We start from the raw sequence: 72,089 nt of genomic DNA, 5'->3' as shown, positions 1-72,089 counted from the left end.
GACCCATGATAAATTAATTTTGTACTGAGAGCAGTGTGTTCTTTGGCAGTTTCTCCACTGATGTCATTTGGTTGGATGAATAAAACAAAATTCTTAGATATTTTGTTCTTATGATTCTAAACATCTGTATATTTGGAAAGTATAGCTGACTAAATTGTTTAGTTTCTTAGTATTCCATGGGCGCATTTGCCCAACTGCCCAATCTCTGTTCTCACATGTGGGCAGTGATCAATAATTTCCCTACTTTTGACATAAAATGCACTGACTTCTCTAGATAATTTGTGGTATAGATGCAAATAAAATTGATTCCAACACAAATTTAAGCTACCACAACCAAATTAGCTGCCCAAAATGTGCTATTATAAACAGGAACACCAATGAAATGCATTTTTATCTCTGTTTTCTTCTAAGGGAAAAGCAAAGAAAGGTGAACATATTATAGATTGACACCATAAAAATAATTTCTTCTCCTTGGTTTTCCCTTTGGACTTTATTTAGTATGTCGTGAGACATAGAAGAACTACCGTGTTCTTTTGTCTGACAGTAAAAGGCCTCTGTGATTTGACTCCAAATCTGAGCTGTCTTTTCAATTATTGCTGTTACTTTTATATTGCTTCCAAAGCACATATAACCCATGTTTTTCAGCTTCTATTTATTTGTTTATGCTATTACTTTTGCTTGGAATGTTTCTCCTCACTGTCCTCTCCTTGGCTTCTTACTGTTTTGCTATCTGGCCAATTCCTATCCACACTTCAGGGCTCAGCCTAAATGCCAAATTGTCCATGAAACTTTCCCTGGCTCCACCTTTTTCTCCTTTTCACCTCATTTGTTCAGAATATATTTATCCCTCAACTCTTGAAAACGTAGTAAAAAACAAAAACAAAGAAACAAGTATCTGGAAGTAGGGAGAAAGAGTCTTTCAATAGCCAAATCTCATTAAATCTATCCACAAAAGGTTACCTTATTTATAGAAATGACTCCAAGGACACTTTTATTCTTCTTTCAGACACATTCTAATCAGCTAATATCCAACTGATATTAGACTGGAAAAATTAAAGGAGTAAGGAGTAGAAAAATGGTTCTTCTAGAAGTACACATACCTGACTGCAGCAAAGAAGTACAATTGTTAACCTGATAGTCAAGGAAACAAACAAACAAAAACTATTAAAAGTGAACTGAATGACTTCTAGGTCATGTGGCCAACAAGATGAAAGAACAGACATTTACATAATCTAATCCTCATGACCTCTCAGACTTCTCCCAAATAACAGTTATTGATGAGAGACAAAGTAATATCCTCTATCTTCATGATTTAGGACAAACTGAACCCTAATGAGGCAAAAACAAACTAACAACAGAAAAGGTCTATCCCTAACCTGGAACTCTAACTCAGCATGCCCTCTCTCATTGCCTACCATATTTTGCCAGGGCTGCCAAAATTGACTCATGGGATTTTAACAACTTAACCTTTCTCTTTCCTCCTTGCACAATGGAAAGCCAAAAGCCCAAAGCTTGCTCTGTCTGGGACTGCAGTATAGTAGTACTCTGTAGCCACAGCTCTTAGCCAGAGATCTAAAGAACAATGGGTTATGATGTCAGCATGTGTGTCCACTAGGCCTGATAAGATGATGGACTTACATCTAGCTCTGGTCAGTTCTGTACTCCAAGAAATCACTTGGGTAGATACTGGTGATAATTGAATTCAGGATAAGAATTGAGAATCAGAATTTATGTTCTGTACAACAGAAATAAATGGCCAAATAGAGCAATGTGAATCCACAGTGGTGAATCTCACCAAAGAAACCAAAAAAACCATAACTGATTGGAAATGAAAATACATGGAAGTTAAGGACAACCTGGAAGAAGAAAAGCAAAACAACAATAATGTTAAAAGAGAAAATAATTTTATATCAGAGGATATATAGAGACAACTTAAAGATTAAAGGTCTCCCAGAACATGTAATGTCAAAACAATTCAAACACAGTAATTAAAGAAGTAATATAACAAAACTATCCACAATTTCTCAACACAGAAAAAAAAAGTGTCAATTGAAAGACTTCAAAGATTGCTTGCATAAACAAACACTATGTTGCAAATTCCAAGACAAAAGTGGTTAAATGGAAGAATTCCAATGGAAAGAAAAATCTGCAAGTGGAAGACCTTCCAATAAAAGGAAAGGAAATGCAAATGACACAACTCTTCTAAGCCCATCAAAAACCACAGAAAGAAATGGGATAATGTGTTTTAAAGAACAAAATTCAAGATGGAACCCAAGATGACACATCTTGGAAACTGGAGCTTAATCATGAATGAAAAAAAAATGGATGTTCAGTTAAAAAAAAAGCATTTGAATCATTCCCAGAATGAAAACTAGTTCTGAAAAGCATTTGCTTTTTATATATCCCGCACAACAGAAATACAGGAAAGGAAAATAAAACAGCAACCAAAGACAATGAAATGAAAAAAGAGAGATTGTTTAGAGATTCTTTATAAAAAAAGGGATAAAGGGAAATAGTGAAAGCAAAATTCAAAAGAAACAGATCTAAAACATCGCAGACTAAACTTCGTAACGCTTCACCTTTGGATGAATCTGTAATATTTGGAACTAAATTATAGAAGAGGAGGAAGCACAAAAAGTGAAAAGTGATGAAGAAGATAGAGTGGAATATGCAGTATACACAAATCAAGGTAAAGGATAACAATGAAGAAAAATAACACTTCCAGCCTCTCAGGAAGAAGATAACCTCTCTGAGGAGGAAGATGGACAATGAGGAAAAGGGAGAGATTGAAATGGGGGGAGGGCAAGGGAAAATCTTATTTCAGTGGTGGACAGGGACATCACCGATGAATTGTCCCACAGGGGAAGAGAGGTACTCCATAAAGGAAAAGAGGGACTTACAATGACTATATTGACTGAAAGAGAAAGGAAATCAGAGCCACTGTGAGCAACCCAGAAGAGTGAGAGGGAATGGACCCAGAAAGGACATTTCATGGAAAATGGGGGGAAGTGATTATGGGAAGAGCAAAGATTAATAATGAACCACACAGGAAGAAATAAAGTAAAATTGCTGCCATGGAGCAAAATGCTCTTATTTGCAGGAAATGGTATTTCTAAGAGTGAGGCATGACAGACATAAGTGGCAGGAAATCTCAATGTCTCGCTCTCAGTTTTGGAAAAGTCTAACAGAAAGATAAACAAAAGGGAAAAGATAAAATTAAAGAAGATTTTGGAGAAACTCAGGCTAAGAGACTTATGGTGTCTATTTCTCGATATGAAATGGAAATTTACAAAAACAATTGACCATATATCAGGACAAACAAATGTAAAAAGATAGAAATAGTAAAACCATTCTTTACAGACCATAATGCAATAATCATAAGTTCAGGGAGCACAAACGAAAGACAGAAATCCAAATGGAGAATTCATGAAATACTAGAATGAGTGAAATCAAAGAATAAATCATACGAGTAGCTAATAATGATATGATAAAAATAATAATGATGAAGCAACACACTAGAGTGTCTGAGATGGGAGCTACAGCAGTGTTCAGGAGGGAAAATGTATCCCTACAACATACATTTACAAAATAGAAAAAGATTGGATTAATGAACCTAACATTCATTTAAAACAATTAGAAAGTGAACAGATGTACAAAGCTAAATAAGTACAGAAGAGACATTAAAAATTAGAGGAGAAATAGATAAACTGGACCTCCACCTCTGAAAAATACACCATGGAAAAATACAAGTAAATCTGGTCCTTTGAGAAAACTAATAAAATTGCCAAACCTTTAGCCAATCTGATTAAAAAGATGAGGGCAGAAAATCAAATCAATAAACTAGTAAACAAGCAAGGTGAATTACTGTAAAACCAGAAAAAAAAAACAAAGAATTTTGAGAACCTATTAACAACGTTTTATTCAAACAAACCTGAGAACACACACACACACACACACACACACACACACACACACAGAATATCTTCCAAAATGTAAAAAATAATAATAAACAAACTTACTGAAGATCAGATATAGACCTTGAATAACACAATCTCAGAAAAATAGAACTAGCTGTAAAGGAACAATGAAAGGAAAAAAATAATCTTGGTTGTAGATTCATAGGAGAAGTCTATCAAAATTCTAATAAAGAATCACCCATACTACACAAACTATCTCAAAAACTGAGAAAGAAAGTACCTTAAAAGATTTATTTTATGAGATGTAATCCTAAACCTAAAACAGGGAAGGAAAAGAAGCTCACAAGGAGAATTATAGACAAATATCATTAATGATTACTGATTCAAAAATTTTAAGTGAAATCCTGTCACAAAGATTAGTGATTCATCCAAGACATCATTCATCATGACCAAGTTGGATTTATATCAGGTATTCAAGGATGGTTCAACATTAGGAAAATAATTGATGTAATTAATCATATTAAAACCAAAAACATCACACATCTTATGATTATCTCAATAGATCCAGAAAAATAGCTGTGTCAAAGTACAACACTCACTTTTGCTTTTTCTAAAAAATCTCTAGACCCTATAGGCATAGATAGATCTTTTTTTAATATCATAAATAGTTGTCTATCAAACCAAATTAAGCATCGTATACAATGTGGGTACACTAGCAGCTTTTGTAGTAAATACAGGAGTAGAACAAAAATGTCCGCTCTCCTCACTATGGTTTGATATAGTTCTGGAAATTCTTGCAACAGCAAAAGATGAGAAAGAGAGTAAAGGCACAATTACATTTAAAGAGAAGAAAAAACAATCACCATTTGATGATGATAGTTTACTTAGAAAGTTCTAGAGAATCAACAAATCTACTAACTGTGTCAGTTAATAGCTTTCACAAATTTTCAGGCTACAAAATAAAGCCTCAAAAATCAACAGCGTTTCTATCTACTAGTAAAAAAAATCCATGAGACATAATAGAAAGGCCAATCCTAATATAATTAGCTAAAAAGTGCAAAATATATCGGGATCATTCTACCAAAGCACATAAAAGACTTGTAGATCCACCAAAGTGCACTTTAAAGAAATAAGGAACAACTCAAATAGCTGGGGAAATATTCAGTACTCATGGCTGGTTCATATAAATATAATAAAATGACAATGCTACTAAAGTATTTTATACTTTTAAAGCTATAGGAATCAAATGATCACTTTACAAAATTCAGTCAAATAATAACAAAATCCACTTGGAATGATAAAAAATTTAGAATATTGAGGAAAATAATGAAAACAGACAAAGATGAGGGAGGAATAGCACTTGAAGATCTCAGACTTTAATATGAATCCAATCATCAAACTCCTATCAACTGGTTAAAAAATATTGAGGTTGATCCATGGAACAGACTAGACCAGGAAGAATCAGAAACAATGGAATACAATAGCAGTGTTCAAGAAACTGGAAAACATAAATTGCATAGGGAAAGAACTCCCTAATTGGTGTAAAGTGTTGAGTAAACTGAAAAGCCATTTGGTAGAAATTAGGCTTAGACTTTACACCGTATCCCAGAATACATTCTAAAAGGACAAATGGCCTTAATTAAAGATTATGTTATAAAAACAAATTAGAAGAGAAGCAGACCACATACTTTCCACAGCTATGCATAGATGTATTCCTAATCAAACAAAGGATGGAAGCAGTTATAGAGGATAAAAATAAATAATTTTGATTACACGAAACTGAAAAGCTTCACTGAAAAGGTGCAAACAAAATCAGTGTACTCAGGATAATAATAGTATTCAAATGGGAAAAAAATTGTAGCAAATTTCTCTGAGAGCTTGGTATATAAGATATATGAATAATGAACATATATACAACCAAAATCCATATCCTAATAGAGAAGTAGTGTAAGGATGTGAACAAACAGTTCTTAAAGGAATTGTAAACCATTAACAAGCATATGAAAGGATGTTCCCCATTACTTACGCTAAAAGAAATACAACCCTGAAGTTTTACCGCACAACTTGCAAAACGACAAATATAACCAAGGATAGAATATCCCCAGTGCTGGAAGGGTTGTTGGAAGATAAACATACTAGTTCCTTGTGTGTGAAGCTGTGTATCAGTACAACTATTTTGGAAATAATTTGGAATCATGCAAATAAAGTGACTAAAATATCCACACCCTTTGACTCAGAGATTCCATTAATAGGTTTATATCCCTGCCATATAGGGAAGACAGTCCCTACATACACAAAAATATGTATAGCAGAACTTTCTGTGGTAGCAAAGCATTAGAAACAAAGATAACCATTGATTGGGGAAATGTCTAAGCAAATTGTGGTACAAAATTGTAACAGAATATTAATAGGCTGTAAGAAATGACAAATATGATTTTCTGATGATTTGATGATTTTTAAATAATTTCTTGACCTATTTTCTAGACTTGTTGTGTCTTTTACACTTTATATCTTCTATTGTTGCTTATTTTTTTAAAAAAAAGTTTTAATTTTAAAATTTAATTTTCTTTTAATTTTCTCATAGGGTTATTTTCTTTTTGGTCCATTCTAATTTTAGGGTCTCCTTAAGATCTCGACATGTATCTATTGGCACATCATCCTTGACCTGCTGATTTCTTTAATGCTAGGAGCTAATCTATATTGTGGAAGTAATTTCCTCAGATGGCATTTCCTATACAAATGAAATTCTAGGTCCTGTCCTCCTCCTTCTCTCTCTCCTTCATTATTAATAATAAATAAAGAAGTAGCATAGTATAACGGATAGGGAACTAACCTTGGAGTTAGGAAGACATGGGTTGTTTCAACAATCTGGCTAGCAGCTGCTGTGGGGGTGTAAAAACAACAACAACCAGCTCACAGAATGCTGCAAGCCCAAGTTCTTTTGATCTGCTTTACTAAAGAAAGCAACGTTAAGAGGTTAACAATCTTACTTTAATCCAGCATACAAATATCATTCACTTAGTTCAGGGGAAAAAGCCAGCACCCTGAACTTCAGAGCAAATACAAATTACAAACATCAACAGATAGACCTTGTCTGATTCAAATCTCAATTTGTATTTACCAGAGTTTAACCAAGTCTGAACATGTGGCAAGCTGGAGGGCTCTTAACTACAGCTGCCCAGAGTGTCCACCAAGAGTGAGAGCCCTAAGCAAACAGCTCTGTTTTCCCTTTTTATGCACTCTTTAGCCGTCATCGTCATCTGAGCGACCAGAACTTAAGCTCTTACTATTGGCTCTGGAGTTAGCACCTCCCCCTAGGACCTTGAGGGCTTCATGCCCACAATGACTTAGCACCTAATAGATAGAGGTTCGGGCCTGGGCCTTAGCACCTAGTAAGACTCAATCAAAGACAATTAATCATTTTAGAACAATAAGAAAGTCCCAACTTAATTGATATTACATGGGTTCAGGTATTACCTCTGTGTGAACATGGTCAAGTCACTTCTTACCACCTCTAGCAACTCTAAGACTGAAAGTTATAAACAAGCTGCTGACCTGCATTAGCTGAAAGAATTTTCATACTGAGAGTTCCTTACACTAATGAACTTAGCAGTCTAGGCCATAAACAAAAGAAGTACCTTGTGTTATATAGAGCTTTAGAGGGCTTTTTTGTCCAAAATGCCGTTGAAACAAGCAAATGCACATCACTTTTGATCTTCATACATAGTATGTGACATGGACAGGGGAGATCTTATCTCAGTGCTAAAAAGTGGTAGAAATAGGGTTAAAAACTATGGCTTTTGATTCCTAGTCCAATCCTTTCATTAGACCATACTTGACATATCACACTATCATATTTAACTGGAGATTCAAAACTAGTTCTGTGCTTTCAGCTTTCATATTTGCTAATTACCATAATCCAAATACCAATGAGTTGTTCATGGAAGAGTTCCAGTTCCTAATCTAGTATTTGGAGGAAGGCATTTTCATGTTAAATGTCATGTGGTACAAATGGCTAGAGAAGACACCATATGAATTCAAATTTGTGCAGTACGTCTTAGTTGTGATTTGAAGCTAGGCCGAACTCAAACCAGATGGTGCCTTTGTCTACATGAGTGTGTAGCATCATCTTTGAAGGATGTGAACGGCAGTCCCCAACTTATTTTAATAAAAACAAATTAGGAGATCATCTTATTCTAAGCGTACTTGAAATAAATGGAAGGCAAGACTGGGGTGGAGAGATTAATAGCCTGTGACTTTTGCAATAACCCATTATATAGTAGTAAGTTAAGAAGGAGACAGTGGCTGATGAAATTGGGGAGGGAGGAAATGGAGAGAACAAAGACTATAAAAGAGAAAATTTTGAAATAGCTTAAAGTAGGATAAATTGTTATTGGGTAATTAGGCCGAGGAAAGGAAATAACACAGAGGGGGAAAGGACAGAAGCCTGGGTGATTCTAGGACAAGGTGCTTAAGATTAGTCATTAGTTCTTAGATATCTAGGGCAATTAATTTTGTTCTTGCTATTCATTCTTTAAAATATTCATTGAATGCTAAGCACAAAGTATATGGCACAAGTAGGTGACAGAGTAGTAAGAATGATAGGCCTGAAGTTTGGAAGACCTGAGTTCAAATTGGGCCTCAGAGACTTGTTAACTGAGTGACTCTGTGTAAGGCACCTAAAGTTTTCTGCCTCAGTTTCCTCAACTCTAAAATGATGTAAAATTGTCATAACATCACGTACTTCATAGGGTTATCGTAGGGATAAAGTGGGACAATATCTGTAAAGCATTTAGCATAGTTCCTGGAACATAGTAGGTACTTAAATTAAGTATTTATTTCCTCCCTCTTTCTCTCCCTCCCTTCCTTCTATCCTTCCATTCATTTTTCCACCTATCCAATGAATGAATGAATGAAGATATTGTACTAAGTATTATAGGGGATATAATGATATTTAATCCATAGTGCCTGCCTTCTATAAGCTTCAAATCTAGTGGAGGTGGAGAATAAATGATGTATATAAATAACAAAATTTTAATTATATAATATGATACAATAGGCTATTTAATATAATAAATAATATTATGACTTCAGAGGAGAAAGATATCACTTTCTTTTATTAAGGAGTGAGGTGATTAGGGAAAATATAATGAAGGAAGTGGTTTTGAACTGGTCTGCGAAGAACAGATAGGATTTCAATAGACATAGAAACAAGAACATTTCAGGTAAAGGAAACAGCCTTAGCAAAAACATGGAAATAAGAAGGCACAAAGTACATCCTGGGAACAGTAAAGAGGCTCTATTGTATACTACTATATTTCAATGGAAGCTCCATGTGGGAAGATAGTAGTAGGATTCTGGATCTAAAGCTGGAAGGTATCTCAGAAGAGAAAATTAATACTCAGGGTCACTACAGTGAGGTTGGGGATGTTGTCAAAAATGTTGAGTGTCAGGCCAAAGAGATGAACTTGAATCAGTGGATTGTAGGAAGGTTTTTCAGTTGATGAGTCCATGATTAAGATTCTTTCTAAACTTGAATCTGTTGTTACATGGAGAATGGGTTAGAAGATGGAAGGACCAGAGTGAGGAATACTAGATAGTTCTCGTATTGATCCTGTCATTAGGGAACAAGAGTCTCAGCTAGTAGTAATTATAGTAATAACTGACATTTGACTGGAACATGTCCTCTGGGGCCATGTGCACAAATCACACTCATACTGGCATACTGATAAAACTGATCTCTCTCTCTCTCTCTCTCTCTCTCTCTTTCTCTCTCTCTCTCTCTCTCTCTCTCTCTCCCCCCTCTCTCCCCCCTCTTGCCCCCCTCTCCTTCTCCCTCTCCCTCTCCCTCTCCCTTCTTCTCCCTTGCCTCTCTCCTGCCTCATCTCCTTCCTTCTCAGTTCTAAGGGGTAACCTTAATGGGCAGGGGATATATACTTAAAGGTGCCACAACTACGTGAGGATAATAACTGCCCTTACCCCTACCTGGTAGAGGTAAGAACAACTTGCCTTCTCTCAGTCACAAAGGAAAGAGATGGAGACTTAGCCTTTTGAATGTTCACTCAGTTGCAGCTCAGCATTTTCTGAATCATCAGTTTTCTCCAGCTCCACAGCCAATTAGAAGAATTCATCATCATTCAGTACCTACTTCTGAGTCACTCATTGTGAGAAATCAGTTTCCTGTGTTTTAATTTAAATTTTTAATGTTTAAAATTTAGATTGAAAGTGGGTTGGGAATATCTGTGCATGCTCAAAAGACTGTCACCTGTGGGCCAGTCCTTTCCTTTTAAATAAAGTTTATTAAATGCTTTATGTCTACATTATCTAACTTGATCCTCCCAACAACCCTCAGAAAGAAGTATTCTAAGTGTTATGATATTTATTTGACACATGTGAAAGCTAAACCTGAGAAAAGTCATACTTGAGTGACTTGTCTATGATCAAATGTAAATGTCAGATGTGGAACTTAAAGTGTTCCTGACTCTAAGCCTAGAACTCTGTCTACTACCTAGAGTAGTAGTAGTGGGAAAGGAAAGGGAAGGGAAGGGAAGGAATTGAAAAGATTCAGTAGCATTTGATTGCAATGTTTAAAAGCTCAATAAATCTGGTAGAATCTTTATATTTACCTGTCTTTCTCAATAGAATTGTATTTTTTTAAAAGGAAATAAAAAGTATTTTCAGTGGGTTTTGAGATTTCATTTTAGGATAATTGAAATGTCTCTCCAGTAGTTGGTAGCTTATTTTTATGACCTTACTGTTCATTGGAAAATTTTTCAGTCTATTGGCATGATTAGAAAACAAAATCTAATTCCTCTGTTAAGACTGGAGATCATTCAGAAGACTGAGAGATAAGTTGCTGCATCATAATATGTATTCCTTCCTTTATTAATCTCTCCTTTTAGAGCTATGTTTACTTACCTCTAGCTTTCCTGCAATGCATAAAATAATATATTGCATAGTGCTCTAGAAAGGATTTATAGAACTTGATTTTTTTTAATTTTGAAGGCTTTGCAAGCATTTAGAAATTTAGTTCTATCCAAGACTTCTTTTTTGCAGAGAACTGAACTATCACTAAACAGGATCTTGCCCACTTGTTTACCCCATTTTTTTTAAATGTAACCTCCTGCCCCAATCTCATGTTCAATCTAAGTTCATCCCTATCTCCTTGACACTCAGTCGATAACCCGAGAATGTTTAGAAGGCTTCTTCCTTTCCTCAGCTACAAACTCAATTACCTTCTAAATGATTTCATCGCTGGCACAAAATGGTCCATGAAGCATAAGAATGAAAATGAGTGCAAACATTCATGCTTTAGTGGTTTTAGGGGAAGTCGGTGCATCAGTCTAGAGTTTCAAAAATAACCAGTGACTAATTGCTTTGTGATCACCTCAATGTACTTCATTGATTCTCCAAAGAGATCGTTTCCAAGATGTTCTGGCACATATCTTATGATTCCAAGCTGACAATTTGTGATTATAGTCTCACGTTATACAACCAAGTGCCTTTCTTACTGTGTAGCAAGTCTCTCTGGAAAACCAGTATAAAAACCCCTCGACAACTATAGGGTTTCATCCTAGTTATAAACCAATTTTGAGATTACTGATATTTCTTTGGAAAACATGACTTAACTATCCACAATTACTTGACTCATTACATGAGAGCAAGGCAAAGCTTCTTTTACGATGAGTCTAAATCCCTTTGTTATCAAAGAGACAGAATGATTCTGCTGTTTCTTAAATCATTTCTCTGTGCACTTTTAAAAGAACTATGATGATGTTCCCAGAATCCTTGCAAAATGGAAGATATATTCTTCTTGCTAAATTTCAAGGTTCATAAGGCATGCAAGGGTCCATGTCTTAATAGTCTTTGAATATTCTCCACTCCACCCACCCACACAGGGATAGAAGTAGGACCTGAATTCACCGTTATAAGGTATTCCCAGGTGAAGAAATTCCCTCTAGCAATGTAGTTCTTCTCTGAAATATACAGGCATGCCTCATTTTATTGTGCTTCACTTTCTTATGCTTGCCAGATAATGCATTTTTTTTTTATAAATTGAAGATTTGTGCAAATCCTGTATCAAGCAAGCCTGTCAGCACCATCTTTTTTCCAGCAGCACATACTCACATCATGTCTCTGAATCACATCTTGGTAATTTTCACAATATTTCAACCTTTTTCATTATCATATCTGTTATGGTGATCTGTGATCAGGGATCTTTGATGTTGTTATTGGTATTGTTTTGGGGCTTCACAAACAGTGCCCATATAAGATGGTGGTATGTTCTGTCTGCTCCACCTTTGGGAGTCCTTGTTTCTCTTCCTCTCCTTAGGCCTCCCTATTCTCTGAGACACAATGATATTGGAGAATATTACTTAAATTCACTTGATAAAGCAGTCAGTGTTCAAGAGAATTGGCTCCAATTTTGAAAGTTCTGTGAGTAAAATGCTATCAAACAGCATCACATGATACAGAAAGAGTTTTCGTGAAAGGAAGAGTCAATCAACATGGCAAACTTCATTTTTGGATTAAAGATAATAACTTTGTTGTGGTTGTATGGAATTAAACCTGAAATGTCTCTGAGGTATGCCTGTATAATCTTAGAAAGATGCCTCTGCAGCTGAGAGGTTAACTGACCTGCCCTGGGTTGCACAGCCAGTTTTTGGGTTTTTTGTTTTGTTTTGTTTTGTTTTGGTCAGATACTGGACTTGAACACAGGTCTTCCTAGCTCTGAGGCCAGCTTTCTTTCCACTACACCACTGGTGCCAACTCAAATAGAAATGGATGCCTGCAGGCAATATGTTGATTTACAAAACCACAAATTAGCATTTTATGTGTTGTATTATATTTTTATTTATTTTGTTAAACATTTCCCAATTAAAGGGAATCTGGTTCAGGCAACACTCAAGAATTTTGCAGGCTGCTTGTGGCAGTGGGCTACAAGTTGTACATCAGTTTGTCTACCATAGGAGGCACTTAATTAATAGTGGTTGAATAAATGAATGATTATGTCTGCCTTCATTGTGAGTTCAGTGATGGTTGACTTAAATGTCTTGTAAAATCAGCTTTGTGATTAAATAAAATTTCCAAACCAAAAGATCCAATGAAAAATAATGTTTACTCTTTTCCAGAATGTTCTATTCAATTAGAGACTATCAAAATCATAATACAAATCTACTCTTGCATCATTTACTCAGCACAAAATTTTACAATGCTCTTCAGATCCTGTAGCTGGTTGATTCCATTTTTAAAACTGAAAATAAGTACCCATGTGCTCTATGGACTTCTCTTCAATTCATCCAGTAGCATTATTTAATGGAATGTCTTGATGTTACTCATTGGGCAAAAATGTTTGTAATAATTAATCTGACATTCATCCTCATGGTCATTGTAATGCAGAACAACTCCCCTCCCCAAATCAATGTATATTTTCAGCACAAGCCTGATAGGATCAGTGAACTTGGGGTTTTTAAAGCAATATTTCGTTGCTCTCTCCTTGGTCATCTCACTCTTATGTAAGACCTTTCTTGATTCTCTCCTACATTCCATCATCAACTAATTCTCTCTTTCTCTCTTTCAAATCTTTTGTGTTCTTTTGCATTTTGTATTTAATTTTGCAATTTTGTATTTATTTACTTGTATAATTGTTTTAACCTAGGTTTAGATTATAGGTTAAGAATTGAAAGGAATCTAAGTTTCCATCTTGTCCATTCTTCCCAGGAACTGGGGCCACGAGAACTGACACTTTTAAGTTTAATCTTAATAATTAATGTTTTCCAGCATTTTATTAGTCAACAAAACAAGAACTGAAACCCTGATTTGCAGCATGTGCTGATTTCTGAGGTATAAATGCTCACATTGAAAATTTAACTATCAGCTCATATGCTGACTTTAGCACAGCCATGCTTTATTTGACTGTTTCATGATTTATTGTGGCCAACTACTGAGAGTCACATTATCATAGCTTATATTTTACTGTCATAGACTTTTGGAACTGAGGCTTACCTCATTGCTACAATGAGGGCCTAGACTAGAGCTTTTTGTGGTTATAATTCATCAGTTATTAAGCTCTTGCCAATGTCATTAAAAGTGAAGATGATGTCCAAAGAAAGAACCAATTGAGCCTGAATGTAGATCAAAATATATTATTTCCACTTTGTTTTCTTTTCATGGTTTTTCCCTTTTGTTCTGTCTCTTCTTTCACAATTCAGAATCTTATAAAAATGAATGCTAAAACCTATCTTTACATGTAATTACAAAAAGAAATGTTACTTACATGAAAAAAGTGATGATGATGATAAGTAGGGAAACATCACACTGACTATTTTACTTCTGTCTTCCTTACCAAGAATGAAGGTCTATAAATGAATTCTACAGAATGACTAGAGCAGCTTTGGTTGGTTAAGAAATAGTTAAGCTCAAGTTTAGTGAGGAGATATTAAATGAGTATTTTGTTACTTTTAAGTGTGTTTAGATCTGACACTTTTAAGTTTAATCTTAATATTAATGTTTTCCAGCTTTTTATTAGTCAACAAAATAAGAAGTGTACTGCATGAAGTTTCATATAAGACTGTGGAATTAATGTCCATCCTTTGGGGAGAAATTATGGAAAAAGAGGGAGATGCCAGAAGACTAGATATAGACCACTCTTGTAATTTTATATTTTGATTGGGTTATTAAAATAATAGAATGTTACAAATAAAGAAAGTGTGGCTTTTTGTAGAGTCTGACCACCTTGAGGACCTGGAGTGTTTTTCAATTTGTCTTTTTATCCCCAATACGTAGAGCCTTGGCTATAGCTTAATAATCGTTGGTTGGATTGAATTGAAAATTTCTGCAAGACACTTAGAAGAGCATGGTGTTATGTCTTTATTGATGAGATTAAAAAGTAGATTGAATGATAATACAAATCCATGTATTTTAGTGGGTTGAAGACCTTGCCTTAAAAGTGTCAATTGATGAATTGGTGTCAATCTGGAGGGGAGCAATACTTAGCAGAGCTTTCTACTTGGTTCTATCTTCACTAACATTTTTTGGTCAATGACATGGATATAGAAAAATATGGCATACTTAATATTTGCAAATGAAAGAAGACAGGGATTAGCAAATAAGTTGACTGGTGGAATCAAGATTCAAAAATCAAAAAAGATGAATTATAATTTAAAACTTACATTGTGAAGTTTAATATGTATAATATAAAGTCCTATGCTGAGTTAAAAGTTCAATTGAACAAATTTAGAATAGTGTAAACCTAGCTTGGCAGTAAATAATATCGAAAAGATATTTAAAAATTTTTAATGTATTATTTATTTATTGTAAACATTCTTTTAAAAAAAAGTTTGAGTTTCTAACTCTCTCCCTCCCCCTCTTTCTCACTTGTCCCCCTCTCCCCTAGGAAGGCAAGCAATGTTATATCAATTATGCATGTGAAGTCATGCAAAATATACTTCTGTATTACTATAAATTGTTTTGATTTCTTTATCTAAAAACTGCCTGTTCATATCATTTGACCATTTATCAACTATCGATTAGAGTAATGCAAATTAAAACAACCTTGAGATACCAATTCCCACCTATCAGATTGGCTAAAATGATTGAAGGGGAAAGCAAAAATACTGAAGAGGATGTGAAAAAATTGGGACACTAATTCATTTTTTGTAAAATTGCTAACTGACCCAACCATTTTGGGGAACCATCTGGAATTACATCCAAAGAATTATTAAACTGTTTATGCCCTTTGACACAACAATACCACCACTAGGTCAATTTCCAAAGATGATTAGGGAAAAAGGCAAAGAATCTATATGTCCTAAAATATTTATAGCAGCTTTTTTGTGGTGGCAAAGAACTGGAAATTGTGGGGATGCCTATCAATTAGGGAATGTTTGAACAAGTTGTGGTATATGATTGTGATGGCATACTACTGTGCTATAAGGAATGATGATAATAAATTGATCTTAGAAAAACATGGACTTGCCCAAAATAATGATAAACAAGATAATCAGAACCAAGAGAACAATGTGTATAGTAATAGCAATATCGTTTTAAGAACAACTTTGAGTAACTAATTAATTTTGACTACTACTAGCTATAAAGGAAATATGAAGGAGGATGCTATCTGTATCCAGTGGGAAAGACACTGATAAATAGAAGTATGTATAGAATGATTTTACATAAACATACATATTCATGTCTAATGGTAGCCATCTCGAGGTCAAGGAGAGGAGGAGAAGAAAAAAATTTTCACGATAACTTTTTTATATATTTACAAAGAATAGCAAGTTTTACATAATAGATTTGCAGTTTCATGTTTGATTCCATAAATTGAAAATAAATGAAAAATTTTTAAAAATTAAAAATAAACTTTCATATTAGCCATATCTAAAGAAAAAGTAAGTATAAGGGAAATGAGAATATAATACTTCAATTTGTACTCAGAATCCATCAGTTCTCTCTCTGGAGGTACATAGTATTTTCTATCTTGAGTCCTTTGGAATTATCTTGGATTATTGGATCAGAATACTTAAATCTTTCACAGAGTAGTTAAGTCTTGCTCATAATTACAATATTGCTATTGCAGTGTATGATATCTCCTGGTTCTGCTCACTTCAATTTTCATCAGTCCATATATATCTTCCCATGGTATTTTGAAACCATACCTCTTGTCACTTTTAAGAGGAAAACAGTACTCCATTACAATTATATGCCACAACTTGGTCAGCCATTCCTCAGTGTTCATCCCCTCAGTTTGCTATTCTTTGCTGCCATGAAAAGAGATGCTACAAATACTTTATTTACATAGAGGTCCTTTTTCTTTTTCTTTGATCTCTTTGGGACACAGACCTAGTAGTGGTATTGCTGGGTCAAAGTATATGTACAGTTTTATAGCCGTTTGGGCATAGTTCCAAAATCTTATCTAGAATGGTTGAACCAGTTCACTACTCCACCAGTAATTCATTATTGTAGCTATTTTCCCTCATCCATTCTAGCATTTGTCATTTCTAATAGAAGTGAGGTGGTGCCTCAGAGTTGTTTTCTCTAATCAAAGGTGATTTAGAGCATTTTTTTTCATATGAGGATAGTTAGCTTTGATTTCTTCTTATTTCTGCCTGAAAATGTCTAAAACTAACCTTTGACCATTTATCAACTGGAAATGACTCCATAAATATGACTCAGTTCTATACTCAGTGTATATTTTAGCAATAGGGCCTTTATCAGAGAAACTTTCTATAAAATTTTTTGATATTACTTCATTGCCTGGGGTAACTTTTTCCAAAATGTAGTTTCCCTGATTATCTATTTTAATTAGGTCTATTTTTGCTTTTGCTTTGTCTGAGATCACGTTTGCTACCTCTGCCTTTTTTACTTCAGCTGAAGCATAATAGATTCTGCTCTAGCCCCTTATTGGAGCTCTGTGTGTCTTTCTGTTTCAAGTGTGTCTCTTGTAAGCAACATACTATTGGATTCTTGTTCTTAATCCACTGTCCACTTCCATTTTATGAGGAAGCTCATCCCATTCACATTCATAGTAATTATTACTAAATATATCTTTCCCTCCTTCATGTTTTCTTGTGTTTATCCTTTTCTTTCCTTATCCTTTCTTTCCTCTTAAGTCTGTTGTGCTGCTGACCACTGCCTCCCTTAATCTACCCTCTTTTCATTATCCCTCTGTCCACTTTCTCCTATCCCATTTCCTCCTGTTTCCCTGCTGGGTAAGATAGATTTCTATATTCAACTGAATGCATGCGTGTGTGTGTGTGTGTGTGTGTGTGTGTGTGTGTGTATACATATATATATATGTATATATATATTCTTCCCTTTTTGAACCAATTCCAGTGAGAATGAAATTCAAGCATTGCTCACCCGACCCCAGTTTCCCCCACTGTAAAAACTCTTCCTTGTGTACCTCTTTTATGTCAGATAATTTTTCCCATTCTTTTTCTCCCCTCCCCCTTCTCCTGGAGCATCCCTCTTTTTCCTCTCTTCATTTCTTTTTTGGAGATCATCTCAACATAATCAACTCACACTCATGCCCTCTATCTATATAGACTCCTTCTAATTGCCCTAATAATGTAAAATTCTTAGGAGTTACATGTATCATCATTCTATATAGAAATATAGACAGTTTAATTTTATTAAGTCCCTTGAGCCTTCTTGGCTCCCCAGCATCAGCTAGTGAATAAGCAAAATCCTTTTCTCACTGGGTGTTACTGATGATCATACTCCAAAAATCTTCAGGAGCATCCTGAAAATATCTTCACAGATTTATACCACTTTTAGATAAAATGCTATAGGGTTAGCTGTAGGGTTAGCTTAAAGGGAGAGAGGTCTTCTAACATTTTACAATAGGTAAGAGAGGAGGACAGGAGCTAAGAGAAACCATGGGAAGAAGGACTTTGGTCTCTTAATTGGTTGGCTCCATTTTCCCAACAAATCAACAAGGAGCAAATTTTAATACCTTTTTTATTTTAGTCTTGGTACTTGCTTGCCAATAGACAGATGGAAGGAAGCTATTAGGAAAATAGGGTTTGAGTGCCATGATGACATAGTGAAATGACATTTTTTTCTGCGACACAATTTTAGTCATAAAAGCATCTAAGTGAATGTTGCCTAATACCGGCTTTTGATGTTGTAAGGTAACCTCAGTTATGATGGATGGCTCCAACATGCCATTATCTCTGGAAGTTTTAGACAAATAAAGTAGTAGTCATTAGTAATGGATGCAAGACTCTGGGAAAATAGAAATAAAACATAAGCCATTTAACCATTTCTGAATTAGCAAAACATTTGAAGCTCTTTTTTAAACATAAAAGCCTCATTTTTCAGGGATAAGGACTAACTGCAGTAACAATGTTTTGCATGGCCTCTTATGCCCCTAGATTATTATTTCCTTTCAAGCTTCTTCCTCCTGCTTTCTTTCAATAGTTTCAATGCTTTGGCCAAATTGTTCTAATCAGTTTGTTTTCCTTATTTGAGGAATGAAAATTGCTTGCTATTTGTTTCACAGTCTGTAGGATATTTGAAACTTTTCATTTCCTCCTGTTCTACCATTCATTTTTTTAACTGTTAAAAATTCTCTTCTTTTCTTCCTTCTGTTGCTTTTCTTTGCCAAGACCAAAAAATGAAACTTTTATGAACATGTGCTCCTGCCTTGACAATGAAGCCTTACTTCTGTCACAAAAATCATTCCCCTGTATCATCAAGGCATTTTATTTAGTAACATTTTGGAGTGCTTGGAGATCATTAATGTAGTGGTAGTGGTTAGAGGTGATTCTATCCCTATTGGGGAAAGGGAGTCAGAAAGCTAGCTCTTTCAAAGCTAGAGGCAAGATTGACTGGGATAACAGAAGAGGCTACATGTGTAGTGGATAGAAAACTGATCTTTGAATCAGAAGACTTGAGTTCAGGCTGTTCTTCAGACATACTGGCCATGTGACTTTGGACAAGTCACAATCCTCTGCCTCAGTGTATCAGTTGCTGAACAATTCCTGATCTGCTTTGGTAGAGCAAATTTTCTACAGCGATGAAACCATAGGTTCCCTCTTTTCTTCTCCCCCTCCACTCTACCATACTCCCCACAAGATAGTAGATAAAACAGAACAATGGGACAGGGGTAAAGAGGGAAATATGAAAGAAGAATAATAGAAATGAGATGCATGTGAGAGAGAAAAGAAAAAAAGATGGGGTACATGTTAGATTATCTTGACCCACACCCCTAACCCAAGGAGAATGAGAGCTTCTTAAAGGCAGGGACTAATTCATTTTTAGGCCTTTGTATTTCTAGCATCCTACATTTGCCTGGCAAATAGGACATTGGGCCAATGACTTCATTGGTCTAGAGAATTCCCAGAATTATAGCAAAGAATATTAGGTCCTTCTCTACAACTTATACTATAAGAAAGTTTTTTAAAGCACAAAGAGGTTAAGTGACTTGACCAGGACCATACAGGCAGGAGGAATTAAACCCAGGGGTTCTTGGTTTTGTGGTCAGTTCTCTATCCACTAACCAGTGGTGTCAAACTCTAATAGAAATGGCTGCCACTAAATCATACATAAGCATCCTTGCAGATTGCGTATTGACTTAAGAACCCACATATTAACATTATCTATACTCTACTGCATCTTGTTTATTTTGTCATATACATCCCAATTACATTTTAATTTTCTTCAAGGTGTAGTTACTCCTGGCCACATTTTTGACATCTCTGCATTACTCTTTGTTCCCTCTCACCAGGCAACTAAAAGCACATAATGTTTTTTTAAGGGCATCTAGGTTGCACAGTGGATACAATACGGGGCAAGGAAGACCTGAGTTCAAATCCAGTCTCAGATACTAGCTGAGTGGCCCTGAGGAAATTACTTAACCCTGTTTGCCTCAGTTTCCTCATCTATAAAATGGCTGGGGGAGGAAATGGCAAAACACTCCAGTATCTTTGCCAAGAAAACCCCAAATGGGGTCATGAAGAGTTGGTCACAACTGAACAACAAAAATCATTGTTAAATTGAAAGGATAAGAGGGAAAAAATGGAAAAAAACAAAGGGAAGGAGGAAAAGTTAAAAATAAGGGGCAGAAAAGAAAGGAAATTGTGGACAAAACTTTCTTTTGTTTGTCATGTAAACATTTCCTCACACTAGCTTGTAAATGGATTGGATGGCTCTGTTTTAACTTAACAGGGTCCCATTCACATTCTGACTTTGCTCAAGCTCCCTGTAATAGGTCTGTTTGTACCTCCCAGAGTGTTCTCTTTTCCTGTTCAGAGCCTACTAGGAACTCAGAACTAGGCTAGTCATAGACACCAACTATTCAGGCTTGTCACTACTGTCTCCAGATGCTAGAATTATTCCATGAGGGTTGGTGACAGAAACCAGACCACCCTCAAGCTTGCCAGCAGGAATCAGGCCAACAGGACCTGTATAGGCATCTACAGGTCACTGTTACCTGTGTGAACTTAACACAAGTCACTTAACCTACCTACAATTCGATTTCCTACTCTGTAAAATGAGGGGTTTGGTCTCTATGCCTTTTTAAAAAATAAATAATTAATTTATTTTTAGTTTTCAACATTCATTTCCCTAAGATTTTGAGTTTTAAATTTTCTCCCCATCCCCCTTCCCAAGACAACATGTAATTTGAAATAGGCTCTATTTGTACATTCATATTAAATATATTTTCACATTAGTCATGATGTAAAGAAGAGTTAGAACCAATAGGAGGAACCACAAGAAAGAAGAAACAAAGCAAAACAACCAAAGAAAGAAAGCAAATAATATATTTGCATGTGCATTCAGGGTCCAGAATTCTTTCTCTGGATATGGATAGCATTTTCCATCATGAGTCTTTTGGAATTGTCTTAGATCCTTGCATTGCTGAGAAGAACTAAGTCTATCAAAGTAAGTCATTGCACGATGTGGCTGTTACTCTGTACCATGTTCTCCTGGTTCTGCTCATTTCACTCTGCATCAATTCATATAAGTCTTTCACGGTTTTTCTGATATCCACCTACTTATCATTTCTTAGAGAACAATAGTATTCCATTACATGTAGGTACCATTGATGGACATCCCCTCAATTTCCAGTTCTTTGCCACCACAAAAAGAGCTGCTATAAATGTTTTTGCATATATGGGTCCTTTTCCTGTTTTTATGATCTTTTTGGGATACAGACCTAGAAGTGGTATTTCTGTATCAAACGGTATACACAGTTTTATAGTCCTTTAGGCACAGTTCTAAATTGCTCTCCAGAATGGTTGGATAAGTTCACAACTCCACCAATGATGAATTAGTGTTCTAATTTTCCCACATCTTCTCCAACATTTATCATAATCCTGTTTTGTCATGTCAGCCAATCTTATAGGTGTGGTGTGATATCTCAGGGTCATTTTGATTTGCATTTCTCTAATCAACAATGATTTAGAGCATTTTTTTCATATGCTTATAGATATCTTTAATTCCTCTCTCTGAAAACTGCCTGTTCATATCTTTTGACTATCAGTTGGGAAATGATTTATATTCTTATAATTTTGACTCACTTCTCTATATATTTTAGAAATGAGGCTTTTATCAGAGACACTGGCTGTAAAAAATTTTTCCCAGCTTTTTGCTTCCCTTCTAATCTTGGTTGCATTGGCTTTGTTTGTGCAAAAATTTTCAATTTAATGTAATGAAAATCATCCATTTTGCATTCATAATGTTCCCTATTTCTTCTCTGGTCACAAATTCTTTCCTTCTCCATAGATCTGACAGGTTAACTATTCCTTGCTCTCCTAGTTTGCTTATAGTACCAGCCTTTAGATCTAAATGATGTACCCATTTTGACTTTATCTTTGTATAGGGTGTAAGATAATTGGTCTCCGCCTAGTTTCTGCCATACTATTTTCAACTTTTCCCAGCAGTTTTTGTTAAATAGTGAGTTCTTATTCCAGAAATTGGAGTCTTTGGGTTTATCAAACAGTAGATTAATATAGTCATTGACTATAATGTCTTCTGTAGCTTACCTACTGATCCACAACTCCTTTACTTAGCCAGTACTAAGTAGTTTTGATAATGGATGCTTTATAATACAATTTAAGATCTGATACAGTTAGGCCATCTTCCCTGGATTTCTTTTCAATAATTCACTTGATATTCTGGACCTTTTGTTCTTCCAGATGAATTTTGTTATTGTTTTTACTAGCTCTATAGAATAATTTTTGGTAGTTTGATTTCTATGGCAGTGAATAAGCAAATTAACTTAGGTACAATTGTCATTTTTATTTTATTAGCTTGGCCTACCTGTGAGCAACTGAAATTTTTCCAATTATTTAGATCTGACTTTATTTGTGTGAAAACTGTTTTGTAATTGTGTTTACATAGATCCTGGGTGTGTCTTGGCAGGTAGACTCCCAAATATTTTATATTGTCTACAGTTACTTTAAATGGAATTTCCCTTGCTATCTCTTGCTGCCGGGCTTCATAAGTAATATATAGAAATGCTGCCGATTTATGTGGGTTAATTTTATATCCTGCAAGTTTGCTAAAGTTGTCAATAATTTGATATAGTTTTTACTTGATTCTCTAGGATTCTCTAAGTGTACCATCACTTCATCTGCAAGGAGTGATAGCTTTGTTTCTTCTTTGCCTATTCTAATTCCTTCAATTTCTTTTTCTTCTTGTATTGCTAAAGTGAACATTTCTAGTACAATATTGAATAACAGTGGTGATAATGAGCATCGTTGTTTCACCTTAATCACCCTGGAAATATTTCTAACTTATCCCCATTACATATTGTGTTTGCTGATGGTTTTAGGTAGATGCTACCTGTCATTTCAAGGAAGTCTGCATATATTCTTATGCTCTCTGATGTTTTTAATAAGAATGGGTATTGTATTTTGTCAGAAGCATTTTCTGTATCTGTGGAGATAATCATATGATTTCTGTTAATTTTGTTATTGATATGGTCAATTATGCTGATAGTTTTCCTAATGTTGAGCTATCACTCCATTCCTGGTATAAATAGTGTATTATCTTCTTGAGATAACTTGCTGTAATCTCTTTGCTAATATTTTATTCAAATTATTTGCATCTATATTCATTAGGGAAATTGGTCTATAATTTTTTTTTCTGTTTTGTCTCTTCCCAGTTTAGTTATCAGCACCGTATTTGTGTCATAAAAACAATTTGGTAGGACTCCTTTGCCTATTTGCCCAAATAGTTTATATAGTATTGGAATTAATTGTTCTTTAAATGCTTGATAGAATTTACTTGCAAGTCCATCTCACCCTGGAGATTTTGTCTTAGGGAGTTCATTGATGGCTTCTTCAATCTCCTTTTCCGCAATGGGGTTATTTAAGTATTTTATTTTCTCTTCTGTTAACATGGGCAATTTATATTTTTGTAAATGTTCATCCATTTCAATAAGATTATCACATTTATTGGCATACAGTTGGGCAAAATAGCCCCTAATTATTATTTTAATTTCCTCTTTATCGGTGGTGAATATATCCTTTTCATTTTTTATATTGGTAATTTGGTTTTCTTCTTTTGTTTTTCAATCAAATTAACCAAAGATTTATCTATTCTATCGGTTTTTTCATAAAACCAGCTTTTACTTTTATTTATTTGTTTAATAGTTTTCTTTATTTCAATTTTTTCTTAATTTTTCATTTGGGTTTATGAATTGTAGGATCATGGTTTTCAATCTACTCTGCTTTCTGCTTCTATTTTGTGGGAGAGTTCATCCCATTCACACTCACAGTGATGATTACTCTCTGTGTCTTTCTCTCTATCCTATTTCCCTGCCATTTGTACTTTTCTCTCTCCTGTCTCCCTTTCCCTCCTCACTAGAGTTTTGTTTTTGACTACCACCTCCCTTGGGCTGTCCTCCCTTCTATCAGCCCCTTCCCTTTTCTTCCCCCTTTCCCTTACCATTTATTTCCTCCCTTCTATCCATACCTCCCTTTCCTTTCCCCTTTCCCCTTCTACTTTCTGTAGAGAAGTTAGATTTCTATACTAAACTGATCTTGTTATTCCCTCTTTGAGACAAATCTGAGAAGAGTAAGGTTCAAACAATACTCATCTCCCTCCCTTTTTTCTCTCTGCAGTAATAGGCCTTTGTGCCTTTTCATGAGATGTAATTTACCCTTGTCTGACTCCTCCTTTCCTCTTCTCCCAGAACAATTTCTTTTCACCACTTAATTAGATTTTATCAGCACATCAAAGTCAACTTATACCCACACTCTCTGTCTATGTATACCCCTTTTAAATGTCCTAATAATGATACAGTTCTCAAGAGTTACAAGTGTCATCTTTCCTTGTAGGGAATGTAAATAGTGTTGCCCTTATTAAAAATACTTTGTCATTTGTTTCTTTCCTGTTTAGCTTTTTATGCCTCTCTTGAGTATTGTATTTGAAGATCCAATTTTCTGTTGAGCACTGGTCTTTTCATCACGAAGTTTAGAAGTCCCCTATTTCATTGAATGTCCATCTCCTCCCCTGAAAGATTATGCTCAATTTCAATGGGTAGTTGATCCTTGGTTATAATCCAAGTTCCTTTGCTTTACAGAATATTGTATCCCACACCCTCTGATCTTTTAATGTAGAAGCTGCAAGGTCCTGCATAATCCTAACTGTGGTTCCATGATATTTAAATTATTTCTTTCTGGCTACTTGCAGTATTTTCTCTGTGACCTGATAATTTTGGAATTTGGCTACAATATTCCTTGGTGTTTTCAATTTGGGATCTCTTTCAGGAGGTGATTGGTGGATTTTTTTTTCAATTTCTGTTTTACTCTCTGGTTCTAGAACCTTAATGTAGTTTTCCTTGATCATTTCTTGAAAGATGCTATTCAAGCTCTTTTTTCATCATGGCTTTCAAGTAGGCCAATAATTTTTAAATTTTCTTTCCTGGATCTATTTTCCAGGTCACTTGTTTTACCAAGGAAGTACTTTACATTTTTTTTCTATTTTTCTCCATTCTTTTCTTCTGTTTGACTGATTCTTGATATCTCATGGAGTCATTAGCTTCCACTTGCCCAATTCCAATTCCTAACAAATTGTTTCCTTCAATTAGATTTTGTACTTCCTTTTCCATTTGGCCCATTTTATTTTTTAAGGAGTTCTCTTCAGTGAAATTTTGTGCCTCCTTTTCTATTTGGCCAATTCTACTTTTTAAAGAGTTGTTTTCTTCAATGTACTTTTTCCCCATTTGTCCAATTTTTTAAAGGACATGTTTTCTTTGATGTTCCTTTTTTCCCATTTGGCCAATTGCATTTTTAAGGACTTGTTTTCTATAGTCAATTTTTGTCCTTCCTTTTCCCAGTTATTGACTCTCCTGCATATTTCTCATTTCTTTTCCTAATTTTTCTTCTAAGTCTCTTGTTGGCTTTTAAAATCCTTATTGAGCTCTTCTAAGAAGGCTTTTTGGGCTTGAGACCAGTTCATATTCCCTTTTGAGTTTTCAGATGTGAGTATATTGAAAATGTTGTCCTCTTCTGATCTTCCCTGTCCTCATAATAAGAATCTATGGTCTTTGTCCACTTCTGCTTTTTGCTCATTGTGTTTGCCTATTTCCTGGCTTTTAAAATTGGTCTCTCCTGCTGGCGCATAGGAGGTGCTGACCCAAGCTTCTTGTGCTGGGAGCCTGGGGTCTGGTCACTGGCTTTGTGTGATGCAGCCTCAGGTGCTGGCAACTGGAGGCCATAGGAGTGTGGTAGCTTACCTGGTGCTGAGCTGGGGTCAGCAACACTGAAGCTCTTGGGGTAGGGATGGGGATTCTGGTCCCTTAAGGACACCTGCTCACCCAGGTTTCTTTAAAGCACTGGAAGGTTTGGCTGCTGGAGGATGCCTGCCAGCCTAGAGCTGTGCCTCCTGGAGTTGTGCTGAAGCACCAGGAGAGTTGGTAGTCTTTGAAGTGGGGATAACTGGTATGTAGCCCTTGGTTATTTATCATGGAAAAATTCAAGAGCTGCAAAGTCTAGAATGTCTCCTTCAAAAATCCCTAGAGTTTTTAATCTTCATCACTCATTACCATGTGCATATGTATCATATCCCCCTTCCCTTAGAATGTAAACACTTTGAGGGAAGAGACTGGACCATTTATTGCTGTAACCCCAATAAGGTATTTTTCAATACTCTAAGTTCTTAAAAATGTTTGTTGAATTAAATTAGGTTAAGGAAATAATAAAGTTGCCAGTAGTATTTAATATTATATGTAAATGGCTGTCAAGATAAGACCTCTTTAGCAATCTCTCTAACAGGAGATTGGATTATATTATGGGCACTAAATTCTGTGCTAGTAGTCTCATTGGCCTCTACTAGCCTGTTCTGTTTCTTGGAGTTCCACATTGAATGTTCTTCTGCTTCCTCTGAATACATCAGTCAAGTCTCATTTAGAAGTGATAATATAGTATGTACTTGAATTAATATTATCTCTTTTTTGAGTCATGAGATGCTCTCATAAAGCCCAGAATTCCTTTCCATATTTTGCATCCAGTGGAAGAACTGGCCTGGGTTCATAGTAAGTATTCCATGAACCTAGTATTGTATTCAGCATAGTGTTGAAGTTCATTAGACCTCTAGATTGTACTTGTTCTCAATGCTCTGAAATCTCTTTAGTTTAGCACTTGGGTTTCTATGGCAGTATTGATTTGAACATTTTTATAGTGAAATCCTCCTCTTGGATTAATTAATTCATCCATATTTGACTAATTGCACCAAAACAACTTTCTGCAGGCTGATAGTCAAACAATGATTTATTCAGCATTGCATCTGTTAAAAAAATCTGTGCAGATTTTACATTTTGGGGCCATAAAAATGCCAACAACCAATTAAAAGTGTTTAGAAAATTAAATGATAAAATGGAGATGTTGATCATTGGGATGATTAAGGTACCCCCTTACTATCTTAACATTTGTTCCCAACAATAACCAATCTTTTCCCTAGGGTCATTAAGAATGGAATTGTTGAATTTCAATTTTCTTTCAGCTTTGTACTACCCAAACATCTTTACATCAAGGGGACAGCCTAATTCTTGGTTTAAGAGAACATTACAATTACAACTATGTTACTTCTGACATTTGTGCCCTTCTTTTTAACATTCATTTAATTTTTTTTAGTTCCAAATTATCTCCTTCCCTTCCTCTTCTCCTTCATTCATTGAGCAGTTAAGCAATATGTTTAATCAAAACAATTTATAATTATATGAAAAATGTGCTAAAACATTATTGATTAGAGAAATGCAAATTAAAACAATCTTGATATATCACTTTAGACCTATTGGATTGGCTAAAATTATTGAAGGGGAAAACAACAAATGTTTCAGGAGATATGGAAAAAATTGGGACACTCACTGTTGGTGGAACTGTAAACTGATCCAACCATTTTGGAGAGCAATCTGGAATAATACCCAAAGAGTTATTAAACTACCTGTACCTGTGGACCCAGTAAATACCATTACTAGTTCTGTTTCCAAAGATGATTAGGGAAAAAGTAAAAGAATCTCTTTGTTCTAAAATATTTATAGAAGTTCTCTTTGTGGTGGCAGACAACTGGAAATTGCTGGGATGCCCGTCAATTGGGGAATGGCTGAAAAGGTTGTGGTATATTATTGTAATGGAATACTACTCTGCTATAAGAAATAATGAGCTCAATGATCTTAGAAAAAGATGGATGGACTTGCACAAAATAATGAAGAGCAAAATGAGCAGAACCAAGAGAAAGGTATACATAGCAACAGCAATACGGCTTTAAGAACAACTTCAAGTGACAAAGTAATTTTGACTAATATGAATACCCAAATTAACTACAAATGACTATGAAGGAAGACACTATCTGCATCTAGAGAAAGAAGTGATAAGTATATATTGAATGGTTATATGTATGTACAATACTACACACACACACACACACACACACACGGTCTGATGGTAGTCATCTGTAGGATAGGGGGAGGGAAGAGAAAAGGAAAAAAAGTTACATGATAATTTTAGTATATACTTAAAAGGAATAGAAAGTTGTACACAGATTTGAATTTCATGTACAGTCATCTTTTTTTCTATTGTATTATGTTATGGAAATGCTTATTTTATTTCTTAATTTCAGAATAAAATAAAATTAAAAAAGAGAAGTTAAGGAATATCATGTCAATTGCACATGTGAAGTCATGCAAAAAATTTAAAAATTCTTAAAGAAATTATTTGTTTTTAAGATTCATTTAAAAAATTGAGCCTTCTTTTGTTAAATAGGAAAATATGTTTCTCCTATTGCCATAAGTAATATACATGAGATCTTCACTTCATTGATATCTAATAGTCTCACTGATGTAATCCATAGACTAGTTAGTAGAAGGGATAAAATAAATTTTTCAGAAACTATCTCTACCAAGTACACGAGGGTACTGATCAATATTGATCAATACCCTCATGCTTTCCCTTGGCTTCTCATAACTCTCCAGATAGCACCTTGTACTCCTGATCCATTGCCCTCAGTCTAAATGCCCCATCCTGTGTTCTATCACTCTGGGGCTCTGCTCTCAGATTTCCAAGGAAACATCCATGGGCTGAAATTTTCAACATAAACATTGGAGGATATGTCCCTCTGCAAAGTATGGTGTAGATTGTAGTAGTGTTCATCTGTACATAATGTCTTGTCTTTGTCTAAAGGAGTGATTCTAATGATAAGGCTATTTGGCTGGTTAGGAGGGGAAAGCAGGCTAGTAGCAGAAAGGTTTGGTAGTTGGTATTTGTGAGTCTCTTAAATGTCACTGTATATGTGATAACCTATTTATGAATATAAATGCTTTATTTTTCTGCCTTAATTATCAGTCTATCAGCAACTACTTAGAAAGTACCTATTAAATGCTAGAAGTTTGTGATACAAGTATAAAGAATGAAATAGTCTCTACTCACAAGGAATTTATATTTGAGTGGGAGACTATCAAATATTCTCTCCTCCCCTGGGCTCTCTTTGTCTCTGTCTCTCTGTCTCTATCTCTCTGTCTCTCTGTCTCTCTGTCTGTCTGTCTGTCTGTCTCTCTCTCTCTCTCACACACACACACACACACACACACAAATACAATATCATACTAAATCTTTTGTATGAAAATTAAACAGATCATTTTGGGAGGTTAATTTTAAGTTGTTTTGTAGAAAAAAAAGGTGAATTGATTCGCTTTGTTGGACACTATGGACATTTCCACAATATTTCCTCCCAACTCCTAGAATCCTCCTTTGGCACAATGAAAAATGAAACAAAATCAAGTGACATGGTATCTGTATCTGACAGTTCCTTACCTTTCTTTTGAGAGGAGAGATGTGTGTTTAGTAAACTGTCCTCTGGAAGCAATATTGATAATTGCCTTCTAATATTTCAGCAGCTTTTAATATGGTTTTCTCTTTAGCTTAGTCCTTGTCTCTGACACTCTTTTAGTTTTACTTTATTCACTTTCAATCCATTCATGAAAACCTTGCCAAATCCTCTGAATTCTTCATTTGTATTAGTTTTTTACAGTGAAATAATATTCCATCACAACTGTATACCACCACAATTTGTTCAACTATTCATCAATCAATGGACACTTGGCTTGTTTTAAGATTTTTGGCTCCTTCAAAAATTGTACCTATAAATATTTTGATAAATATGGGAACCTCCTTTCTTTGAGCTTCTTGAGATCACTGGATCAAAAGATATGAACAGTTTAGTGACTTTTCTCATGACCTGTAATATTACTGTTAGGGTTGATTGGGGTAATTCAAAGCTTTGCCCAACATATATTTTTTCATCTTCCTTCCTATGTAGTTCTTCCAATATTGACCATTTTTACTTTGTTATCTCTGCAGATTGGATGGGTAAAAAGTGAAACTTCATTTGTTTCCATTCATGTTCGTTAGTGATTGACAAGATATTTTTTATTTGATTGTTGGTGGTTTGTACCCTTTAACCACTGCTGAAATTTAATGGGGCTTAAGTTCACAATTAAGTACCTGAAATAGTGAACAAATTAATGAAAAACCCACAAAACCTCAAATTTATATATCCTACTGACTTCTCTTATAGTTCCCATTGTCTTCTAGAATCAAGTAGATATTCTTTATTAACTGACTTGATTTTATATTTTAGGGTCTTTTAATCTACCTTTCTATATTAATCCCTCTTCTGTTAGCTCACAAACCAGAGGGAGGGGAGAGGTATGTCCATCTGAGTTAATACTGAGTTAGTAATGCTCATTAAAACCTAATGTTTTCCAGTTCTCACAGAATTTCATATTTGGAAGGGAATTTAGAGGACACCTAGTCTACCCCTGAGCCTGACTGAGAATCTCTTCAGGAGTATTGACACTGGTGATTAAACTTTTACTTTCCATTGATTGGCGAACTCAGTACTTTCTTCTTAACGTAGCCTATTCCACTTTGGTACAGCTTAATTTATTAGGAAGGGATGATTACAAAGTACCAACACAGTTTCATCTAGCAGCTAGATAATACAGTTAGGTGGATTAGGAATTGGTTAACGGGACAGATTTGAATAATCAGTGGTTGAATGTAAAGTTGATGGCTCAAAGTAAACTTTGTAAGGGGTCTCTAGGGGAGTGGCCTAAGAATCCAAGCTTAGTCCTATGCCATTTTAATATTTTTTCTCAATGGTGTGGCCAAAGCCAGTTTGTAGGTGAGACAAACCTTGGTGGGATAGCTAGCACATTAGATGTTGGTGTTAAGATGTACAAAGATCTTGACAGTAAAGAGTATAAGACTGAATGGGATAAGATATATGTGTATCTCTTCATTTTCAAAGTCTTAGCTTTGGGTTCAAGAAAATTCACAGGTAGAAGATTGGGGAGTTTGAAAAAAAGATTTGGGTTTGTTTTTTTGTTTTATTTTTTGTCTTTTGATGGAATGCAAACTCAATGTGAGTCAGTACGATATGGTAACCAAGAAAACAAATCTAATTTGTGACTCTATTAGCTAAGGCCTAACTTCCAAGAATAAGGAAGTGATGGTCTTGTTGCACTCTAGCCTAGTCAGACAATATCTGAAGTCTTCTGTTCACTTCTGAGTGCTCCACATTAGGAAGGGACATGTGGAAGCTAGAAAGTATCTGGTGGGAGGGTTGAAGGGTTTCAAATCTGCCATATGAACATCAACTGAGGAATCTCAAGTTTAACATTGACAAGGTAAGAATTGGGGTACATTTTAGCCATTTTTAAGTACTTGAAGAGTCGATATAAGCAAGAAATATTGGGCATGCTATTTTTTTTTGTTCCAGGAAGGGACAGTTTTTTTCCAGGAAGGGAGAATAAAAATCTATAGGTAGAAGTTGCAAAAAGAGAGAAATGATTATTTTCACTTATATTAACAATAAATTATTGAGATTAAGATTTTCCCTTTTCTATTTCCTCATTTAGAAATCAGCCCCTAGTAGGTTATTTAGCCAGCATTAAAGGGCATTGCTGATAGATGAGATTGCCTAAATCCTTGGAACACCCAGTGAGGAGACTTTACAAACAGAATGTCTGTCCCTGGAATCTTCCGTTAGAATTTAGGGTGACCTAGTTTATGAAGGGAAAAGCCAACCATTAAAGTCTGGGTAGAAATGGATCTTTTTTCCTAGATTTCTGGAGGCTGCTAGAGTCTAATGATTAAGTCACACTCTTTGCAGGAGGAGTTGAACACTTTTTGTCCACTTCCTTATTAATAGTTAACTTATCAGAGTTGATTTCTGCCTGTCAGGAAAACCCATTCTTCCAAGGGCATATGAGCAGTGAGAGGCCTCCATGATTCATCTTTGATTCACGAAAGAAAGCCAAATGACTATCCTTTTATTAATTATTTGCATGCCATAATTAATAAAATTATTATTTACCCAGAAACTAAGTTTCTTGAACTTCTCATTCATCACAGGCAAACTGGAGCTTGATGTAAGGAAAAGCTTCCTAACAATTAGAAAAATCCCAAAGAAGAAGAGACTATTTCTGGGACTCTTTCCTGGTTTCCTTTTTTCCTACTTATTGGAGGTCTTTCAAAAACTAGATGACCGCCTATTGGGTGTGTTGAATAGGGGATCTCTTTGGACTGGATGTCCACTGAGGTTCCCTTTAACTCTGAAGCTCCGTAAATCTAATCTGAGTTGGGTAGTTTTGCTTACTCATCATCAATTATCCCAGTCCCACTCACATCAAGCATAAACTCTAGCCTTTCCTTACTTTCTTCTCCCACCATAGTTTATTTTTTTAAATCTCTCCTTTCTTCCTTCCTGGCCTCAGCTCATTCTGATCTTTAGTTCCTCTGATGCTATTCTTACAGGAGTGTGTAAATGCTTTTGTATTGCTCTGAGTTTACTTGCCTTTGTTTCAATTTCCAAAGTTGCCTCTTTCCTTCTTCCTTAAAACTTTTTTTGGTCATCTTCATAATTTTAGCCTTAGGAGCCTACTCTCCCTGCTGGGATAATTTCTCATGATAGAATTTTAGGTCATGAGATCCTACTTATCCTTTCTTTAAAGAGCCTTTGAAACACATCCTCCCCAAAGCTTTAGTGCATGACAAGCTTTACCTGGTTATTTGTAACACCAGTTTTAAGGAGTGGTTACTTCTTTCCATACTGTCTTTTCTATTCAGGCAGCTTGTTGCCACTTACTGTATCAGGACGGGTTAGTGCTTAATAAGTTCTTGTTGACTATTGACTTCACAATAAGAAGAGGGCTCAGGTGGTGCAGTGCATAGAGTGCTGAGCCTGAAGTCAGGAAGATTGGAGTTCAAATGAGGCCTCAGGCATTTACTTGCTGTGTGACTCTGGGCAAGTCACCTATCCTCTATATTCTTCAGTTTTTGCAACTTTTAATTTTTTTTAATTTCATTCAATATTTCTCAGTTACATGTAAATTTTTTTAACATTTCAAAAAATTTGGGTTCCAAATTCTCTCCCTCCTTCTAGCTCCTCCCCCCTCCTTGAGAAAATAAGCAATTTGATTTTGATTGTACATGTGAGGTAGGGCAAAACAGAACTCCACATTAGCCATGTTGCAAAAGAAAACAAACAAAATAAAACAATAAAATTGACAACAGTTTTAAAAAAATATGCTTCAAGCTGCATTCAGAGTGCATCAGTTTTGTCTCTGGAGGTGGATAGCATTTTTATTGTGAATTTTTATAGTATTTTTTTAATTGTTGGAGTTGTCTTGGATCATTATCTTGATCAAAGTATCTAAGTCTTTTGAAGTTGGTGTTCATTACAGTACTGCTGTTTTTGTGTACAATGTTCTCCTGGTTCTGTTTACTTTACTTCAGTTCATTTAAGTCTTCCCAGGTTTTTTTAATCATCTTGCTCTTCATTTCTTACAGCACAATAGTATTCCATCACATTTATATGCCACAACTTGTTCAGGCTTTCCCCAGTTGATAGATATCCCCTCAATTTCCAATTCTTTGCCACCACAAAAAGAGCTTCTATAAATATTTTTGTACAAATAGTTCCTTTTCCCTTTCTAAAAAATCTCTTTGGGATACAGACTTGGTAGTGGTATTGCTGGGTCAAAAGTATGCAGTTTTATGTCCCTTTGGGCCTAGTTTCAAATTGCTTTCCAGAATGTTTGGAATAGTTCACAGCTCCACTAATAGTGTATTAGTGTTCTAATTTTTCTGCATCGCCTCCAGCATTTGTCATTTTTTCTTTTCTGTCCTGTTAGCCAATCTGATAGATGTGAGGTGGTATCTCAGAGTTGTTTTAATTTGCATTTCTCTAGTCGGTAGTATTTTAAAGCATTTTTTATGTGACTATTGATAGTTTCAATTTCTTCATCTGAAAACTGCCTTTGACCACTTATAAATTGGGAAATGACTCTTAAAAAATAAATTTATCTGTTACATATATTTGTCAAATGAGGCACTTATTAGAGAAACTTGCTGCAAAGTTTCCCCCCAGTTTTCTCTTTTCCTTCTAACTTTGGCTAAATTGATTTTGTTTGTGCAAAAGATTTAATTTCATGTAATCAAAATTATCTGTTTTACTTTCTGGAATCCTTTCTATCTCTGGTTTGGAATAAATGTTTCCTACTTCCCTTATCTATAGATCTGACAGGTATATTTTTCCATGCTCCTCAATTTACTTATGATATATATCATACTTCACATTTAAATCATTTATCCATTTTCATCTTATCTTGGTATACAGTATGAAATGTTCATCTATGCCTAGTTCCTGTCAAATTGTTTTACCCATAATTTTTGTCAAATATTGATCTCTTAGCCCAAAAGTTTGGATCTTTGGATTTATTAAACACTACATTAGTATGGTCATTTACTACTGGGTATCATATACCTAATCTATTCCACTCATCCACCACTCAGTTTCTTAGCCAGTACCAGATTGTTCTGACAATTAGCACTTTGTAATATGGCTTGAAATTGGAAACTACTGGGCAACTTTCCTTCACATTTTTTTTGATTGAATGCCTTGATATTCTAGACTTTTTTTTCTTCCAGGTGAATTTTGTAATCATTGTTTTCTTGCTCTGTAAAATAATTATTTGGTATTTTTATTGGTATGACTGAATAAGTAAATTAACTTAGGTTGAATTGTCATTTTTATTATATTGCTTCAGCCTCTGATGAGCAATTAATATTTCTTCAATTTTTTTAGATCTTTGTTTTTTAATAGCATTTTACTTTTGCTAATTACATGTAAAGAAAAATAACATTAATTTAAAAAAATTTTTGACTTCCAAATTTTCTTCCTCCTTCCTTCCTATTCACCCATCTCTTTAAAATGGTAAGCAATTTGACATGGGTTATGTGTACAGTCATGTAAAACATTTCCATAGTAGTCATATTGTGAAAGGAGAAATAAACCAAAAGAAACACACACACACACACACACACACATACACACACACAGTGAAAATAATATACTTTGATCTACATTTAGACTCTGTCGGTTCTCTCTCTGGATGTGGATAGCATTTTTCCATTGTGAGTCCTTTGGAATTATCTAGAATCATTCTGTTGTTAAGAAGAGCTAAGTTATTCATAGTTGCTGATTGCACAATGTCACTGTTACTGTGTACAATGTTCTCCTGGTTCTGCTCATTTCACTTTGTATCACTTCATGTAAGTCTTTCCAGGTTTTTCTGAAGTCATTCTGCTTGTCATTTCTTATAGCACAGTAGTATTCCATTACAATCATATATCACCACTTGTTCAGCCATTTCCCAATTGATGGACATCCCTTTGATTTTCTTTTTTTTTGGAGGGGGGAAGACAGGGCAATTTGGGTTAAGTGACTTGTCCAAGGTCACATAACTAATAAGTGTGTCAAGTGTCTGAGGCCATATTTGAACTCAGGTCCTCCTGACTCCAAGGCCACTGCTCTACTCACTGCTCCACCTAGCTGCCCCCATCCCTTTGATTTCCAGTTCTTAGTCACCATCAAAAGAGCTGCTATAAACATTTTTGCACATGTAGGTCTTTTTCTCTTTTAATGATCTCTTTGGGATACAGACCTAGTTGTTGTATTGCTGGTTCAAAAGGTATGCGCAGTTTGAGTGTCCTTTGGGCAGAATTCCAAATTGCTCTACAGAATGGTTAGATCAGTTCACAATTCCACCAACAGTTCATTAGTGTTCCAATTTTCCCATATCCTCTCAAACATTTATCATTTTCCTTTTTTGTCATATTAGCCAATCTGATAGGTGTGAGGTGGTACCTCAGAGTTGTTTTAATTAGCACTTTTATAATTAATAGTGATTTAGAACATTATTTTTTCATATGATTATAGACAGCTTTGAGTTCTTCATTTGAAAATTGCCTCTTCATATGCTTTGACCATTTATCAACTGGGGAATGGTTTGATTCAATTCTCTATATATTTGAGAGATGAGGCCTTTTTCAGAGATATTTGCTGTAAGAAATTATTCCCCAGCTTTCTGCATTCCTTCTAATCTTGATTGCATTTTTTTTTGTTTTTGCAAACCCTTTTTAATTTAATATAATAAAATATTATATATTAAATGTTATATTATATAATAAAATTTAATATAATAAAAATTATTCATTTTATATCTAGTAATACCCTCTATCTCTTGTTTGGCAAAAAATTCTTCCCTTATCATTAGTTCTGACAGATGAACTATTCCTTGCTCTCCTAATTTGCTTGTGGTATCACCCTTTATTTTTAAACTATGTGCCTATTTTGACCTTGTCTTGATATATGGTGTAAGATGTTGGTCTATGCCTAGTTTCTGACACACTATTTTCAAATTTTTTCAACACATTTTGTCAAATAGTGAGTTCTTATCCTGGAAGCTGAGGTCTTTGGGTAGCCTTGAGACTGCATGCGGCCTTCCAGGTCCTTGGGTGCAGCCTTTTGACCGAATCCAAGTTTTATATAACACATCTTTTTATTAAGGGGATTTGTTCTATGAAGTTTGGATTCAGTGAAAGGGCCACACTTGAGGACCAAGAGCGCCACATGTGGCCTTGAGGCCACAGGTTCCCTACCCCTGATAATCTATTTCACTGATCCAACACTTTATTTCTTACCCAGTACCAGATAATTTTGACGATTGCCTCTTTATAATATAGTTTGAGATCTGGTACAGCCAGGCCACCTTCCTTTACATTTTGATATGTCTTTATTTGTGTGAAAAGTGTTTTGTAATTGTGTTCATACAATCCCTGGATTTGTCTTGGCAGGTAGACTCCCAAGTGTTTTATGTTGTCTGCAGTTATTTTAAATGGAAATTCTCTTTCTTTCTCTTCCTGATGGGTTTTTAGTAGTTTATAGAAATACTGACGATTTATGTGGGTTTATTTTATATCCTGCAACTTTGTTGAAGTTGTTAATTGTTGCAACTAGTTTTTTTAGTTGATTCTCAAAAAATCTCTAAGTATACAATCCTATTATATGCAAAGAGTAATAGCTTTATTTCCTTCAATTTTTCATTCCTTCAATTTCTTTTTCTTCTCTTATTGTTATAGTTAGCAATTTAAATACAACATTGAATAGTGTTGATAATGGACATCATTACTTCACTCCTAATCTTATTGGTAAGGATTCAAGTTTATCTTCATTATATATAATGCTTGCTCTTGGTTTTAGAAAGATACTACTAATCATTTTAAGAAAGGCTCCATTTGGTTCCTATGCTTTCTATTGTTTTGAATAAAAATGAGTATTGTATTTTTTCAAAGATTTTTTCTGCATCTATTGATATAATAATATGATTTTTGTTTTTATTGTTATGGATATGGTTAGTTATGCTGATAGTTTTCCCAGCACAGAATAATTCCTGAATTCCTGATGTAAATCCCACTTATTCATAGTATTCAATCTTTGTAATATATTTCTCTAATCTTTTTAAAAATTTTTTGTTGTTATTTAATATTTTTTAGTTTTCAACATTGATTTCAACAAGATTTTGAGTTATAAATTTCTGCCCATTTCTACCCTCCCCGCCACCCCAAGATGGCATATATTCTGATTGCCCCTTTCCACAGTCTGCCCTCCCTTCTGTCACCCCACTCCCCCCCCATCCACTTTCCCCTTACTTTTTTTGTAGGGCAAGATACATTTCTATACCCCATTGCTTGTATATCTTATTTCCCAGTTGCATGTAAAAACAATTTTTGAGCTTTTGTTTTTAGAACTCTGAGTTCCAAATTTTCTCCCTTCTTCCCTCCCCACCCACCCTCCTTGAGAAGGAAAGCAATTCAACATAAGTCACACATGTAGTATTATGCAAAACACTTCCTGGAGAGGGAGCTGCAGGTGGGGGTGGAGCTCACCTCTGCAGGGGTCAGAGCCTGAGTTCTCAATTCCCCAGGCTGGGCCAGGGATGGCATGGAGCATGTGGTGCTGGAGCCAGGCCTGGAGGGGCCTCTGGGGGGTGGCCTGCAAGCCCCTGCTGCCTTCCTGGGGGCCTGGCCTCCCTGGGGCCCTGGCGGCAAATGGGAGCAGTGGCCCCAGTCGGTGCCCCTCTCCTACAAGCTGCTGGACTCCAAGAACAGCCACCCACCCCTGGTCTTCCTGCATGGGTTGTTTGTCAGCAAAACTAATTTCCACACCATCGGCAAGACCCTTCAGCAGCAAACGGGCAGGAAGGTGCTGATAGTGGATGCCCAGAACCATGGAGAGAGCCCACACAGCCCTGATTCCAGCTATGAGGCCATGAGTGCTGACATGGAGGCCCTCCTGCCCTATCTTGGCCTGGCCCCCTGTGTCCTCATCGGACACAGCATGGGGGGGGCGGGGCAAGACATCCATGACACTGGCATTGCAGAGGCCAGAGCAGAACACCTGATCTCAGTGGACATCAGCCCATTGCCGACCACAGCCATCTCAGAATTCTCTTCCTACTTGGTAGCCATGAAGTCAGTACGGATCCCCAAGGAGCTGCCCCTCTCTCAAGCACACAAAGTAGCAGACCAGCAGCTCAGTCCTCTCATCAAAGACTCCACTATATGGCAGTTCCTCCTCACAAATCTAGTGAAAGCCAGCAGAGGGCAGTCCAAGTGGAGGGTCAACGTTGAAGCCCTGATCCACCAGATGGACAAGATCTTTGACTTCCCTCAGCTCCAGAAATCCTACCCTGGTCCCACACTCTTCCTCAGAGGCCTGATCATTTCTCTGAGATCAAGTGTCTGTTTCCTCAAGCTCAGATCCTGTCTGTCGCAGGGGCCAGCCACTGGATGCAAGCTGACCAGCCCTAAGACTTCATGACCAGTGTTAAACACTTCCTGGCCTAGCAGTTGGTTGTCCCCCATCTCCACTGGCTCAAGCACTCACTGCACTCTGGAGACCAGGGAGCCCCTCCTACTGGTGAATGAAGCTCAGCACCCTAACTCCTGTCCACTTTATAGTGGGTACCACAACCGGTGTTTCAGACATTAACCAATAAAGCTGTTCCCAGCCTTCTCAAAAACAAAACAAAACAAAACAAAACAAAACAAAATATTTCCATAACAATCATGTTGGAAAAGACTAACTATAATTCCCTCCAACCTATACTGTCCTCCTTTATTCAGTTTTCTCCCTTGACCCTGTTCCTTTTCAAAAGAGTTTGCTTTTGATTACCTCCTCCCCTGATCCACCCTCCCTTTTATCATCCACCCTGTCTTATCCCCTTCCCCCCTACTTTCCTATAGGGTAAGATACCCAGTTGAGTGTGTGTATTATTCCCTCCTTAAGTCAAATCTAATAAAAGCAAGATTCACTCATTCCCTTTCACCTGCCCCCTCTTCCCTTCTAATAGAACTGCTTTTTCTTGCCACTTCTGTGTGAGATAATTTACCCCACTCTATCTCTCCCTTTCTCCTTCTCCTAATATATTCCTCTCTCACCCCTTAATTGTATTCATCTATTTATTTATTTTTTTTAGATATCGTCCTTTCATATTTAACTCACTCTATACCCTTTGTCTATATATGTATATATATACATATATGTATATATATATACATATATGTATATATATATATGTATATATGTGTGTATATATATACATACACATATATAATATATATAAAATATATATACATATATATTATATATATATTTATATTCCCTTCAACTGCCCTAATACTGTACTGAGAAAGTTACATGAGTTACAAATATCATCTTTCCATGTAGAAATGTAGACAAAACAGTTCAACTTTAGTAAGTTCCTTATGATTTCTCTTTCCTGTTTGCCTTTTCATGCTTCTCTTGATTCTTGTACTTGAGAGTCAAATTTCTATTCAGCCCTGGCCTTTTCATCAAGAAAGCTTGAAAGTCCTGTATTTTACTGAAAATCCATATTTTGCCCTGGAGATTATCCTCAGTTTTGCAGGGTAGGTGATACTTTGTTTTAATCCTAGGTGCTTTGACCTCTGGAATATCATTTTCCAAGGAATTTTATTTCTTAATGTAGAAGCTGCTAGATCTTGTGTTATCCTGATTGTGTCTCCACAACACTCAAATTATTTCTTTTTGGCTGCTTGCAATATTTCTCCTTGACCTGGGAACTCTGGAATTTCACTACAATATTCCTGGGAGTTTTCCTTTTGGGTTTTTTTTTTCAAGAGGTGCTCAGTGGATTCTTTCCATTTCTATTTTACCCTCTGGCTCTAGAATATCAGGGCAGTTTTCCTTGATAATTTCTTGAAAGATGATATCTAGGCCCTTTTTTTGATCATGGCTTTCAGGTAGTCCAATAATTTTTAAATTCTCTCTCCTGGATCTATTTTCCAGGTCAGTGGTTTTTCCAATGTGCTATTTCACATTGTCTTCCATTTTTTTGATTCTTTTGGTTCTATTTTATAATATCTTGATTTCTCATAAAGTCACTAGCTTCCACTTGCTCCATTCTAATTTTTAAGGTAGTCTTTTCTTCAATGGTCTTTTGGACCTCCTTTTCCATTTGGCTAATTCTGCCTTTTAAGGCATTCTTCTCCTCAATGCCTTTTTGGAGCTCTTTTGCCATTTGGGTTAGTCTATTATTAAAAGTGTTATTTTCTTCAGTATTTTTGGGTCTCCTTTAGCAAGTCATTGACTCGTTTTTCATGATTTTCTTGCATCACTCTCATTTCTCTTCCCAATTTTTCCTCTACTTCTCTAACTTGCTTTTCCAAATCCTTTTTGAACTCTTCCATGGCTTGAGACGAATTCATATTTTTCTTGGAGGCTTTTGATGTAGGCTCTTTGACTTTGTTGACTTCTTCTGGCTGTATGTTTTGATCTTCTTTGTCACCAAAAAAAAAGATTCTGTATTCTGAGTCCTTTTATGCTGCTTGTTCATGTCCCCAGCCAACTACTTGACCCTTGAGCTTTTTGTCAGGGAATGGTTGCCTTCAGAGTAGCAAATGCTTTGTCCCAAACTTCAGGAGTCTTGCACTGCTGTTTTCAGAGCTACTTCTACACATCAAGTTCTCCTACACCAGTGCTCTTCCTCCCCCAAGAATCACCAACCAGGACCGTGACCCGGATCCAAGCAGGGCAAAGCAAGAGAAGCCTGCCTCTGAGCCAGCAAAGCACTCCCTGCCCTCCTGCTCTGATCTGCAGCTTGATTCCTCCCACCGGGTGGGTCTGGGGCTGGAAGCAGCTGCAGCCAGAGCTCTGGAAGCAGTTCTGGAGCTTCCTGCTGCTGCCACCACACCACCTCCACCTTCCTGGTGATGGGGCCGACTGCACACTTCTCTCACCCAGATTTACCAATTTTCCCACTGACCCGCTAAGTTGTCCTTGGTGTTTGTGGGTTGAGAAGTCTGGTAACTGCTACAGCTCAGTGATTCATGGCCCTAAGGCCTCCTCCACCCAATCTATTCCTGGCCTGCTTGTTAATGGCTCTGTCCATGGTGGACTGCACTCCGCTCCCAGTACAGTGCGATAGACCATTCCCAGCAACCATCCAGGAAGTCCTAGGCTAGTGACCTTCTTCCCTCTGTTATTTCGTGGGTTCTGTAGCTCTAGAATTTGTTCAGAGCCATTTTTACAGGTGTTTCAAGGGATTTGGGAGAGAGCTTAAGTGAGTCCCTGTTTTCCAGCCACATCTTTGCTCCACCCCCAGTATATTTCTCTAATCTCCTTGCTAGTATTTTATTTAAAAATTTGAATCTTTAAGAAAATTCATCTGTATTTTTCTTTCTCTGTTTTTGCTCTCCCTCATTTAGGTTCCACACCATAATTGTGTCATAAAAAGAATTTCATAGGACTCCTTCTTTACCTATATTTTTAAATACTTTATATAATATTGGGATTAATTGTTCCTTAAATGTTTGATAGAGTTCACTTGTAAATCTATCTGGTCCTGGGGATTTTTTCTTAGGGAGATAATAGATGACTTGTTCAATTTCTTTTTCTAAGACAGCATTATTTAAGTAACAAAATTCTTCTTTTACTATTCTGAGCAGATTATGTTTTTGAAAATGTTCATCTACTTCACTAAGATTGTCAGCTTTACTAGCGAATAATTGGGCATAATAATTCCTAATAATTGTTTTAATTTCATCTTCATTGGTGGTGTATTCACTTTCTTCATTTTAGTGCTAATAATTGGGAATTCTTTTTTTAATTAAATTAACCTGTGCTTTTTTCAATTTTATTAGTTTTTTTTTCATAAAACAAAAATTTAGTTTTACTTATTTGTTCAATTTCTTTTACTTTCAATTTTATTAATGTTTTCATCTTCAGGATTTCCCTTTTTGGTGTATAATAGGGGATTTTAAATTTGTTCTTTTTCTAATCTTTTTAGTTGCATGCCCAATTTATTGATCTGCTCTTTTCTGTTTTATTGATGTATACATTTAGAGACATAAATGTTTCCCTAAGTACTGCTTTGGCTGCATCCTGCAAATTTTGGAATGTTGTTTCATTGGTGGCCACTTAAACCAAGGATTGCTCTAAAATTCTTTCCCTACCTTTTTGATTACCCCTAATGCCTTTTACTTCAGACAGGCCATGCAAACCCCACCCATTACTACCTTTGGTCCTTTTTCTAAGCTAATATGCTAGCCTGGCCTCTTTCCCCCTACCTGTCCTTCTAAATCCTATACTTCCTTCAAGGCCCACATGATGTTCCACATCCTTCACGGAGAATAGCCTTTCGACTATCCCTTAGTGTTCATACTTGATACTGCAAGAGTTAGCCCTTAATTATGTGATGTTCTCTAGACTGTATTCAATATAAAAAATGTCAATATTCTCAAGTTATTTCATTTACAGTATATAACTAGATGGAGGAGCAGCTAGTTGGCACAGTGGTTAGAGTGCTGGACCTGGAGTCAGGAGGACTCCCTTAGTGAGTCCAAATCTGGCCTCATACACTTGCTAGCTGTGTGACCTCAGTCAAGTCACTTAACCCCATTTGCCTCAGTTCCCTCCTATGTAAAATGAGCTAGAGAAGGAAATGGCAAACCACTCTACAATCTGTGCTAAGAAAATCCAAAGTGAGGTAAAAAAGAGTCAGACATGACTGAAATGACTGAACAACAAGAACGACATATGACTAGATTGAACTCCTTAAAGTAGGAATTGTCTTGCATTTTCTTTATTTCTTTATTTTCTTTATTTCTTCTTTATTTCTGCCCTGTAGGCTATGTGTTAAGGTGGAAAGAGCACTAGTTCTGGTGTTTCAGGACCCAGGTTCAAATGTCATCTTTGGTGCTCACTCCCTTTGTGACAGTAAGTAAATCATTTAATCCCTCTGAACCTCAGCTTACCCATCTGTAAAATGAATGGGTTGGATTGGCCTCTAAGGTTCCTTATGGATCTATAAGTCTATGATTGATGATTTTTGTAATGTGATGCTTAGAGTAAATTTTTCACAAATATTCTCTTATAGGATTGGATATACAAGGTTTTTCTATTCACATCATGTTAGCCTGAAGAGGCCTAAACTAATGTAGAGAGGGCTTGTGACTAAAGGATAGAATGTTCCTTTATTCCTTGATGGGCCCTTCTTGCCCTCATTGTTTTAGTGGGCCTCACCTCTCTCTGACTCCTGAATGTATCAAGTTGTTGTCATCCTTCATTCTAGAAGAGGACCAATGACATTAGGAGGGTGATGTCTTGACTTGTGAGTGAACTGGACTTAAGTGGGGGAGGCCTGTGCAAAGTCACCAGCCTCACTCTCTTCTCTGGAGCCATCTGGGTCCAGTGGCAAGATATAGATCAGGATGACTGGAAATGGCCCCATATTCAGTAGGAGACTTTGGCCTTTTAAAGCTAAGGTCTTTCCCAGGTCTCAATTTATCTGAGGCAACACCCATTCAGTAATTAAAATCTGGGTAAGAATTGAGGCAAAGGATGGCCTAGTTCACCTTCATAAAAGAATCATTCTGGGAGGGGAAGACTCAGAGTATCGAGTAGATTTTCCCTTTCAGTCCAAGAATAAAACCCATGAGGGAAAGGAGTATGAAGAAAGAAACTGAAGTTTGGAGAAGTATGGAGAAAAAAGACTCTTTGTCTTGCTGTAGAACATATTTTCCTACATTAGGTTTGTATTTGGAGGAAGGACAATGAGTCTGCCAGTAAATGAATTGTGCTTAGGCCACCATTCTCACAGTGCAGGGCATAGTATTTATCTGGGATATTTGAGAAAAATAAATAAAAAGGGCGAGGTGGGATGACCGCTGGTGGTACATAATTTGGTTGACCCTGACCCTGTGCCTTTGGAGCTGACCACTTTGTCCAGTTCTGCCTCACTTAAATCCAGTTTATATGAAGTTGGGACATCAGACTCATGATATCATTTGTCCTCTTCGAGAACAAAGGACAAGCAACAACAACAGTAATGCCTTCATGAGGGTAGGGATAAGGAAGGCATTTTATTGTTCATAGAGCAAGTTCAAACCCATGTGAGCCTCAAGGGTTCAGGGAAGCGATGACTACATTGTCTGTATTTTCTGGGGAGTTTCATTAATATATACATTAATCAGTCTTCTTGCACTGGTATGCTTACCAGTGGAAAAAACAGCCGAAGAGGAACAGTGCATGAAATCTGTGTTCTTCTCTTGGGCATCTTGCTTGTATGACTGTGCCTAATGTTGTCCCTCAGTGGTAGGAGGTCAGTTTTCTGATATCTCTGATAAGACCATTCAAATCTAATCTAGGCCCCATTACTGATACAGTGGTTGTTCAGATGGTTTTCCCCTTCACCTCATAGGTATATAAGATAACAATTAATTAGCCTTTAATGATTCAAATCATACTGTGGAGGGTGACCTACAAACATAATAGATGATATTCATTAAAATGAAAAATAGTGTCAAAAGCTTCTCCTCCAATCAACCTTTGTCATCACCACTGAAGAATGATTAAAACACCATGGTTGCAGATACGGTCCTAAGAGAAAACGTTTAGACCATTTCTGCATTTTCACTGGAGAGTTTAAATTTCTGTGGGGAATACATTTCACATGAATAAAAAATAGATATTGTCACGAAAAATAAAAAAAATGTAATGTCAATATTTGCAGTGGGAAAACTCTGAATGGCACAAAACTTACTTTAGTAGAAAAGCCAATAGATTTGTTTTCAAAACTGAACATTGTGTTCCTGGACATGAATAATAGACATCAATATTTCTCACTGTTTTTAAAGATGTTTTTATTGTCAGGCCATACCACTGAAAGATTCCACTGTGGGAAATACCTGGCTGACATTTTCCCCTGAGATGTATATTTTTTCCCATCTGTCACAACCACTGTTTTATGTAGCAGTAACATTATTTTATGGAATTTTGTTTTCTATTTCACTTACATAGTAAATTCTGATTTAACAAAAACAAAATTGAACATAAGGTCCAGTAGGAAAAGGGCCATTGAAGAGGAAAGATGTGGTATCCCAATATTTCATACAATTGAAACTAAATGTTTCTATAGGGATAAGAAGAGGGGAGGAGATTATTCTGGAATGTAGGTAGGTTGTGTAGGACGTAGAGCATGTAGTCGGGAAGACTCCAAATTTGCTCTCAGACACTAACTAACCTTGGGCAAGTCATTTAACCTCTCTCTGCCTCAATTTCCTTACCTATAAAATAGGGATAACAAAAGCACCTATTCACAGGGATGTCATGAGAGTTAAATGAGATATTTGTGAGAGTACTTTGCAGGCCTTAAAGTACTGTGCAAATGCTAGCTATTAATCTAGCCTGCCAACACCAACATCATTATGTTTTTAATCAATGATGCCTAATTATATTCTAACACACAGAAACAGAAAAGGAATATCCTATAGCCAGCCTTCCCCCTTAAAGGGCTGTCTAATTACATTCTAACACACAGAAACAAAGCTTTTCCCCTCAAACTTTTCTACACTTTTACTTCATTCTTTTTATGCTTCAAATTAACCTGAAAATAACCAACGTTTTAATTTGTATGATTCTTATAGTTAAGAGGGTCAGAGTTTGGATCTCCTACTCTGAAAACATCTTGCATTTTCTCATAATTTCCCAGCCCGCAGCCATTTTTATGTGTTGTTTTCCCATATTTGAATGTAAATTCCTTGAGGGCAGGGCCTTTTGTTTTGCCTTGGTATCCCTGCCATTTAGCCAGGTGCCTTTCACTAGCACTTGTTGACCGACTGATGTCCAGGCAATTGCCAAGTCCTACTCATCATTCTGCTTCCTGGTCTTTTGTATTTGCAATTTCCTGTCTATTCCCAGGCTACTGTCCTCATTTCTCATACCCTTAAATCCAAGATTCTTAACCTGGAGTCTATGAACTTTGGTAAGTGTTTCGTTATATTTGGTTTCCTCTGCGATCCTGTGTATTTTGTTTTGTACATTATTTTGAGAAGGGATCCACCGTTTGACCAGACTGCCAAAGAAGTCTATGACAATGGAAAGTTTAGGAGTCCCTGCTGTACAATAAGATTATTGCAATAGCATAACCATTTTTTTTGGTTTCCAAACTTCCCTCCTTCCAATCTGTTCATGCATATGCCCATGAAATAACCCACAGTAACCCACAGTTCTTATTTCATTGCTTCCATGTTCAAATACCTTCAATGGTGGTTTATTACCTATAAGATAAAGACTTAGTTTGTAATTCAAAATTCTTCACAATCTGGTCCTTCCTTTCTTTGTCAGCTTCCCTCCCTGCTTATCCCCCTCTTCTCTCCATGAATCTTTTATGCTAAGCTGGTTGACATCTCCCAGACACACTTTATGTTATAATGTCTTTGTTTATGCTGTTTCTCCTGTCTGGAATGTCCTTCTATGACTTCTGTCTCTTGAAATTCCACTTATCTGTTAAAGAGCAGCCTGCCTTCCACTTCCTCCATGAAGCAAGCTTACAGTCTACATCAGGGTCTGAACTTTTTGTTTCTTCCCTTCTCATTTGTTTTCAGTTTAAAGTTATGAAGACTAGATTTCAAGTCCCCATTGCTTCTTTCTTCCTTGACCTCATTAGATCCTGCTGTTATCAAGGGGACTGTGACCTTGGAGGTTAAAAAAAATGATAACTGTTCCTTAGCATAATCAGTGTCCTTTGTATTCACATGTTTTATTATATGCATTTAAAATTTTTATTTTGATGTATTCCTTAGCTTTACCACACTACCAGAGGAGTCCATGACCCCAGAAAAGGTTAAGATGTTGTCTTTGGCCCTCACGTTCTTAAGTTGCTTTAATAGGAGCATAGTATCTAGAATTAGGGAAGCAAAGATCTCATGTATTCTGCATGGACAGACCATGATTTGAGAATTATGTAGAGGTCTGAGCTCCACACATCAGGATACATCCACATGTCAGGATACATCCACATGCTAAGTCAGAATGTGTAGAAACAGAGGTCATCAGGATGGTGAGAATAAAGATCCTGCCATATAAGAATTAGTTGAATAAAAATGGAAATGTTTAGACTGAAGAAGGGAAGACTGGGTTGGGGAAGAATCATGGGACATGACATGTGTCCTCAAGTATTTGAAATCTATCACAGAGTAGAGTGATTAGATATGTTTCTTAGGTCCAGGAGGCAGAACTAGGTACAACGTGTCAAAGTTCCATTAAACAAACTAACAAACAAACAAAAAACTCCTAACAATTGGAGTTATCCAAATATAAAATGGATCTTCCTCTAGCATAATATGGGCCCAGGGTACTGGTGGATATTCGTTTGTCCTAACATGTATCTGAGACTTGTTGAAGGGCATAGGCAACAACATGGGTGTGAAACTCACTAGACAAGGTCAAAAGCCTCTTTGTTCAGCTTGAAAGAATCTATGACCCTTATACAGATGCTCATTACTGCCTTGCTGGACTATTGTAATCTTGATGCATCCATACCTATTCAGTTCCCACAATCACTAATTATGTCATAGTTGTTAAAAAGCACTAACTGGTTCCCACTTTTCTTCAGAAGTAAGCTCAGACAAACTACCTTAGAATTCAAATGTTTCTAAAACCTTAATCACCTTACCTCTCCTGTATATGTGCCAATTCACATAAGCATTCTATTTTTCATTCTGCTCTCCTCTAAGACAGTATGAGTATTGGGGTTCTTAATTTGAGGGATATCTAGGAGTCTATGTATAGGTTTCAAGAGGGGCAGTCATCTGTAACTTGAACGAAAAAAGTACATCTTTATTTTCACTATAATTCATTTCCTTTGTAATCTTATGTGTTTTTAAATATTAAAGTTTTGTATTTCAGTATTAAATCCTTAAACATTTCAAGTATTAAAACAATGTTTTATTTTTCATGATTCTGAGAAGGGTTCGTAAACTTTGGAAGACTGCAAAAGAAGTCCATTATCACAAAAAAATAAGAACTCTTAGTTTAGAATGTGGTATCTAAGGTCTCTTCCAGATCTAAATCTTATTATAATATAACTAATATTTAAAATTGCTAAAATTGTACCAGTAATTCCTGCAGCACATCTCTAACTAGAACTCAGGCTAGGTTTGAGGACCCCCAGGTTAGTGTTTCCCCCACTTATGCTGAACTTTTTTACTTTATATATGATCATGATGTCCTGTTTTTAATTGTGATGCTGACTTAAGAGCTTCAATAAAGAATTGTACTCCTGGGTTTAGAGAATGAGAGATTGCTCCTGCTTGAGACCAGTCACCTTCATTGTGATTACTGTTGCCCACCCCCCCCCCAATCTAGCCACAGCCAGTAGGGCTTGGGGAAAATTCTCACAGTTAACATATATATATATATATATATATATATATATATATATATATATATATATATATATATATGTATGTGTGAGTGTGTGTGTGTGTTTGGAGGTGGAGGGACAGCTCCCAACCAGATGTGCCTCTCAGAGACTGTGGATTCATGAGGTTCTGAGACCTGTGCTGCTTTGTGTCTGTGAATGCGAATAGTTAATTTTTAGGTTTTTAGGTTTTTAGTAATTCAATATTTAATCTGAGCGAGATCCTAGATTTAAAGTTTGAAGGAACCTCATAGTTACTCCAATGCAGGGCTTCCCACCCCCCCCCTTTTTTGTTCTGGGATACCTTTGGCAGTCAGTTAAAATCCATGGACCCTTTCTCAGAATCAAAATAATTGAAGGAAATAATAAATTTCAGTCAGAAATAAATGAAAATAAAGATGTATATTTTTCCATCCAAGTTTGTGAATCCCTTGAAATTTATCCACAGGGTCCAGAATAAGAACCCCTGCTGTAGTTGTGAACTCACTTGCCCAAGGCTAAATACGTTGAAAGTGACAAAGTCAAGAGTAGAACTCAAGTCTCTTGACTCTGAACTCAACCATCTCCCTAGTCCCAGGACTTGGTGGGCTTTGAGAATATTTGTTTGTTTTCTCTTTTTCTGTTTTATGCAGTTGTTAACAACTGTCACCCAGCAGTTCTCTTTGTAAGGCACAGACTGTGACTGTTGCAACAGGAACTGAGGTATCACTGTTCCCTTGCTCATTACTCCATCGTTTCCTTGTTTCATCGCTCAAGTCACTTGATCGTTTTTGAAGCCTCTATCCACAGCCAGCTTTAGCAACCAGTATTTTCATGTAACCTAACACAATAGCAGTTAACATGGAGCTTCCCTCATGTCAGTGGTCCTTCTTTTGTGGTCCTCCTTTATCTCCAGCCCCTGACCAGGAAAAAGGTGAGAGTACACCCACATTGACAGTCCATGTTGTTAAAATCAAAAGAAAAGGAGGGGTTTTTCTCTTGTGGAATAAGCCAGACTCAAGTAAATCTAGACACATTAGTCTGCCAGTTTCTTACCATCTCCTGAGTTCTCCACATGTACAGGCAACAGGTGACAAAGCCTACGAAATATAGGACAGCATAAGTTCAATCTAAAACAGAGCCTTTGGACAGCTAGGTGGCACCATAGTGCATAGAGTGTTGGGTCTAGAGTCAGAAAGACTGATCTCCCTGGGTTCAAATCTGTCCTCAGACCCTTACCAGGGTGTACGTGCGTGCACGTGTGTGTGTGTGTGTGTGTGTGTGTGTGTGTGTGTGTGTGTGTGTGTGTGGTACACACATACCCCCTGGTTAAGTCACTTAACCTTGTTTGCCTCAGTTTCCTCATCTGTAAAATGATCTGGAGAAGGAAATGGCAAAGTGTCTTGGCAGTATCTTTGCCAAGAAAACTTCAAATGGGGTTGCGAAGAGTTGGGCAGGACTTAACAACAACACAACAAGAACAAAACAGAGCCCAGGACAGGGTTACCTTGTTAAGCTTTGGAAATTGCACTCCCAGAGTATTACTGTCTACCAGAGCCTTAGAGCCTTTATTCTGGCTGTCAACATGACTCAAAGAAATAAATTCCTATAGGTCATTAAAAATGGGATTTTCTGTCATTAAAAATATCTGCATGTGTAAAAAGTCATAGTAAAAAATGTTCTTTGTTGTACTCCTTCACCCTCTGACTTGGCATTTTGTGGTCAAGGTAAGGGCTGCACACTTTGCCGGCCCCTGCTCTTGTCTCTGCTCTGAAAGTCTTCAATCAACAGTACAGACAGTGGCAGCTTCTGTCCCATAGATTCTGTCTCATATTTATGTGCTGTTCCTTTCATCTCTTCAATTATGTTTGCCTTACAAGATCATGAGAAAGAACTAAAGCTTTTTGTTCTGTGAATGTGTCAGATTGTTCAGTCTCTAACAAGGGCTCACTAGGGAACAACTCAGGAGGCATTATCAAGGACACAGCTGTGTCTGACCTTGTGATAGAAAGTTACCATCAGCCAAACTCTTCAGTATTTTCTATACTTAAGACCTCAGGCAATGTGTAGCACAGGCCAATGCATGGGACATCCCTGGAGGTCACACCAATCATAGGGGAACAGCAATATAGACAGAGTTACCTGATCGGTTAACAAAGACTTGTCATGTATCCACTACTATGTGACAAGTTCTATGCTAGGTGGGAGCCAAATTGTGAAGAGATTTAAATGTCAAATAGGGGAGATTGTATGTGATCCTAGAGGCAATAGGGTAACATCATTGGATCCCAGAGTCAATAGGTCTGTGGAAGGAAGACTAATCAGGAGATTGTTGGAATAGTCCAACTAGGAGGTTTTAAAGGCCTGAACTAGGAGGGAAGCTGTGTGACTGTAGAGAAAAGGAATGGATTCAAGAAATGCTCCAGAAGGAAAAAATAGCAAGACTTGTCAGCAACCAATTGGGTATATGGATAGGTAAGAATGAAGAATGAAAGAGAACCCCAACACTTCAACCCCGTAGGGCTAAAAGATTGGTGGTACCTTCAACATACATGGGAAAGTTAGCCAGAGTAATGATTTTTTGAGGGTGGGGGTGATAATTGGTTCTATTTTGGATTTGTTGAGTTTGAGATGCATATGGTACATCCAATTTGAAATGTCCAACAGACAGCTGGTGATATAGGAATGACTCTTAGATGATATTAAGGCTGGTTATAGATAACTGAAAGCCATCTTCATAAAGAGAGTCATCAGACTCAGGGGAAATCAAGAGATCACAGGGAAGAGGACTCAGGACAGTGGGTCATCGGAGTTGAGGAGACAGAGGAACTAAAAAGTGAGGATGTTTGAGGGGACCTTAAAATATACACACATGTGTTTATGCACATATACAGACATATCTATAACTGTATCTCTATACATATCTCTATGTATCTACCTATCTATCTAATCTATCTATCTAACCTATCTGTCTATCTTATAGTGTAAGAGTAGGTGTTAGGGTGGAGAGGAAGACTGTGAACCAAATACTGAACTTCTTGATAAAGGAGATAGAATACCACCAGGAACTCAGGTCACCCATCTGAAAAAAAGGAGTAGATGTTGAGTGGTGGCAACACATAAAACATCTGGAAGTAGTTGTGGGACCAAGGAGTATGTTAACTCCCTCTATAGGATCAGTGTACTGGGGGAGGGGCATGAGGGAAACTATATTCAGTATTGGAAAGGAGGGTTAAGAGTATAGTGTCTTCTGGAGTGATCCAGGTCTCCATGAGTCTGAGATGATGGAAGAAAAGTCTAAGAGACTACCACCTACTACCCATAAGAAGCCCCAGAATGGTAGAGAGGCTCATGTTTAAGTTAGGACTATTGTTTAGCAGGTGCTGTCTTTCTGTTCCCACAACTTTACTGTTCTGTCTCCCTGATTATGCAAGCTCAATGTCCCTAATGGGAAACGAATTTGTGTTATCATCAGTGTTTGCCTCTCACTTCTCTTTGTTAAGGGAAAAGATAGGAGAGGAAGAGACTTCATATTGTGGCCTTTGGGAATTGATAAAGAAGACAGATATTTCTTTCATTGAAATTGAGACCCTAGACAAATCACTTGACAGTTCTGCCTTAGCCTACTCATCTGTAAAATGAGGAAGTATGACTCAATGACTTAGATGTTATTAGGACCTTAGAAGGTCCTTTCCAGCTTCTACAACCTCTGTCTTTTTACTAGTGGTGAACAAAATTGTATTCCTCATCTTCTTATTTCCATTATACTGATAGCCCTAGGAAACCTGCTTTGAGATGTCTTATTTGAGGGCTGAAATCTACAGGATTTAATCTGAGAGTAAACCTAAAAATATCAGAATAAATCTTCATTTGGAACCAGGCCCAGAGGAAAGGAGCAAAGACCCTAATGTTATGTTTCATGCCACTTCTCCTCCCTTAACTTCTCCCAATGCATTTTCAACTCTCTGTTACAGTGATGAGTCAAGTGTCTGTAGCCTGCAGCAGAGTAGGCAGAGCACTGGATTAGGAAAAATCTGGAGACACTTGCATGAAATAATGAAGAACAAAATGGGCAGAACCAAGATTATGTTGTATACAGTAACAGTAATATTATTTTGAGAACAACTTTGAGCGATAAGTCACTTTGACTGTTATAAATACCCAAATTAACAAAAAGGACATATAAAGAAAGATGCTCTCTGCATCCAGAGAAAGAACTAAGTAGAAGTATGCATAGAATGAGTTTACAAATACATAGAGTTGCGTGTATCCATAATATATATATATATATATATATATATATATATACACATACGTGTGTGTATATACATAAACATATAAATATGTACACTACATATTTGTGTCTAATGGTAGCCATCTCCAGGGAAGGGAAGGAGGGAAGATAAAAAATGAAATTTACATCATAACTTTTTATATATTTAAAAGGAACAGCAAATTTTACAAAATAGATTTGCAGTTTCATGCACAATCATCTTTTGTTATTATACTGTGCTATGGAAATGCTTGTTTATCCGTAAATTAAAAATAAAATAAACAAAACATTTTTAAATGTAATCTGAAGCTAAGGAATAACTTTTCTCTTGTCTAGGGATCAGTTAATAGGACTACCCCTTTAAAATTTTTCTTTTCTTACTATGGAAGTTATATTATTTTTCTTCTAAAACAGTATGCTATGTCTAAATATTATTATGTCTAAAATATTATGTCTCATTTTAAAGATTTATTACAGATCTATTCAGACCTTTTGCATTATTTTAGTGCATGCCTGGGCCTTTTGGCTCTCCATACTTGGGAGGCAATGAATTTGCTTCGTGTGCAAACGATTCCAGTTCTTAAGCCATCTCTCTTTCCCTTCCACCTCCCCTCCTCCACCCCATCTCACACCCTTCAAAGATATGGTTGCATTCACCAAACAAGGATGTGGCCTAATATTTTTGTGAGTACAATAGACCCAGCACTTAAAACATCTGCATGTTCTTCCTGTTTGGTCTCACTTTCTGCCTCCTGCCTTATGCCACATTTAGAAAAAAAAGGCCCCTTGCTTGCTAGTATACAGACAATGCTGCAAAGCTATCTGATTGATCCCCTAGGAAGGGCCAAAGTTCTTTTGCAATGCTTCTGCTATAGTTATTGCTGCTATAGAAGCAGTATCTTTTTAAAAAATCTTTATTACCTTTCCAGCAAACAGGGCTGTAAAAGTGAATGCTGTTGTATAGAGTGGACACTTAATAAAGGTTTATTGGGTAGAATCCAAGAAACACACTGCCAACCATAACACCATGGGGCTCCTGTTGTCATGAGGGTGTCTAGTACCCCTGGAGCTTGGGAGAGAGTGGTAAGAAGCTGTAGTGCCCTTCCAAACAACCTGAATTCCAAGATGATTCAGTTTTTCTGATGTACTGAATACATCAGCTGTCCTTTTTGGAGAGAAAGGGGCTGAGACTGAATCAGATCTGGAGGACCTGTTACCACCTTAGCCTGAGTTGTTTTCTGGGCTGCACAATGGAGCTTATAAAATGGTGTCTATACTCTAGTACCACAGACTTGAATAGACCCATGTTCATCCTTGTGAGGGGACCTGGAAGGCCAATACCCCCATGGTATGTTAGCACAGCAGGCCTACAATCTTTGTCTCTTTAGGGGCTCTCCCAAAGGTCTTTCAACATGAGGTCTGAGTCATACCTCTTGAGACCCATGAGGAATTAAAACAGAATGAATGATGGGGTGGAAAGAGTAGGATAAGATGACTCTCCTCTAGCTCTTAGAATGGCAAACTTATCCTAGGGAAGCTATGGGTGAGAAGAGATCATCCAGAGCCCACTCACATGCCTGGGGTGGCACTAGGACACCTCAGTGTCACTTGACAGTCAAAGGGGTATTGAGAGGAAATATCTGGAAGTCTCTATTAGAACACATGACCCTTGGGTCCCCAGTTCCCTAAAGAAGCATTTGAGTCATGTAGACCATTGTAAACTGTTTACTAAATGTTGCTATTTTGGCAGCCCGTCTTATTTCACACTTTCCTGAAAATCCCACTCCATTTGCTTGATCAGCTGGCAGTAGTGTGTCCTTGAAAGGAATTTGGCGGCTGTGCCATCCCTGCATATTTCCATTTTGCCTGGTCTGTCTTCTTTAATTCCAATCTGTTAAGTGCAATTGGAGCTGCCTGGAAAAGGAGGGAGTTGAGACGGGGGAAGTTATACCATAATCATCATTCTAGCACTTCTTCAGATTCCTTTTGTATCCACCAGTTAAATTCAACAAATGTTTCTTATGTGCTTACTGTGGGCCAGGCACAAGTGTTAGGCCCCGAGGAAACAAATACAGTCCCTGTCCGTAGCGACAAAATCTTGTTTTTTGAAGTAAAATGGAATTAAAGCATAGTCCAAGCATTTCGCAGTCACTTATCCTAGTCATGAAAATAAGAATGTATGAAGATGGTGTTCGGCCCCCAAACACTGTCATGTTTTATAAATTTCTTCTTTTAAATCTATTCCCTCCTCTTAGTTTCATCGTGAACTCATATTTGAAGGTGGGGTGGGAATGCAACTGCCTGTATTTCACCTTTGTAATTCCTCATTACCTGCAGAATTATGGCCAAATTCCTCATCATGACACGAAAAATCTTACCTTATTTGGCCCCAAAATCCACTACTTTCCAAAGTGATGTTTTTATTCACTCCAGCCAGACTGATTTACTGACTGCTTCCTGGCATACTTTGGTCCATACTGTCTCCTTGGCCAGCAACTGTCTCCTCTTCTCTCCTCCCCTTGCCTTGGAGTAGTACCTGTCCCTTAAAGTTCAGCTCAAGGTCCATTTCCTTTGTAATATTTTTTTTCTTATCATTCCACAGTAATTTCTTCTTCTATTGCATTCCCCTAATACTTACACATTAAAAAATATATTTCTAGTGTTGCTTTACATAATTGATTTTCTTCTGTTGGGACTACAAGCCACATCTTTACAGTCTAACAAATTCAATCCAAGAAATTTTTTTTTAATACTGAGAATTGAATAAGAGTTATAGAAAATATAAGATCCTGACTCTACCTTGTTTATTAATTTCTTTAAAAATTGATTCAGTAGAGCAAAATGCAGACATTAAGAATCTCCAGAGACAAGGTGCCTCCCACACAGACATCAAAATCATACAAGGCTTTATGACAGATGTGACTACGGAGATAACTCGTTCAACAGTCTGCTGAAATGAGGCACAACGTGGGAGTACTTCTGTTCATCAAAAATGCTCACCAACATCTTCGAAGATGTGTTGACTGAGCCAGAACAAAACTAGGATATCTTATCAGTGTTGAAGTTTTCTCAATGACTGTGTTTAAAAAGAACATTGTATTAATTGCATGGAGTTCTACAACAATGAAGTAAAATCTATAGCAGTATAAAAGGCATTGTTCTGACCAGCCCCATTGGAAAAACAAAGTGGATGAAAAATATGTAGAGCACAGCCTATGTAATACAACTGAATAGGCAGTCTATGGAGGTAGTCCATCAGTACACATTCTGGATAAGCACTGAAGATAGATAATAAACTGAGACAAGAATTAAGTAGGGGATCTCATCTGGGAAAGTGCAGTGTTTTCCATGCTGACTCTCCCTAACATCAGTATATTTCTAGTAATGCTAAATGTCTGTGAAACATAGGATATTGTGACCTAGAAGGCAACAAAATTACATATTACCCAAAGGGCAAGGGAAAGATATGTGGTAGTCTGTAGCTTATTACCAAATAGTACTTTCAGGAGTGTGAAAGTATATAGAAGACATTATCCTTAATGTATATTATAGAAGAGATGGGCTGGTCATGTCCCAAGGTATACTGGTATCCTTGAGATATTAAAAGAACCAGAATACCCACATGTTGGCAGATCCCATCAGAGGCTTTATGGAAGACAAATGCATAAGAATTTTACAGAATTAAAGGTAGAACTTTTAAAAATACTAGATTGTAAGGGCAGCTAGGTGGTGAAGTGAATAGAGCACTGGCTCTGAAGTCAGGAGGACCTGAGTTCAAATCTGGCCTCAGACACTTAACAATCACTAGCTGTGGGACCTTGGGGAAGTCACTTAACCCCAATTGCCCTGCCTTCCCCCCTCCAAAAAATACTAGATTCTTTCAGAGAGGTGCTCATTGGAAATGAAATTTGAGTATACAGCTTAGCATCTTTCCCTTTTCTAGCCAGTAATTTGAGATCATTTTAGGCAATGGCCAAGGGGATGTTTTCAAATTTAACCAACCTCACTGATTAAATGGGCGATTTTTCTTTGAGGAGAGATAGCAAATGTAGATTAGCAAGCACATAAACTTTCTGGAATATTTCTAGCTCAGAACAAATGTGCAAATCCATCAAGTGTCATGCCTATAAATTTAGAATATAGTTCTTATCAGTAATCCACAATATATATAAACGCTCTTGTAAATAGGATAAAGGTGATTAATTATTCTGGATTCAAGTTAGCCTACCATGATACCAACCCGTGAAAGTTCCTCTGCCCCAAACCAAGACAAATGGGGAAGGAGAGAGTGAAGGAAGAAAGGAAGAGGGAAGAAAAGAGAGAAAGATAGAATAAAGAAGAGGTATATCTTCTTACTCCTAAGAACTACCTGCCTACCAGGAACTCTGTTGCCAGTTGCACTTCCAGCCTCCAGAAATGAAGAGATAGATGAGCAGAAGACTTTCGTGTCCTTAGATGTGTAATTATCTTTCTTCTTATAAAGTCTACCCCTCAGCACCACCTGAACACTGGAGAAAATACCACATGTGTCTCAAGCTCTATGGCTATTCTCAAGTCCAAATTAGATGCATTGCTCCTTATCAAAGGACAAGTTAGCTTTGAATTAAGGAGGCCCTCTCCTGTTGACAATAGAAAGTTGACTTCTCAATCCAGTCACATGACTTATTGCTCACCAGTTTCCCAAGACTTTTTGTTCTGTGATTGTATTTTGGGTCAGGCCTAACTGTGGCTAGAAAAATAATCAGGCTGGGATGATAGTGCAATAATGTACTTATGGGACATGCAATGCATTAAGTAACGCTTGACTAGGGATAAAGGATACAGTTTCTGAGGATAAAAAAAAGAAAATATGAATTCAGATAAAGGTCTCTGGAATTAGCTATGACAATCAACCATGCTCAGTCAGAAAGGTATAATGGATGTCAATGAAAATTCTGCTAAAACCTCTGATACCAACTCATCATGGATTAGGTCTTTTATATAAAGAAACCAATCTATCCTTTAAAAAAAGCTAACTTCATCTGCTTAAAACAGATGCTTCTCTTACTACAGGCTGAAACTGAGGAGCAGTATATTATTACATCCTTCCTTCCCAAAAGGTAAATGGTAATAAAGAACAGGTAATAATTATGCCACTCATAAGGACAGTTAAACAGGAGGTCTCCTGACAAAATGTGGAAGAGTCATAGTCTCCAATGGCAGAGGGGGCATATACCCTCAGGAAGTCATGGATCCATCAAAATTAAAAGATCAGAGGCTCTTCTGTCTCCCCACCTAGACTGTATTAGTTTTTATCTTCGTATTTTTAGTGTCTGGCACTTGAGAAGCACTTAATAAATGCTGTTTGATTGAATGATTAGACTTAAGACGTGTTTTGCCTTCCCTGTAGCCTTTAGAACAGTTTCCTGCACTTAATATGTCTTTATATATAGATATATGTACATATATGTGAATGTGAGTAGTTGTTATACATAGTACTAGCTTTGCTCTTTTTCCAGCCTACCCTCATGTACCACTATTTATTCTCTCCCATTCATATGCCTACATGCCTGACTGGATGTCAGTATACATATGTACACAACCTACCTAGATGGACATGTGTAACACATGCACATACAACTCATAAATGTGTAACACATACATGTGTATTTATTGACATACAGTAGGGTATGTGGCTATGCCTAGCAGAGAATAAGAGGTGGTACATGAGGGTAGGCTAGTAAGACAACAGACTTCATACTATTAAAATGGTTGGAGGAGATCCTTTAGATATTTATAAATAATAGTGAACATTTATATACTGTTTTAAAGGTTTGCAAAGTGACATATATGTACATATGTGTGTGCATATATACACACAACACCTGATTTTCACAGCACCATGATGTAGAAACTTTTGTTATTATGCACATTTCACAGAGGAGGCACTAGAAGATAAGTGACACTAAATGACTTGTTCAGAATAACAAAGGTAGTATCTGACATAGTATTTGAGCACAAGTCTTTCACACTCCTTTTCCTGCACTGTATCCTAGACTGGCAGGCTTCCTGAAACCTATGTGTCTCGGATTTCTAAGCGAGTGCCTCAAGGCAGTCAAAACCTTATGGAAGAGTAGGCTGCAGAAATGAATCTGGCTAAGTTGCTTCTCAGACATTGCCAAATTTTGCGTCACATACTCTAAAGAGCTGCCGTTCCTTGTTTCTTTCATTACAGGTAGAGAGAAGGATCTAGGAACAGTATTTTTGTTTCTTGAGAGACGGTGCACCCACCCCCACCAAGCAGCAATTCTTCAGCTAAATTCACCATCTCTTCCCTGTGATTCCATTTTTTGGTCCACTTATGAGATTCCCTTTATCGCTCTGGTCAAAGCTGCAGCAGCAGGTTAGAATCTGGCACAAGGAGGCTGCCACTGCTAAGGAACCAAAAGGGTGGAGTTCCCTGCTTTGCAGTGCAAATCTCCCATATGGAGGAACAAAGCAGATGAGCCAGGAAAAACAAGGAGAGATGACTATTTGGGAAAATGTCTCCATTTCAGATGAGGTGATTCTCTAAAGCAGACCGATTTCAAGAAAGCCATCCTTCGGTTTTCCATAGAACAGATTCCTTTTGTGCCTCTGGGCACTGGTCACACATGCTGGGTTTTGACAGACAGGGCCTTCCTTTCATGTCTGTAGAAAGACATTTTGGAAACCTGATTAGAGGAGCCTTCCTCCCCACCTCTGGGGGAGGTAGAGCAAGTGGGTGTCTGCGCAGAGGTTTCCTTGGCCAAACCCACCATAGAAACAGGCACTAATTGGCTCCCTTGGGCCATCCTGGTAGAATCTGTCAATCACGAGGATTGAGCTCCTTGTTTACAATTTGTAGCAATTTCTGCTCACCTCCTCCCTTTTCCACCTAGCTTGCCTTCCCCAATGCCCAGCTGGCAATTGGAAACCCTAGCAGGACCTCTTTCTTATCAAATCCCAATTTTGGTTTCCCTTTTTCATTTTCCTCAAATCTCTGAGGAAGGTCTGGCCTAGTCTAATCTTCAAGATGATAAGATACATTTTGATGGACTAGAATTAGCTATCAGAGCAGATACCTTCCTTTGGTGAAGAATAAAGAAAGGAGGGAAAGAAAAAGGAGGGGAAGGGAAAGGGGAAGAGAGAGGAAAGAATGTATAGTATCTGGCAGTTTATGGTTTCTTCAAGCATTCTTGGAGCAATGGTAGCAATAAGAATACATATGTGTGTATAGATATACGTGCAGAGAGATATATAAATATGTATATATGTATGTATATACATGCATATAACCTACCTGAATCTATGTAATAATAACCCCTATGGTCATAAGATTAAACTTCAAAAGCACTTTATTCAAATCTCTACTTTGCACTTAGCCTATTCTAGTGAGTTAATAAACATTTATCAGTTAATTGGTTGTATTGTTAATTATTTATACATTGTTAATTGTATAATTGTTTGTTTGGATTGTAAGCTTCTTGAAAGTAGGATCCACTTCTTATCTCTCTGATTTACAGTGCCCTTAATAAATGTTTATTGAATTGAATTATTATGTACCTTTAAATTTTTCCTGTTCCCTTATTTCTTAAAAGGGGGGAGGTGGGAGAGGAGAAGTAGATAAGCAGCCCCCAGAGAACTATATGAAGTTCTGCTTTTTTTAAAAAAATTGTTATTGATATCTTTTGTTTTAAAGTGATCTTTGTTTCTAAATCTATGCTTCTGCCTCCCCAGTCACTTAATAAATCGATGAGAATTTATTAAGTACTTGCTGTCTTGCCAGTATTGTGGTAAGCAGGGGAGGTAGAAAAAGTAGTAGTCCTTGCCCTCAAGGAGCTTAGTCTATGAGGGAGAAATACACACATATATAGGCATATACAAGATAAGTGCAGAGTAGGTACAGAGTTCCCTTAGAGTTCTCTTAGTGAGTGGCAGCTAGGTAACAGAGATGGGCTGAAGGTGGCACTTAAGCTGAGGAAAGCCAAGGATTCTTTCTAAGAGGTTGAAGTGAGGAGGGGACAGTTTCCTCAGCATGGGGGACAGCTAGTGCAAAAGCAGAAACAAGGATGGCACGCCATTTGTAAGGAGTGGTAAGAAGGTCTACAAGGCTGTACCTTTTTGAAATATTTATTTTATTTTTATTTTACAGAATAAAACAAGCATTTCCATAACATAATATAATAAAAAAGATGGAACTGCACATGGAATTGCAAATCTGCTATATATAACTCGCTATTCTTTAAAAATACATAATAAAATTTATATATATATGTATATGAATATTTGTGTCTAATGGTAGCTCTCTCACTGGTAGAGAGGGGAGGGAAGAAAAAAAGGAAAAAAAAAAAAGAAATTTATAAGGTTGTACCTCAAAGTGCTTGCTTAAGACTAATGTGTAAGAAGACTGGAAAGATAGGAAGGGGTTGGGTTATAGAACATCTTTGAATGAAAACCAGAGGAGATTGTGTTGGATCCTAAAGATTAAGGGAGCCATTAGAGTTTATTGAGGGGGCAGGAAGGAGGGTGACAGTCAGAAGCATACTTTAGCTGCTGTGTGGGAAATGGAATGGAGGGGGGAGAGTGGCTTGAGACCAGGACACCAGTTAGGAAGCTGTTGAAATAGTCCATGTGAGAGATGACTAGGGCCCTGATGGTAGTGGTGGTGGTGACTGTGGATAGGGCAGTGACTGGAAGCAGAGGAAAATGCTGTGGAAATAGAAATAACACATTTTGACAACCAATTGAATATGTGGGATGAGTGAGAGAGAGGAGTCAAGAAAGACGCAAGGTTATGAACCTGTGCGACAGCAAGGATGGACTTCAATGCCCAAATAATATCCTGGAAGTTTAGAAGAGAGGCTGATTTTAGGGGAAAGATAATAATGCTTCAGACATGTTGAGTTTGAAATATGTACCGAACATCAAGTTTGAATTATGTGTGACTGGAGCTCAGCAGAGAAACTACCAGAACATATAGACCTAGGAGCACCTTACCCAGAGAGGGACTAAACTAAGCCAAAATCAACCAGTTCAGTTAAGCTAGTATGACAATGCATGCAAAGTTCTACACCACAATCCATCCCCTTTGCAAAGAAATGTTGAAGTGCATTTTATTCCATCTCTTTTCTGGGCTAAGCTTGACCATTATAATTATATAGCATTTTCTTCCTTCCTTTCTTTCCTTCTTTTCCTTCCTTTCCTTTCTTTCCTTGTCTGCCCTCCCTTCCTTCCTTCCTTCCTTCCTTTCTTTTTTTGTCCTTTTTTTCCTTCCTTTTTCCCATTTTCCTTCCTTCCTTTTTTCCTTTCTCTTTCTCTCTCTTTCTCCTTCTTTCTGTCTTTCTGTGTTTCTTTTCCTTCCTTCCTTCCTTCCTTCCTTCCTTCCTTCCTTCCTTCCTTCCTTCCTTCCTTCCTTCCTTCCTTCCTTCCTTTCTTCCTTCCTTCCTTCCTTCCTTCCTTCCTTCCTTCCTTCCTTCCTTCCTTCCTTCCTTCTTTCTGTCTTGTTCTTCCCTTTCATATTTTTGTCATTGTGTATATAGTTTCCCCCAGTTCTATGTACCTGACTCTGCATCAGTTCATATAATTCTTCATCATGGGGCAGTTCTGGTGGGAGGACAGGAAATTTAACCATGAAATCTGGAATAAAGTTAGAGAGAAATCTGGACTACAATACACCAAAAAGTGTGGAGCAGAGTCTTTACTTAAGCAGAGGGGAAATATGAGAAAAGAGGATGTCATGACACATTAGAAGAACATATTGGAGAGTTATTGTTTATTCTGTTTGATTAATGGTGCACAGGAACCCTCTGTTGGTCAATTCTGTCTTATAATGTACTTAGGTTAAGTGGCTTTTTACATGGCATTTATAGTGGATTCAAGCCTCATCAATAAAAATTGATTTTTTCTTTTTGCCATGAAGCTTTGGAGGCTTTGGTTATACTTGGTTTACTCTCTGAGTGGCTACTGCTAAGACCTATACACAATGTATGTCTGGTATAATTGATCTAGAAATATCAGTGTTAACTAATTGTGATAAACTTCTGTTTTGTAGAAGAGGTTTTACTCTCAATGACATTTTGATATTGAATTTAGAATGGTAATTAACCAAATAGATAGTCTCAGGCCATTTAAATTTTTAAGTTGCTTTCAAAGTCTGTTTTTTTCTTCTCTTTGTATGGTAGATTGTGTAAAGACAATGAGGGAGGACACATAGAAAGAAGGGAATGAATGTACTAAATTCTTTCAGGCATATAATCATAGTGGAAAATTTTGCCCTACTTTGTCTGGATAATTAATCTTTGAATTGTTGTTCATCCTTTGCTCTCAAAAGAGGACCAGTGACATCATGAGGGTGATGTCTTGATTTGCTAGTGAATTGAATTTAAGTGAGGTAGAGTTATGCAGTCCTCAGCATCCCTCTCTCCTCCAGAGTCATAGAAATCCGGGGGCAAGACAAAAGCCAGGATGGCTGGCATTGGCCCAGGACTTATTGTGCAACTCTTTTAGGCCTCCTGCCTCTGTCAATGGGGATTTTTCAAATCATGTTTGTTTTGTATGATTTTTCAACATTCACTTTTGACTGTTTGCATGATTCTGTTTGCATTCCTATAGTAATTTTGTACATTGCTTAATTCATTTTGCATCAGTTCATACAGATATTCCCATGATCCTTTTTATATTCATAATTTTTTACATACAGTAATATTCCATCAGTTTCATGTACTACAGTTAGGTTAGCTATCCCCCAGTTGAAAAACCTCCATTTTGTTTCCAGTTCTTTACCATCACAAAAACGTGCTGATACAAATATTTTGGTGTATATGTGGATTTTCTTATCATTGGCCTCTTTGGAGTCTAAATCTAACAATGACAATTCTGGGTCAACAAGTAGGGATGTTTTAATCATGTTATTTTCAGAACTCCAAGTTGCTTTCCAAAATAGCTGTTGTTTTTCTTGTCGATCAGTCATGTCTGACTCTTTGTGACTCCATTTGGAGTTTTCTTGGCAAAGATACTGAACTGGTTTGCCATTTCCTTCTCCAACTCATTTTACAGATGGGGAAACTGAGGCAAACAGGGTTAAGTGACTTGCCCAGAGTCACACAGCTAGTAAGTGTTGGAAGTCAAATTTGAAATCAGGTCCTCCTGACTCCAGGGCCAGCACTCTATCTACTATACCACCTAGCCATCCCCAAAGTAGTTGTGCTGATTTACAACTCCACCAACAGTGCACCAGTGTGGTTTCTTTCTACAACCCCTCCAATATTACCTATTTTCATCTTTTGTCATTTTTGTCAATATGCAGGATATGAGGTGGAACTTCAGGGTTGTTTTGATATGCATTTCTCTTTTGTTAGTGATTTGATTTGCATAACCAATGATCTGTTAATTACCAAATCTAGTAGCCTTTTTTCTTAATCTTTATCCTTCTTGACCACTCAGCAACTTTTACCAATGTTGATCAGCTTCCTCTCTTTAATATTCTATTCTTTCTGTTTTCACAACATTGTCCTTTCTTCTCCTCCTCCTTCTGCCTGACAGCTGTTTTAGTTTCCCTTGCTGGATCTTTATCTAAGTCTCCCTAGCTAACTGTGATTTAACTGCCTGTCACAAATCTGTCCTAAGCCTTCTCTTCTCTCTATGTCCTTTTTTGGTTTAGTGATTCAATAACTCCCATGTGTTAAATTCTCAGATCCATTCATCTAGCCCTAATCTCTCAACTGACTTCTTGTTTTATTTTTCCAACTGCCTATTGGACATCTTAACCTGGAGTACTAGAGACATCTTAAAATCAGCACTACTAAAACTGCACTCAATATTTTCCCTCCTTCCCTAAAATTTCTCTTTCTGCTAACTCTCCTATTACCTCCCATAGTTTTTTGCCCAGGCTGGCACACTAAGTGTTATCCTAGACTCTTTACTTTCTCTCAAACTCTGCCCCCAAATCCAATCAGTTGCCAAGTCCTGTTAATTCTAACTTTGTGATATCTCTTGTATATATCTTCTTTTTCTCTACTCTGATGCAGTCACTGCATGATAAAGGTTCATACCACATCACTCTTAGACTACTGCAATAACCTTCTGGGTTGTCCCCCTGCTTCAAAATCTCTCCCCATTCTAGTCCATTCTCACTCAGCTGTCAAGTTGATCTTTCTAAAGTATAAATTTGACCGTATCATTTGACCCCCAGTCAGTAAATTCTAGTCTTACCTACAGGATCAAATATAAACCCTTCCATTTGGATTGAGCTTCCCTACCTTTCTTACACCTTGCTTCTCTCTATGTACTCTGAGGTCCAATGATGCTGGCACCCTTGCTGTTCCTTATACAAGAAACTCCATCATGGGCCGCCTTGCATTTTCACTGGCTCTCCTTCGTGCCTGGGATTCTTTCCCTCTTCATCTGTGTCTCCTGGACTCCCTTTTGCAAATTGCCTTTCCCTGTCTGCCTTCATGCTAGTATCTTCCCACTAAGATCATTTCACTCTATCCTCTGTATATCTCATTTGTACCTACCCGTTCGTTTGCCTGCTATTTCCCTCATTAGACCATGAACTCCTTGAGAGCAGAAGTTGATGTCATTGTTTCTGCCGTTCTTTGCACCCCCAGTGCTTAGTACAACTCCTGACACATACTAGGCACTTAATAAAAGCTATTTGACTTGATTTAACTTTATATGTATTAAGTGTGTTGGCCATGTAAGTTAGATACCTCTAGAATCTTCTGCCCCACCCCGCCCCCTTCAGGGACATTTTGATTCCAGCTTGGAGAGGAGCAGGAAAAAGGACTGGTTACATTGCTCTCATCTGAGAAAGGAAACCAGACTAGAATTATAACTATCAGCCCCCCCCCCCCCCGCCAATATTCCTGATTTAGGAGTTAGGCATGTGTGCTCACTTGGGCACATGTGTGTATGTGTGTGTCTGTGTATATGTATGTTTTAGGTTCAAGCCAGTTTCCTGCTTACTATCGCTTAAAAGAAGAGTGCTGAAAGGATTCTGGGAGTAGGCCAGAAAATTCTAAGCTCTCAGGATTTTCCCCCACAGAAGAGTTAAAATTGTACCTTAGGGCAAACAAAGTGTGGATGGAGATAAAGAAGAATAGGGGCACAACCAAGATCTTCCTGGGACAATTTGAGAAGATGCAATGAAAAATCCCAGGACAAGATTTGATCCATGGGAAGAGTGAGCACCTCCGGGCTATGGTCCATTTTAACCACAAGTGGCAAGCTGCTTAAAATACAAGCAGCAAGTCCTGGGGTCAGTTGGTTTGAGAGGCTGCCTAGGCCCCAGCCACAGGAACTTTTCAGCCCCAGATAGTGAGGGAGTTGGGCGTTTGAGCCTGGGAAGATTGAGGGAACCTCTGCTGATGAGGAACTCACAAAGAACAGTGGGACCTAGAAGTAACCAGCACAGAAGCAGTGGGGCAGAAAGCCCCTGACTGTGGGCACTTAGAGGAGGTTGAAGGTTTGGCTTTGGTTCCAGGCTAGAGGGGAGAACTGAAGATCTGGGGCAAGAGACACCATTTACCACAAAAAATGCACAGGCAAAGGAGAAAGAATCCAACCATAAAAAGCTATTATGGGAATAGAGATGACTGGGGTTCATCTTCAGAGGAGGATATTGAAGTAAAGAAACCCCCAAAGAGTAATGTCATATGGTCACCAGCCCAAAAATAATTTATAGAAGATCTTAAAAGACTTTAAAAATCAAATGACAGAGATGAAGGAAAAACCAAAAAAAAAAAAAAGAATAATTCAAGAAAAACAAGGAGGTTATGGAAAGAAAGTCAGCCAATTAGAAAAGGAGATCCAGGGGGCAGCTAGGTGGCACAGTGAGTAGAGCACTGGCCCTGGAGTCAGGAGGACCTGAGTTCAAATTTGACCTCAGACACTTGACACATGTACTAGCTGTGTGACCTTGGGTAAGTCACTTAACCCCAATTGCCCTGCCAAAAACAAACAAAAAAAAAAAAAGAAAAGGAGATCCAGATTCTTAAGGAAGAAAATGACACTTTAAAAATTAGAACTTGGCAAAGTGAAGCCAGTGAAATTATAAGAGATCAAGAAATAATTAAACAAAATATGAATAATAAAAAAGAAGAGAAAGTTGAAATATAAGAAAAACAACAGATTTAGAGAATAGAACAAGAAGAGAAAATATAAAAATAATCATACTGAAAGTTATGATCAAATAAAGAATCTTGATACAATAATACAAGAAATAAAAAAAGAAAATTGTCCTGAAGGATTAGAACAAGGGGGAAGGAGAGTAGAAATAGAAAACATCCATCAATCACCACTTTAAAAAGATCCTATGAGAAAAACTCATAGGAATATCATGGTCAAATTCAGAAACCCCCAGCTGAAGGATAAAATATTAAAAGCATTAAGATTAAAACAATTTAAATATGATGGTGTCACAATTAGAATTACACAAAACCTAGCAGCAGAGACAATTAAAGGACCACAGGTCTTGGAATATAATACATTGAAGAGCAAAAGGAGAGTGCTAACCTCCAGCTTATGCCCATGGGCTCATACTCCTTCTTATCAAATGGTAGTGACACAAAGGACCATCACAAATAGCATGAATAAACCCATTTATCCAAGCACAGAGTGAACAGAATTTGCATTATGTAGAATAGAATTATGCTGAAAGTTCCTAGGGTGAAGGCACTTTCCTACCCTAAGTGAGATAACTTAACCAAGAGAGAAATCCTGATCTCACCCAAGAGGAAATTTCCTGGAGATTCTAGGAAGGTGAGCTGAGAATCAGAAATATGATGAAGTACCAGCTCCTCTATAATCTGCTGCTTTCCAGTCTATTCTCTTCCTGTCTTGAACTATTTGTGTCCTTCTCAAAAAAGGAATGACCAATGTATCTTTACTCCAAAACTTTACTCTGTCTTCATATCTCTTGAAGTCCCAGGATCACTGTGCTAGCAGGTATTTGAGAAGACATTCACACCTAAGTCCAGGACTCTGTACGGCACAGGAAGCTGTCTCTTCATTCTCACTGATTACTGAACCCTGAAATAGCTTTGTACCTCTACCATCTTCTTGCCTGTAGCAATCTTCCTAGGTTCTTGAGGACAAATTCCCTCCTAGAACCTCAGATTTTTTTCTTTCTTTAATCTGAACTTATTTTTTACATTACTGCTGCTAAGGAGCCTATTGTCTTTCTATTTAATTGAATCCCTGTTTTAAATTGTTTCCTCTTTCTCTGGTTCCAAACATTTAAATACTCTTGTTTTTATTATTTCTTGGAGTCAGTATGCAGGAGGGTGTGTGTGTGTGTGTGTAGGCAAATGTACTCCCTCCTCACTTCTCACTTGCAGCATCTTTCTCTTCCTTCAAATCCCAATCCAGATACCAGCTACTCTTTGAAGGAGGTGATCCCTACCCCCAGATGAAAGTGTTTACCCACTCCAGAGAAATCTCTAAGATTCTTAGTTTCTGAGAAGGTGCTGACCTACATTGGAAGAAAGGGTTTCTGTACCAGAAATTCCGTTGTAAAACCCCTGACCTCCCCTATTTTTTTCCATATTCAGCTTCTTTTTACAGATCACCAATGGATCATACACAGGAAAAAAAACCCACATAACTACATAGAAGATGTTACACTTTTACCTACACTTCGACATGCTCACTTAATGGCAACTGCAAATTCTCTATGGCATAATTTTGCAAATGTGAACGTTGTTATATATAACACTTGGAATTAGGCCCACACATTCACTAGCTTGGTCCCCTTAGATGAAGATGAAAAGTTGATTTTCTTTCACCTGACTTTCAACTTAATGAATTTAATAGTATCATTTATTGGGATTATTTCTGCAATTGTCTTTTCTTCTCTATTGGACAGTGAGCTCCTAGAGGTCAGAGAACAAGTCTTATTTCTTTGCAGTCCTCACAGAGTTTTGTGTAGTCCCCTGAACATGGTAGAAGCCCAATAAATATTTACTGAGTGAACAAATGAATGAGAATTCCAATAGTTTTGACCATTTTTTTCCAATTACCTCTAGGGTCAGCCTTAGTGGACATGAGTTCCTCTTTGTGGTGTTATTCAGAATGTGGATTTGTGTGCTACGTCCTGACTGTCACACTATTCATCATCTGTACTTAGACATTCTCTCCCTCCCCCATCTCCAAAACCCCCTAGAGCCCCATACATTCTCTCTAGATGTCAGCCTGAGAAGCATATAGTGGAACAATCCTTGGAAAGAGATGTCACAATTTGCATGACTAGCAAGCATGGGTAGTTTTGTAATGTGCTAACGACAAAGACAGTAAGAGGCTCACATTACTAAATGTCCACGCCCCCATGACAGTGGAAGGATGTTACAAAAGTACAACAGACATCCTTAGATGAGGAATGAAAACTCCATTCTTACCACTGAATTGGCATGGATATTTAGCAGACTATAGATGAGTAGTAGTTGCCGAGTCAGTCCATTTATGGAATATTTTGAGGTCTGGACGGCAAAAGATTCTCCACGAAGTGTTTGCCTCTCTTGAAGAAATTGCTACTGTCTTGTGTGTGACTTTTCAAGAAGAATAAAAGTCAAATCCATTTCTGCAGAGGGGTCAGAGCACATCTGCTCTTAGTGACATGCGTCTCTCCATAGCAGGGATTACTTGAGCTGCACTATAAGAGAGTGAGGGGATCATACTGAAGGAGAGGTGTCCCTTTTCACCTGGGAAGGTGCCGAATTCTGTCAGCATCTTCTGACAATCTGAAGCAAGTTTCTCCCAAATTACTCTGCTCCTCAAACCATTGCAGTGATTGAAAGGCAAAGCAAAATCCCTGTTGGCTTTTTAGTCTCTTGTCATTTTACTAGGGAGGCAAATGGTAAATGTCTTCAGACACATTAAAGCTGATGAGTGAGCTGCAAATAAAACAGAAGCTTTTAAAAAATTACCTCAAAACATGACAGAGTGGAACAAAAGATGACATCTCCATTTTTAAAAAATCAGGATTATTATTACTTTTTATCTTTGTTTATAGAGGTTTGAAATAGTTCAGACATTGCTGGTGTCAAAAGAACTGTCCCGACACAATCAAAACACAAAAACTTTCAGCTTACCAATACTCTGGGGGGATGGGGGAGGTGATGTGGGGAGTATGGATAAATCCAAGTAACTTGAGGATAACAGGTTTCCTTAAATGACATTTCCAGCATACCCTTGCTTAAAATGCTACAGTGGCTCTGAGATGTCTATTGTGTTTTAGCAAATTCAGACTTCACCCTCATCCTTCTCCCTTGCAGCTTCTTTCACCCTTTCTAACTCTATTTGCCCTGAATCCATACAGTATAAGCTGGGATAAGAGGTGGGGTTGGGAATCACACCTATGATTTCATTGGTAGGGGGAACTCCCAAAGGAAGCAATGTCCTCTGCCAATGCAGGTTGGCACCTGCTCTGCAACCTAAAAGTTTAGAGAATTGCCTAGAACAGAGTGGACAAGCTTTCAGTTCACAAGGGCTATAGCTAAACCAGATTAAAATGTAATATGATTATGATGGAATACTGCTATGGTCTAATAGAAACTTCTTTGACATTTAAATTTTTAAATTTCTTCACAACCTGGCCCCTTATCTTTTCATTCATTTCATACATTACTCTCCTACATGTACTTTGAAGTCCAACTATTTGTCATTATTCATGTTTTCTCAACAAAGATACTAGAATGTTTTGCCACTTCTTTCTCCAGCTCATTTTACAGATGAGGAAACTGAGGTAAATAGTGTTAAGTGACTCTTTTAAGGGCATATAGCTAGTAAGTGTCCGAGGCCAGATTTGAACTTGGGAAGATGAGTCTTACTGATTCCAGGCCTCATGCTCTATCTATTGCACCACCTACATGTATGCTAAAGTCCAACCATACCGTCCCAGTTAATATTTATTCCACATATACAACACTGTCTTCTATCTTCCTGCCTTTTTATTGACTGGCCCCCTTATGTTTGGAATGTGCTCCTTCCTTCCCTCTGACTCTTAGAACCTGTGGCTTCCTTCAGTGCCACCTTTTTCAAGAAGCCTTTCTCAGGTCCCCCCCTCCTTCCAATCTGCTAGTTTTTTCCCCTCTACGGTTACCTTGTATTTCCTCTGAATTTTTCTCATGTATTCATGTACACATTGTCTCTCCCATTAGGAGGCAAGGGCTGTTGTTATTTACTTTTGCTTTTTATCCATTTGGCATGTAAACAATGAATAATTTTTTATTGCTTGATTGATATATGATCTCTCTAAGGTCCTTTCTAGCTCTGACATTCCTTGATGCCTCCAACATCCTAAGCTCTATGAGAAGAATTGGACTGACTGATGGTTCTTTCCAAGACGTAGAAGGGAATTTTCTTTTTTTAACCATTTAATTTTTTGATGACTATTGAATTAAGCATTTCATCAAGCCAGCATGATTCCAAGAGTAATTTATCATCTAGTCAGGCTCTTCTTTTACTCTTTCTCTTTGTTATATGTTAATCTGAAACAAACAGCTTCTGAAATATTGACTAACTTGTATTGAATTATTATGGTTGAGCATCATGACATTTGCTTCTTCTTGATTAAATACCCTCCCCTAGAGGAACAATTTTGGCAGTATCAGGTGTGTGGACGTGTCTCTGAGCATTTGTAAAAAGAACGACAACCATTAATTAAGATGTTTGTACTTCTCATCCTGGTAATCAGTTCCCTTGGGGAAGCAGCAGAGCAGCTATAACAGTATTTTCCATAAAAAAGAAAAAAAACAAACAAAAAATTTCACTTGGAATCTTTTTTCCGTATCTTCTAAGAGAGCCCTTCACTATAAAAATG

At 37.1% G+C, this 72,089-nt stretch overlaps 1 pseudogene; it reads left to right on the top strand.

Moving 5' to 3' along the window:
• The first annotated feature begins 38,226 nt into the window (after window positions 1-38,226).
• Window positions 38,227-39,136, top strand: LOC118835230 (annotated as a pseudogene).
• The last annotated feature ends 32,953 nt before the right edge of the window (window positions 39,137-72,089 follow it).

This window comes from Trichosurus vulpecula, chromosome 1 (assembly GCF_011100635.1).
Source record: "Trichosurus vulpecula isolate mTriVul1 chromosome 1, mTriVul1.pri, whole genome shotgun sequence".
Taxonomy (NCBI): Eukaryota; Metazoa; Chordata; class Mammalia; order Diprotodontia; family Phalangeridae; genus Trichosurus; species Trichosurus vulpecula.
This window is presented reverse-complemented; position numbering and strand designations above follow the sequence as displayed.